This window comes from Chrysemys picta, chromosome 2, assembly GCF_011386835.1.
Source record: "Chrysemys picta bellii isolate R12L10 chromosome 2, ASM1138683v2, whole genome shotgun sequence".
Taxonomy (NCBI): domain Eukaryota; kingdom Metazoa; phylum Chordata; order Testudines; family Emydidae; genus Chrysemys; species Chrysemys picta.
In genome coordinates, this window is record NC_088792.1 from 89,682,736 (window position 1) to 89,754,824 (window position 72,089).

The following is a 72,089-nucleotide window of genomic DNA, read 5'->3' on the forward strand; positions in this document are numbered from 1 at the left end:
TTTCCCAGTGAAAATGAAGACACACATTACATCCGGACTGTGCCAGCATCAGACTTTTTAAACATATGTTTCCAAAACTGATAAAATACATGTTGTTAGAAAACCCATACACTTACAGCCTGTACTCCTAATATAGTAAATTAGAAAACATGATATATAGTGTTCACATGCTGAAGTTTATATCCCAATGTCAGTTGGAATAATGGTACAATTTCATCCTACCTGTAAATTGGTCTTATTATAGGACCAACAGTACCAATACAGATGCCAAACCATTGTGATGGCCCATACTCCTCTGAGAAGCTCATGACACAACCCTGTAGAATTGTACTGCTGGACTTGCATAGGACAGAAACCTGACACCAAAAGAAGTTTCAGGAGAAATCTAGGCAAGAGAATGGAACTCTAGGAAGGAGAGAAGGATGTAAATTGGTGGATTCATGCCTTTGAGAAGATCAATTTACAGATAGAATAAACTTGTCACATTTCCAGGCAGACTGCATCTACCAGTCTGAATTCTGGACACTGGGAAAAGGCAAGCTGTAGACAATTTTTCCTTCTCAGTGGAACCATCAGTCAGATCAGAGTTTGGAGGGTGATGCTCCATAAGTCCTTACATTACCTTGCAACCAAAGGCTACCTCAGCAGAGGGGTGGAAAAGCTACCTCAATGTCTGATGAAGGAGTATACCAAGGACCAGCTGGTGGCTTTCAAGATTTCTGATTATGACTCTGTTCTGAGCCACCCATAAAGTAGCTATATATCAAATAGCATTCACATAAGGAAAGATAACCTAGTGGTCAGGGCATTAGCCTAGGTTTTAGGAGAGCTAGGTTCAAGTCCCTGTTGTGCTGAAGACTTCCTGTGGGACCTTGTATAAACCAGTTAGGACTAGATTTTTTAAGTTATTTAGGTGCCTAAATCCACTGATTTCAAGTTAGTTAGTTGTTTAGGCACTTTCCTGCTAGGTTCCTATCTGCATCTTTAGTCTCTCTGGGCCTCAGTTCCCCATCTGTAAATACAGATAACAATACTTCCCTACCTCAGAAGGTTGTTCTGAGGATAAATACATTAAAGATTGTGAGGTAATGAGATATTACAGTAATGGAGACATGTAAATATAGATAGATGAGAGGACTAGGACCCAAGAAAGGCAATACTATGTTTTTGTTAAGGTGGAAGGGGGAATTGCCCTTTGGGCACAAAGAGAGGAGGAGGTCTGAGGGAAACTTCATTAAGGAAGAATTTAATCAGCGAAGAGAATTGTACTAATGGAGAGAGTTGCGAGCTCACTGAGTCTATGAGTCATGGTAACTGCCACCAAAAGTACAGTTTGGATTTAGCCTTCAACATCATAGCTTATGAGGTGAGAAAAACGCAATATTAACCACATCAGCTTAAAGGAAAGAAACATACTTTTGCTTGTCGTCCTCTTCAATTTGATAAAGTATCTAGCAAACCCCATTGCTAGATTGTTTTTCCTTTTTAGGGAGATGCTATTGATTTCCACAGCATCTGGAATACAGAATCCTATTTCACCCTTAATTTTTCTTTTTAAAAGAGTCTTTCCTGGATTTTTCCTTTTTAATGTTCAGAATCATAAGGACACTGGTAATTAGTTTTAATATTTATTCTAATGGAATAGTCTGGCAGTATGAGCAGAGGAAGACAAGGAGGAAAAAGAAATTTCACTCTCCTCAGGAGGATGAAGAGGAAAAGTGAGAATGAGATCTCAATGCGGGCTTTAGTCTTCTCTTGCTTTTGGCTATTTTCCTGTGTGGTTTGTGGTTTGTTTGTTTTGTTTGTTTGGTTGGTTTGGGTTTTTTTGCTTTGCTTTGCTGAGGCAAAGAAACTGGCTCACGATGGTCCAAATCTAAGGGGAAGGTGACTCAATCTCAGGGAACCATAGGAGGGAGATCAGAGAAGATTGCTGAAAGCGGGGGGAGGAGGTAAAAAAAAGACAAATGCAAGTGGGGAAAAGCTCCCTCCAATGAACATATCCATATAGAAGAAAATTTGGGATCTATGCACCATAAAGACTGGATCTGGGTTGGAAGGTCTTAGAATAGGAAGGGGAGTGCTTGAGAAGAGATAGTATTAGATGTGGGGAGGGTTGCAAGCCCTCAAGACTGAGGGGCTTTCACAGATTCCCTGCCTTTGCTAGCTTTCTTTGGCTGACTCCTCCTCCATCTTGTTAAATGTCAGCATGAGCAGGGGATCTTTGGTGGTACTGGGCAAGCAAAACATTCTGACCCCCTGCCTACTCATTGTTTCAGGTTCTTGGATTAGACCACTCTAGGCCTCTGAATCCACAGAACTGGTGAGTGTAGCGCTGCAGAGACTGGGCCCTGGAAACAAGGGAAGAAAAGAAAAGAAGAGAATAGCTAAAAGGGAAGGGAAAGGACAAGGTGAAAGCCCCGAGGAGGAGCACTGAGATGCTTCCTCAACATCTCAGTTGAGGCAGATGATTGGAATCCATGGCTGAGTGTCTCCTTTTGTCCTGTGCAAGACCAATAGTAAAATTCTTCAGTGCTTCCTTCATAGTGTAGTATATTAGCATTCCCTTCCATAATTGCATAGTCCAGGGCCAGGATTGTGTGCAATGACATTAGGCAGTATAGGCTGTGTTTAGTCAACCTAGGACCTAGAGAGCCAGAGAGAATGACAAGAACCTGTCCTTGTAGCAGCAGAAATAAGAATTCCTTTTACATTAATCACTAGTGCGTCCTGTCTCTTCTGTACCATAAAGCTGTTACACACAATTTCTTAAAGGTGATCAGACAACCCAGTAGTCTGAAATCCAGACTGGCAGATTCACTGCACCTAAAAAATGTCACTTCAAGCTTATTCTTACATTAAAATATCAAGTAAATTAAGAGAATTGCAATATCTGATATTGCAAGTTAGAAGCTGTGTTTTCCAATAGTTTCCTGTCAAAGAATTAATAAATTTACAGAGGGAAAATTATCACTTACACACAATTACCACACAAGGCCTCCAGAATACTGGAGCTCTTTAGGGCCCTGACTCAGGAAGGCACTTACACACATGCTTAAACCCATCCGTGTTCAGGAAAGCACTTGAACCCATGCTTTACTTCTTTCCTGAAAAGGGATGCTTTCCTTAATCAGGGCCAAGACACAAATGTACAGAATATCAATTAAATATAATTATTGGCATAGTTTAAAGATCTGAGAGTTCTGATTAGTAGTTGAATTCCACAGCAACCTTTAATTCAGTAAGTATTAAACATAAGCCAGTTCAACTTGATTATAAATATTGAAGGCGCAATTCTTCTCTCCGGCCACTTACCAGATCTCAATTCTGACATTTTATTCTTGCTGCAGAACGCTTTGTTAGAACGGACACATGATGCAACACCTTTCATTTTCCTGGCAGTCCCATGAGTTTAAACTTTCAACTTAAAAAAATATTCTAGTCCTTATGGGTACCAAAATATCCTTCTGATTATGAAACAATACAACATTGTTTTACTGTATCTATAGACAAAAATACTGAAACAATAGCTCTGAGTGTGCCCCCTTCATATCAATGAGCTATTAAATCAAAGCTAATATTAATAAACATTTTAAATGTCAGTATTGTTAACTACCATATGTGAGCTGTTGGACAATTTTACCAGAAACAGACAACAGATGTGCTTGTTGATTTTGGTTGGATAACAAATAACTCAGGGATACAAAAGATATATTAGGTCAGACTCATTCCCTGGACCAGATTTTTCCCGACAGATTTTTTTTTTTTTTTTTACTTTATCCAGTCAGGTTTTAAATAACTCAAAAACTAAAGATTTTTCCACTTCCCTTGGGAGACTTTCCCATAGAATAATAGGAACTATTTTCCTGATTTTCGTTTTTATTTAATTTCATCCCATTATTCATACTTGTAGACTAGCCAAGTAAAACACCAGGGAAGAGGGGCATAAGCCACCAGGAGAAGGTGGCAAGAGGAAGGAGGCCAGCAACAGACACCAGAAGAGTTAAAAGATGATTAAGCAGAGGAGGGAGGAGGAGGGAAATTATTATGTTGACAGGAGGAAAACAATCAGAGAAGGGGCTAAGGAGAGCTTAGAAAAGTCCCACAACTTTTTCCCCTCCTGCAGCACATGAGAATACTGGAAGCCACATGAGTGATGTGGAAAAAGTGGATAAGGAAAAGTTATTTACTTATTCCCATAATACAAGAACTAGGGGTCACCAAATGAAATTAATAGGCAGCAGGTTTAAAACAAATACAAGGAAGTTCTTCTTCACGCAGCGCACGGTCAACTTGTGGAACTCTTTACCTGAGGAGGTTGTGAAGGCTTGGACTATAACAGCGTTTAAAAGAGAACTGGATAAATTCATGGTGGTTAAGTCCATTAATGGCTATTAGCCAGGATGGGTAAGGAATGGTGTCCCTAGCCTCTGTCTGTCAGAGGATGGAGATGGATGGCAGGAGAGAGATCACTTGATCACTGCCTGTTAGGTCCACTCCCTCTGGGGCACCTGGCATTGGCCACTGTCGGCAGACAGGATACTGGGCTAGATGGACCTTTGGTCTGACCCGGTACGGCCGTTCTTATGTTATGTTCTTATGTAAGCCAGAACCACCAGTGTGGATCTGAGAGGAGTAATCTGGTCTTCAAAAAACACCGAGTAACTATTCTCCACACTCCACCTCATAAAAGAGAGCCCGAGTTCCCACAGAAATTGTTCACCCTCCCAGACTTTTTTTTCCCCCAAAGAAGGAAAAAAGAGACTCCTCAGCAGCACATAGCAGAATGTTACAACAATCTTGCACAGCTGCCATGAAAAATTACCAGCCATGACATCCTTCCCTTCTCTCAAGAACCAATGTAGAAACATAGGAATTGCATACCATAAGAGACCAATGGTCCACTCTACTGCTCTGTCTCTGAGAAAGACCAAGGAAGGATGTTTCCTAATACTTAACACCATAAAATAGCTAATTAGCTAACTCATTTTGTGAGTAAGACTGCAAGGATTTTTAGTCCCTCATACATACTTAGGTGTTCACATGATAAGCCAAATCACAGAGGTTTGAGTTGACCTTGTAATATAGAACCCCACTGCTGAAAGAAGAGGGGTTCAAATTTTTCTCTACCTGGATCAACTCACCACTATTTATACTGAATACAAGTAGCTTGCATCATATTTAATATAACCTAAAGCTAAAGGATATATTCCTTTATATTTTGTTTACTTATCATTTCTGTCACTAACAGTAACTGGTATAAAGGCTTGGTCTAGAAGTTAAGTGCAGGGTGTGTATGTATATATACATATTACCAAAACAAGGTGCCATAAACACAAAACTTCTGGCAGCTACCATAAAAATAAGTACAGAAAACACTCTGTAATCATTACTGATGTTAACTGCAAAAGCAAACACTTTTAATCTATAAAAGAGAAACAGTTTGTAACACAAAGGCCCAGTTCAGTGTTTAAAAAAAAAAAGACATGTGTAGAGCTATCCAGTGCCCACTGAAGTCAGTGGAAAGACTCAGTCACTTCAGTGGGAGCTGGACCAGGCCTCGGAATTCCAGAACTTTCCCAGATTCTCATAATCTAAAAAAGGTCAAGCAACAATAGCAACAACAACAACAAGCTATGGGCCCAATTCATTTAGGAAAGGAAAAAACAAAGAGTACTCGATTAACGAAAAGGGGTTTCATGTGTCGTCATCTACAACTCCCTTCCTGCGCTGGCTCCGAAAGTGGCGCTCGATATTTATTGTCACTTCCCTCTGCAGGTTTCTGCTGTTCGTTTTTCCAGCTGTTCTGATCCAGGGGTGCTGAAGAACTTGTTGAGCTGTGTAGCGCTTTTGAGGATCTATCACCAACAGCCTGGTTATCAGATCTTTCGCTGCTATTTCATGCCAAAAAAAAATAGGAGAAGGGGAAAAAAAGTACAGTGTGATGATGTTGATGGCCTGATGTCCAGTTACAACCAAATAAAACGTTATCTCCATTTTCTTACTACTTTTGCTATAACAATATGTATGACTATCACCGAGTCAGTGCAATGACTGGAATCAGAATTTAATGCCACGAGGTTGTTATGCTTATAAAAAGCACACGAGATTTTTTTTTATAACGGAAAAGGCAACACGCTGCATTTATTGAGAATAAAGCAGTTAGCATATGCTTTTTAGTCACACACACACACACCACGCACACAGTCTCGCCAGTTGATGTTTATAGTTATTAGTTTAGACTTTGGATTAATTTAGTGGCCAGCCAGATTGGTTGCAGAGGGGAGCCAGGCTCTGTTGGTTGCGATTTGATGCTTTTGGAGTTGCTGGCAAGATGAACCCAAAGCCCCATGGCAAAGCTCTTTGTTATTATAGTTGGGTTTTTGTTGTTGTTGAAGTTTATGGATTTTGCTGTGATAGTTTATGACCGGTTACTTTTTAGTGGGTGGCAAAGAGTCCTGTGGCACCTTATAGACTAACAGACGTATTGGAGCAGGAACTTTCATGGGTGAATACCCAATGATGGCTCAAAACACCTTCGGGGGGGGGAGGGTATTTTGTTTGGTTTTGATTTAATTAATTATTTTGTTTTAAGGATGCTAGCCTTTACCTGAGGGTTGTTAATTTGCCCCTTTTTAACTATGAATGCGCGTTGATGGTTCTTGGGGTTTTTGAGTTTTTTAAGGGTTGGTGTGTTTTTTGGGCCATTTGGCTTTAATAATGGCCTTTACTTTTTTTTTTATGCATACATTTTTTATTTACACAAACAGTTTTTTGCAGAGACCTTTAAAAGGTAACAAATAGCAGTGTTTTATGTTGAACAAGAAAGGCATTGTAAATTGGACCTTACTAAATTCTGTAACTATTTTTTCAACATTGGGGCCCGGGCCTCCGAAATTCTTCTCATTTAATTAACAGACACAGACAAGATTCTGTCTGTTACTTGCAAGGCATAAATAAAAAGAAAATGGCTAATACTAGTATATATTTATTTTATTACCTTAATTCTTACTATAAAACATACACTGTATAGAGCCAAAACATACACCAATTATATAGCACAGTACCCATGGTACAACATAATCCCCCTTTTGACCCCTTGAGAACAATTTTTGAGTGGGTCATATTTTATATACCGTATTTACTCGTTCATTAGCCCGTTCGTTTATAAGCCGACCCCCCAAGATGGTTAGGTAAAAACAGCAAAAACTGTATGACCCTTTCATAAACAGACCCTATATTTCAGGGGTGGACAAACTTTGGCTCCCGGCCGACAGGATAAGCCGCTGGCGGGTCAGGACGTTTTGTTTACTTGGACCGTCTGCAAGCATGGAGCCCCTCCGCTCCCTGTGGCTGCGGTTCGCCATTCCCAGCCAATGGGAGCTGCGGGAAGTGGGGCTTCCCGAAGCTACCACTGGCTGAGAACGGCGAACCGCGGCCACAGGGAGCAGAAGGGCTCCTTGCCTGCAGACGCTCCAAGTAAACAAAACGACAATGTATTGGATATTCAATTCAATGATTCCAGAGAGTTTAAAATCATCAAATTTTGGTGTAGACCCGTTTATAAGCCGACCCCCACTCTTTGATGCGTCACTTTTTTACCAAAAATATTCAGCTTATGAACGTGTATATATGGTAATTGTTTTATAGCAACGTATTGGGAGAGAATTTGAGCATGTGGTTGTAATTTGACAAACATTTTTATTTAGCAACACATACAAAACATTTTAATTAGGCAAATACAGGATAGTACCAATACAATTAACAATGGATGAAGCATGATTGATAATATACCTTTGAAAGCGGGAGACCAGTCTGTAAAAACATTATACCAATGATATGCAGTAAGGTTTTTTTTTTTTTAGAATTAGCAATTTTAATTATATTTTTATTTGCATGTGTTATTTGGAGAATTTGCTTTTTTTTTTTTTTTTTGAGTTTATTGTAAAAACTGAGTGACTTTTCCTTTTAGAAGCAAATGATTAGCTAATTTTTGCCAATTCAAACTGAGGGAAATGGAGAAGTTAACTAAGGGGGCGATTACGGTACTTCGGGCTTTTTTTAGCTTAGGAAGGTAATAAGTGTGATTATTAATGTATAAAATGTCTGCATTGCATTTACACTTATTTACTGGTGGCTAGCTAATGCTGTTATTTTTTTTCAAATATTGTTTTTTAGGATACAATACATACACATTGTTTATTATATACAACACGGGTTATATTTTATAGTTTATTTTAGATGCATGTGCCTAGCAATATATTTTTACTGCATGGTTTTGTGGTGGCAGGCAGGGAGAGGCATACCCATTTGCAAGGGTTTTATTTTGTACACTGATTTATAATGCGAGGTAACCAGAAAGATTTTATTGTCAATTTTGGTAGTGGTCTGGTTTTGATTTAATTAATTATTTTGTGTTTTAAGGATGCTAGCTTTCACCTCAGGGTCGTTAATCTGCCCCTTCTCAACCATGGATGCGAGTTGATGGTTCTCTGGCGTCTTTGAATTTTTTCAGTTTTTTTACTTCTCCTCCCTTGGCCATCTGCTTCAACAATGGCCTTCACACCTTATCTTTCCCTGATGCATACATTCCTCATTCATACAAACCATTCTTTGCAGACACCTTCAAAAGATAACAAATAGTGTTTTATGTTGAACGAGAAAGACGTAAATTAGACCTTACTAAATTTTGTAACTATTTTTTTCCACATTGGGGCCTAGGCCTCCAAAATTCCTCTAATTTAATTAACATAAACACAGATAAAAATTCTATTACTTGCAAAACATAAATTTAAAAAAAATGGCTAATACTAGTATTCACTATTCTATTTATTTATTTTATTACCTTAATTCTTACTATAAAACATACACTATATATAGCCAAAGCATAACCAATTATATAGCACAGGACCCATAGTACAACAAGGTGACCTATCCCTAATGTGTCTTTTGGCATCACCATTGTCCCCCCATGAGAAGCCAGGAGGGCAGAGACAAAGGGCAAATTTCCAAGATAGAGGATTTAATCTGTAAGGCACCAGAGGAGGACAAGCGATTGAGGGAGCTTTTGGCTGCCGGGTTTGGTTACTTGGTGCCAGGCCTGTGGAAGAACAAAGTTCTATGTGCATAAAGGCACTCCTGAACAAGGGTTTTCAAAAGAGATACTGCAGACAGATAAAAGTACTAAACTGGATGAGGAATCCCATTGACTTCAATGGGGCCATGGTGTCTCCCTTGGACATTATCCTTGTGTGTCTTTTTGCACAGACCTTCACACTCTAACATCACCAAATGTACTGCTTTGATGCCTTAATTGTAGACACATTTATAGCCAGACTGCAGAAAAAAACCTTGCTCTTCAGAAAGGGAATTATATCCAATTTAAATGTATCAGATCTGATTTTTATACACACCGCTGTTGATAGGAACTGAGGACTAAAGTCATGTTTTAAAAAATACTGCGACAGTATGTAAGATCCTGAGGTAGGTTATAAGTAATGAATCTTACCACCCGAAATACTGTCCCAGTATGGTGAAAGGAATTCATAGTGACCCAGCTGTATGATTTGAAACAGTTCTTCCTGATCTCGCTCCTGACTTCGGAAAGGAGGGAAGCCACACAGCAGAATATAGAGTATCACACCAGTAGCCCACATGTCTACTTCCAGTCCATAGCCTAGGGAAAAGAAACGAAAATACCATTTTTCATACCACAGGTTAAATGCCTCTTACCAAAAATACCTTTTAGAGATAAAACTCAGACTTGCAAGGAACTGCCAGCTTCATATTACTTTATTCTTTAAGAAACAGCATAGATCCACAGCTTTGCCTGCTGCTCAGAAACTCCGTTTTCTGACCAAGAGTGGTGAATGGAAGAAGTAGTGACCAAGGCACCTCTTGACAAACTGTGTACTACGCTATACTATCATTTTATAATAATAGTCCTTCCATAGCATCTTTCCTCTTCAAACATTGTCAGCGTCACAACACCAGTGTCTATTGTAGCTTAATTGAAAAAATGCAGCATACATTTAAAAAATACCCTTGTAAACCAGTTCTTTTTAGGTTCACATTCCCTTCCACAAGCAGTAAACAGATCCCGAGTTTCCTTTGTAATTCTGTATGATTACAGATGGGTGAGTCTGCTCTACAAACAAGAACCACAAGCAGCACACTCATGCCCTGAGCCAAATTGAACCCCAAACCTTTTCCAGGTTTGAATATATTTGGATAAGAAACTCCTCAAATCTTCCTTCTCTCTCTTGATCTTCCAATATGTTGGGTTGTTGCTTAGTGTGACCATTCAGGTTTACTGCCTTCTCTTGCACTGATGGGACTATAAGGTTGTAGGGGCTTCGACCATGAGGTAGAAGAAAACAGGAATCTTCAGTGAGTAACACCAAAACAATCCTCCTTTCTTTACACAGTTTTAACAAACAATCTATGCTAGTTTGATTCTTGTCATCTGAGAAGAATATACATTTTAGTATTAATACATTAATAATAGGAAGGTTAGTGAGGTTTCTTTAGTGACAAGCAATGCACAGAAATATTTTATGAACAGAAAAGGTAGAGTAATTGATTTAAAAAAAAATAAAGATATTATATTCACCCTTCTCAGCAAGTATTTCGGGGGCAACATATGTTGGTGTTCCACACACAGTAAATATGGGTTTTGTAACCTTCTTTGCAAGGCCAAAATCTGCTAGTTTCAACATAGTAGATTTATCTGCATTATGCTGAACCTGTACCAAAACCAAAAACAAAACACAAAACAGATCTTTAATCCAATGGCGTTTGAGAAGCAAATGAACAGATTAAATTCAGGATGGGGATAAACAGAGAAGATAAAATCTTTAGCCCAAAGTAACAAATTCAAGTTAGCCAAAATGAAGTAAAATCAACATACCAATAAACAAGAGCAGTCTGTACATTCAGAAAGTCAAAAAGACATGAATATTTTCAGAAGGAAAGGCTATAAATGAAAAAGAAAACTCACTCTTCTATAAACTGTCTTACTCAGCAATTTCCAAGGAAAAAACAGGTGGTGTGGCGGGTATGAATAAAGAAGAAATTGTTCTTGTTTCAGACACAGATTTCAATGTTAATTTACCCACCATGACCACCTTTGGAAACTAAATGCTTCACAAAGAAAAAGGCTGTGGGGTTCTTTCACACTAGTAGGGTGACCAGATAGCAAGTGTGAAAAATCGAGACGGGTGTGGGGGGTAATAGGAGCCTATATAAGAAAAAGACCCAAAAATCAGGACTGTCCCTATAAAATCGGGACATCTGGTCACCCTACATACTAAGTAACATTTCTGGTCACATCAATGTTGCACTGGTATTTCAGATAAGATATCAACTTTGTAGTAGCACTGCAAACGGATTCCCCTCAACTCGATTCATTTATATGGCACTATTAAGGTTTTTCAAAACCTGGAAATTTGCACATTATTCTGCCCAAATCTGTACTCTACATCCTGTTATAGAAATGGATATTGGTGGGGTTGAACATAGGAATAATATAGAAAGGATAGGAGGGAGGGACCCTGACTCTGGAGCATTCTTCTCATCACTATACATCATTGGCAGATTACATCTCTGATATCCCTCTGGAAAATATTCAAAATGTACCTTCCATCCTAGTTTTGTTAGTACAGATATTTAATATTATTTTTTTAAAACCATAATTAATGAAACATGACATTTGAGAAACCAAAGTACTAGAAAGTCCAGCAATGCAGAAATGCTATTGAGTATATTAATATTCTTAATATTAGTACAGTACTTAGTATTCATACTAAATTTTAAAAAGAAAACTAATCATGTCTTTGCTTTGAAAGAGAAAGCGTTAGCCTCTATCAAAATAGGAAACAAGGAAATGTGGCTAACTTTTCTGCAAGAAATCCAGCAAAATCCAGAGAAATCTGGACTTCTCAGGTTTTGAAGGGATAAATTAGAATGTGAGATGCCAAGCACACCCCACATTCCGTAATCACAGCTTGAGATGGCCAAAAATTCAAGATGGTCCTTGTAACAAAACAACTGAGGGCATAGATGGGATGAGGTCTGCTATCCCATATGCACTACCCAGTCAAAGTACATTTGTATTCATTGCAAAAATTATAAACATAGCAATGCTCCTGAATCCATTAAGCAAAAAAAAAATTTTTTAAGACATTTTCAATTAAAAAAAGAAAATAAGGTATGTATTAATATAGTTAACAAAAAATCCATACCACTTTTTAATAATGCACACCCAAACCTGCTGGGTTTTTTTAAGAATTAGTCAACTCCCCTGATGACATTTTGTATTCTAATTTCTCAGCAGCACAGCTGACAAAATGCAAAAAACATTATTATTTATACAAAGATAACCAACCACAGTTTTCTGGAGCACTGTCTATACATAGAGCAGCGGTGGGCAACCTGCGGCCCGCATCCGCTGGCGGGCCGCCAGACCATTTGTTTACATTTGCGCAGCTGCCCGCAGCTCCCAGTGGCCACAGTTCACCGTTCCCAGCCAATAGGAGCTGCAGGAAGTGGCACGAGCCTGGCTGTCACTTCCTGCAGCTCCCATTGGCCAGGAACAGCAAACCGCAGCCACTGGGAGCTGCGGGCAGCTGCACAGATGTAAACAAACAGTCTGGCAACCCAGTAGCGGATTACCCTGATGGGCCGCATGCGGCCCACGAGCCACAGGTTGACCACCACTGACAGAGGGAAACTCAGTCAAGGTTACCTTGTAGAGCTCACACTCTAAGAATACAAGCAACAAATCAAGAAGGATACAAGGATATAATCGAAATACATAAAGTCTTTATGTACAATGTGTATGTATGTGCTTCCTGTATGTAGATGTCTATGTATACCTTCCTGTATGTAGATGTCTATGTATACCATATACACGGAACGTTTTTCAAATATTTAATAAATGCATATCAAATATACCCAATGGCCACTTAAACCCTGCAAATTATCTTATTAAAATAAAAGTGAAATTCTCACATCCTCATTTACAAACTTGGGGACATTGGCCGCAGTCCTGCAATGAGTTCCATGCAGGCAGACTACTGCTCCTGTGCAGAACCCCAGTCAACTCAATGAGGAGTGTGTGGGTACCAGCATCCACCCATGCTGAATGGGATATTGTATTTTCTCTTTTATCAACCAATCTTCAACTCTACTCTCTCATTATAACACAAGGTGGCGATGGTGCACTACCTGTTATTTCAGAACACCACTGATTTGTTTTCCTTTCACATAGTAGCGAAATAGGTAGGAATACTAAACATCTTTGATATATTTTATGGCTATGTAAAAAACACACCTTTCAAAGAAAGTGCTGTAAATTGTTGGGATGCTTGGAGGCCCCAACCACATAGTGATCTGCTAGCTCATTGTGCCTGGAAACAATTTAAAAGCCAGCCCAGGTGGGGTGGCTATCATTGCTCCACACAGTCCTTTTATCCCTGTCCTTATCATCTCTCTCTCTGCTATAGAGCCTTTCATCAGGCATCAGAAAAGCAAGTAGACTTCCCCTACACAAATGTTTATACACTCTGGTAGAATAAATTACTTGTCAATCTCTTTTTCCTTCTGAGATCAAAGTATATAATCTCAGTGATGTGACCGATATCCATGGCTCCACAGCCTACTGAGCTGAAAACCGACTGCCTCTCCCAAGCCTACAGTGTATGTTCCATGGGACAGAGTACAATCTTGTCAGCAAAACATGGCGGTTAGTGCTGCCACCATCATAGTTAGGGTTTTCTAATGCATCCATCACTGGGCACCCATAGGATTTCTATTACCAAGCCACTATTTGACTTGGAAGGAAGGGCCATTGCAGCAGTGGATCCTTTTTTCCCCTCTCCATTATCCTGACCACGGCTACTCCTGCTCCTTTTCTCTGGCCATGTCTACACTATGAAGCTGGGCAATGTTTAACAGGAGGTGTCAAATCCTGCTTCTCCTACACCCCTTCAACTGACATTAAACAGGTGTCTTGTTTTTGTGGGACAGAGTCAACCACACTCAACATCTGTGGTAGCAAAGTTTGCTTGCTCGACAGCAAAGTTTAGCTCAGCTGACTGAGTTAGTTGCTCGGAGGGAGACCGAGCAGCTGCATTCACCTGTTGTTGAGCATATTTTGTTTCTGTAGTGCAGCCACAGGCCTCATGCCTCCCAGTTCTGCTGCACTGAGTGTGGAAGGAGCTGGCAGACAGAGGAGTAAAAAACAAAAACAACGAGAGCAAATGACTGCTGCAAAAGTTGCCGCTGATAGGTGGAGGGCAACACTACATGGGGGAAAAATAGTTTTTCTCTCATCATAGAATCATAGAAGATTAGAGTTGGAAGAGACCTCAGGAGATCATCTAGTCCAACCCCCTGCTCAAAACAGGACCAACCCCAACTAAATCATCCCAGCCAGGACTTTGTCAAGCCAGGCCTTAAAAACCTCTAAGAAAGGAGATTCCACCACCTCCTTCGGTAACCCATTCCAGTGCTTCACCACCCTCCTAATGAAATAGTTTTTCGTAATATCCAACCTAGACCTCCCCCACTTCAACTTGAGACCATTGCTCCTTGTTCTGTCATCTGCCACCACTGAGAACAGCCTAACTCCATCCTCTTTGGAACCCCCCTTCAGGTAGTTGAAGGCTGCTATCAAATCCTCCCTCACTCTTCTCTTCTGCAGACTAAATAACCCCAGTTCCCTCAGCTTCTCCTCCTAAGTCACGTGCCTCAGCCCCCTAATTATTTTCATTGCCCTCCGCTGGATTCTCTCCAATTTGTGCACATCCTTTCTGTAGTGGGGGGCCCAAAACTAGATGCCATACTCCAGATGTGGCCTCACCAGTGCCGAATAGAGGGGAATAATCACTTCCCTCCTTCTGCTGGCAATGCTCCTACTGCTGGCAATGCTCTGCTGGCAATGCAGCCCAATATGCTGTTAGCCTTCTTGGCAACAAGGGCACACTGCTGACTCATATCCAGCTGCTCGTCCACTGTAATCCCCAGGTCCTTTTCTGCAGAACTGCTGCTTAGCCAGTCGGTCTCCAGCCTGTAGTGGTACATGGGATCCTTCCGTCCTAAGTGCAGAACTCTGCACTTGTCCTTTTTGAACCTCATTAGATTTCTTTTGGCCCAATCCTCCAATTTGTCTACGCCACTCTGGACCCTATCCCTACCCTCCAGGGTATCTACCTCTCCCCCAAGCTTAGTGTCATCCGCAAACTTGCTGAGGGTGCAATCCATCCCATCATCCAGATCATTAATGAAGATTTTGAACAAAACCGGCCCCAGGACCGACCCCTGGGACACTCTGCTTGATACCGGCTGCCAACCAGACATCGAGCCGTTGATCACTACCCGTTGAGCCCAACAATCTAGCCAGCTTTCTATCCACCTTATAGTCCATTCATCCAATCCATACTCCTTTAACTTGCTGGCAAGAATACTGTGGGAGACCGTATCGAAAGCTTTGCTAAAGTATATTATGGTATATCACATCCACCGCTTTCCCCATATCCACAGAGCAGGTTCTCTCGTCACAGAAGGCAATCAGGTTGGTCAGGCATGACTTGCCCTGGGTGAATCCATGTTGACTCTTCCTGATCACCTTCCTCTCCTCCAAGTGCTTCAAAATGGATTAGTTGAGGACCTGCTCCATGATTTTTCCGGGGACTGAGATGAGGCTGATCGGTCTGTAGTTCCCCAGATTCTCCTTCTTCCCTTTTTTAAAGATGGGCACAAGTTTTCAAAGATAATGGCCAATGGCTCTGCAATCACATCAGCCAAGTCCCTCAGCACCCTCGGATGCATTGTATCCGGCCCCATGGACTTGTGCATGTCCAGCTTTTCTAAATAGTCCTTTACCTGTGCTTTCACCACTGACGGCTGCTCACCTCCTCCCCATACTGTGCTGCCCAATCCAGCAGTCTGGAAGCTGACCTTGTCTGTGAAGACGGAGGCAAAAAAAGCATTGAGTACTTCAGCTTTTTCCACATTATCTGTCACTAGGTTGCCTCCCCAATTCAGTAAGAGTCCCACACTTTCCCTGACCTTCTTCTTCTTGCTAACATATCTGCAGAAACCCTTCCTTTTAACCTTTACATCCCTTGCTAGCTGCAAGGGTCCAGGGTCCATATTCTGCTGCTCTCCTTTCTGCCTTTTCTCAGGATCCTGAACTCGACCATCTCATGGTCACTGCTACCCAGGTTGCCACCCACTTCTACTTCCCCTACCAATTATTCTCTCTTTGTGAGCAGCAGGTCAAGAGGAGCACGGTCCCTAGGTGGTTCCTCCAGCACTTGCACCAGGAAGTTGTTCCCAACACTCTCCAAAAACTTCCTGGATTGTCTGTGCACTGCTGTATTGCTCTCCCAGCAGATGTCAAGATGATTGAAGTCCCCCATGAGAACCAGGGCCTCTGATCTGGAAACTTCTGTTAGTGGTCCGAAGAAAGCCTCATCTAGAGAGAAGAAAGCTCCCTGGTCTGGTGGTCTATAGCAGACGCCCACCACGGCATCACCCTTGTTGCTCTCACCTCTAAACTTAACCCAAAGACTGTCAACAGGCTTTTCTCCAGCTTCAGACTGGTGCTCTGAGCAATCATACTGCTCTCTTACATACATTGCAACTCCTCCACCTTTTCTCTCCCTTCTGTCCTTCTTGAATAGTTTATACCCATCCATGACAGTGCTCCAGTCATGTGAGTTACCCCACCAAGTCTCTGTTATTCCAATCACATCATAGTTCTTTGACTGTACCAGGACTTCCAATTCTTCCTGCTTGTTTCCCAGGCTTCTTGCATTCGTATACAGGCACTTAAGATAACTAGCCGATTACCCTACTTTCTCAGTTTGAATCAGGAGGCCTCCCCTGTTGCACCCTCCTCCTTGAGTTTCCTCCCGGTATCCCACTTCCCCACTTACCTCAGGGCTTAGGTCTCCCAGTGAACCTAGTTTAAAGCCCTCCTCACTAGGTTAGCAAGCCTGCCTGTGAAGATGCTCTTCCCGCTCTTTGTTAGCCGGATCCCATCACTTCCTAGCAATCCTTCTTCCTGGAACAACATCCTATGGTCAAAGAATCCGAAGCCCTCTCTCCAACACCACCTGCGCAACCACGCATTTACTTCCACAATTCGATGGTCCCTACCTGGGCCTTTTCCTTCAACAGAGAGGATGGACGAGAACACGACTTGCACCTCAAATGCCTTTATCCTTCTTCTCAGAGCCACATACTCTGCAGTGACCTGCTCAAGGTCATTCTTGGCAGTATCATTCATGCCCACATGGAGAAGTAGGAAGGGGTAGCAGTCCAAGGGCATGATCAGTCTCGGCAGACACACCGTCACGTCCTGAATTCTAGCTCCGGGCAAGCAGCACACTTCTCAAGTTTCCTGGTCTGGACAGCAGATGGATGACTCCGTCCCTCCTCTTGGGAGTGGTGGTCATGGAACCCCCATCCCTAGGACAATGCATCCCATGCCTTCCGGTTGATGGGGTCTCCTTCTGATCCCTTCCCTCAGATGACTCTTCCAAACTATTCTCTACCATAGTATCTGTGCAGAGTCTGAAAACATTTTCTTACCTCTATCTGCACCGGGGGTACATGGGTTCTCCTCTTTCTTCTTCTGGAGGTCACATGCTGCCAATTTTCTTCCCCGTTCTGCACTGCACTTTCTGATTCTTCAGCATGCTGTGCCTGCAGTACCAAATGCTGACTTCTATCCAGAAAGTCTTCATTTTCTGTGATGCAACGCAGGGTTGATACTTGGGTCTCTAGTCCTTTAACCTTCTCTTCCAATATTGAGACCAGCTTGCACTTCGTAGATGAAGTCACTTCTATCCTCTGGGAGAAAGACAAACGTGACACATCCTGTACAGGTCAGAACAGCTGATCGCTCACTATCCATATTGTCTTCCTTCTAAGAGCCTCTTCAGATGCTATATTTACAGCTCACAGAAGCCTGAAAGGCAAAAACTCTGTAGGAACTCCCTGCAGGCAAACTCCCTCTGTTTGCTTCTCCTCGGTTCGCAGCTCACTCACTTCGTAGCTGGCTGCTTTTTTATAAAGCTGCTGGCTCGAAGCAGTTGTCCTGGCTCAAAGCCTTCCCTCCAATCAACAACTCAAGGCTTACCTGGAAAAAAGCACTCCCAATTCACACTTTTCAAACCACCACACCTCCCATTCCCCAAGTCCTGGAAGTTGTCAGCGAATCCAGTATGAGGACAGGCTCGGATAGTCAAGGAGAAAACGGAAACACTGTAGGGTTCCAACACCCATAGCATCACTCTTTGGCCTGGTCTACACTATGAGTTTAATTCGAAATTAGCAGTGTTAAATCAAATTAACCCTGCACCCGTCCACACAACGAAGCCATTTATTTCAAAATAAAGGGCTCTTAAAATCGATTTCTATACTCCTCCCCGACGAGTGGAGTAGCGCCAAAATCGATATTGTCATTTCAAATTAGGCTTAGTGTGGCCGCAATTCGATGGTATTGACCTCCAGGAGCTATCCCACAGTGCACCATTGTGACCGCTCTGGACAGCAATCTGAACTCGGATGCAGTGGCCAGGTAGACAGGAAAAGCCCCGCGAACATTTGAATTTCATTTCCTCTTTGCCCAGCACAGGAGAGCACAGGTGACCACAGACAGCTCATCAGCACAGGTAACCATGCAGGCCAATAATCGAAAAAGAGCACCAGCATGGACCGTACGGGAGGTACTGGATCTGATCGCTATATGGGGAGAGGATTCAGTGCTAGCAGAACTTCGTTCGAAAAGACGAAATGCCAAAACTTTTGAAAAAATCTCCAAGGGCATGATGGAGAGAGGCCACAATAGGGACTCACATCAGTGCCGCGTGAAAGTCAAGGAGCTCAGACAAGCCTATCAGAAAACAAAGGAGGCAAACGGTCGCTCCGGGTCAGAGCCGCAGACATGCCGCTTCTACGCCGAGCTGCATGCAATTCTAGGGGAGGCCGCCACCACTACCCCACCTCTGACCGTGGATTCTGTGGCGGGGGTAATCTCATCAGCCACACCTGAGGATTCTGCGGACAGGAAGAGGAGGAGGAGGAGGACGAGTTTGCGGAGAGCACACAGCACTCCGTTCTCCCCAACAGCCAGGATCTTTTTCTCAGACTGACTGAAGTATCCTCTCAAGCCTTCCAAGCCAGTACCCAAGACCATGACCCCATGGAAGGGACCTCAGGTGAGTTTACCTTTTAAAATATAAAACATGGTTTAAAAGCAAGCGTTTTTTAATGATTAATTTGCCCTGAGGACTTGGGATGCATTCGCGGCCAGTACAGCTACTGGAAAAGTCTGTTAACGTGTCTGGGGATGGAGCGGAAATCCTCCAGGGACATCTCCATGAAGCTCTCCTGGAGGTACTCCAAAAGCCTTTGCAAAAGGTTTCTGGGCAGTGCAGCCTTATTCCGTCCTCCATGGTAGGACACTTGACCATGCCATGCTTGCAGCAAGTAATCTGGTATCATTGCATGACAAAGCCTGGCAGCGTATGGTCCCGGTGTTTGCTGGCATTCAAGCAACATCCGTTCTTTATCTCGCTGTGTAATCCTCAGGAGAGTGATATCGCTCATGGTAACCTGGTTGAAATACGGGAATTTAATTAAGGGGACAGAGGTGGCCCTTCCTAGTGGGCTGTTTGCCTGTGGCTGAAAAGAAATCCTTTCCTGTAGTAAGCCAAGTGCAGGAGGGCGGGGGGGGGGATTGGCGCTGAGCTTTTCATGTGTGGCTAGCAGGGATCTTCCCTGATACCAGCCACGCAGTGGGGGGAGGGATAAAGCGATCATCCCAGAGAATTGGATGGAGGGGGGGTTAGTTTGTTTTCTGCTGCTGAAAGTTAACAGGAAAACCGCAGCACTCAACGGGCTTTACTTGGTATGTGGGAAAGGAGGACGCAGAAGCCGAAAGACAATGGCTTACCATGGCCGCATGCAAGCCGAATTCTGTTGCCCGGACCTGCATCTGTGATCTCTAGCAGCAAAGCCACAGGCACTCAATATTAAGAGGCAAAATGCGACCTTGCACAGAAATCACATGTGCTATGTAATCTGAATAGCGTTGTTCACTGTGAAAGAGTATAAGCATTGTTCTGTAAAATGTATCTTTTTAAAAAATTCTCTCCTTTTTTCCCTCCCTCCAGCAGCTGCAAATTTTTCAATCCTCCCTCCTCCATCCCGAAGGCTATCTCAGATAAGACGTCGGAAAAAGAGGACGCAAGACGAGATGTTCGCGGAAATCATGGAATCCACCCGCAATGAAAGAGCTGATCTGAATGAGTGGAAGGACACGGTTTCAAAGTATAGGAAAGATGCCAGTGAACGTGAGGACAGAAGGGACGCTCGAGATGAGAGGTGGCGGCAGGAAGATCAGAGGAGGCAGGATGCAACGCTGGGGCTGCTGCGTGAGCAAACAGACACGCTCCGGCATCTGGTGGAGCTTCAGGAACGGCAGCGCTATCACAGACTAGCACTACAGCCCCTGTATAACCCCCCTTCCCCCTCCCCATGTTCCATAGCCTCCTTACCCAGACGTGTAAGAATGCTGGGCGGGGGAGGCTCCGTGCCCATTCCACCCCAGTGGACAGCCCAAGCAAAAGGCTGTCATTATTTTAACTTTTTTTTAAGTGGCCTTTTCCTTCCCTCCGATCCTCCTCCCAAACCCCACCCGGGCTACCTTGTCAGTTCTCTCCCCCTTTTTATAATCAATTAATAAAGAATACATGATTTTTAAACTATAGTGATTTTATTTCCTTTGAAAGCAAGCTGTGATTGAAGGGGGAGGGTGGGTTGCCTACAGAGAATGAGTTTTCATCAAGAAGAAACAAACAGAACTTTCACACAGTAGCCTGGCCAGTCATGAAACTGGTTTTCAAAGCTTCTCTGATGCGCCGCGCCTCCTAGTGTGCTCTTCTAATCGCCCTGGTGTCTGGCTGCACGTAATCAGCAGCCAGGCGATTTGCCTCAGCATCCCACCCCGCCATAAAGGTCTCCCCCTTACTCTCACAGAGATTGTGGAGCACACAGCAAGCAGCAATAACAATGGGGATATTGGTTTGGCTGAGCTCTGAGCAAGTCAGTAACGTGCGCCAGCGACCTTTTAAACGGCCAAATGCACATTCTACCACCATCGAATCATAGAATATCAGGGTTGGAAGGGATCTCAAGAGGTCATCTAGTCCAACCCCCTGCTCAAAGCAGGACCAATTCCCAACTAAATCATCCCTGCCAGGGCTTTGTCAAGCCGGGCCTTAAAAACCTCCAAGGAAGGAGACTCCACCACCTCCCTAGGTAACGCATTCCAGTGCTTCACCACCCTCCTAGTGAAATAGTGTTTCCTAATATCCAACCTGGACCTCCCCCACTGCAACTTGAGACCATTGCTCCTTGTTCTGTCATCTGCCACCACTGAGAACATTCTGCACTTGCTCAGCCTGTAGTTGAACAGCTCCTGACTCCTGTCCAGGCTGCCTGTGTATGGCTTCATGAGCCATGGCATTAAGGGGTAGGCTGGGTCCCCAAGGATAACTATAGGCATTTCAACATCCCCAACGGTTATTTTCTGGTCCGGGAAGTAAGTCCCTTGCTGCAGCTGTTTAAACAGAGTAGCGTTCCTGAAGACGCGAGCATCATGAACCCTTCTCAGCCAGCCCACGTTGATGTTGGTGAAACGTCCCCTGTGATCCACCAGTGTTTGCAGCACCATTGAAAAGTAACCCTTGTGGTTTATGTACTGGGTACCCTGGTGCTCTGGTGCCAAGATAGGGATATGGGTTCCATCTATCGCCCAACCACAGTTAGGGAATCCCATTGCAGCAAAGCCATCCACTATGGCCTGCACAGTTCCCAGAGTCACTACCTTTCGTAGTAGCAGCTCAATGATTGCTTTGGCTACTTGCATGACAGCAGCCCCCACCGTAGATTTGCCCACTCCAAATTGATTCCCGACTGACCGGTAGCTGTCTGGTGTTGCAAGCTTCCACAGGGCTATCGCCACTCGCTTCTCAACTGTGAGGGCTGCTCTCATCCTGGTATTCTGGTGCTTCAGGGCAGGGGAAAGCAAGTCACAAAGTTCCATGAAAGTGCCCTTACGCATGCGAAAGTTTTGCAGCCACTGGGAATCGTCCCACACCTGCAACACTATGCGGTCCCACCAGTCTGTGCTTGTTTCCCGGGCCCAGAATCGGCGTTCCACGTATAGAACCTGCGCCATCAACAACATGATCTCCAAAGCGCCGGGAGATGTCCTCATCACTCTCGTCGCCGCGCTGCCGTCGCCACCTCCTCCTTGCCTTGTTTTTCTGGTGCTGGTTCAGCATAAACTGCACGATAACGCGCGAGGTGTTTACAATGTTCATGACTGCTGTCTTGAGCTGAGCGGGCTCCATGCTTGCCGTGGTATGGTGTCTGCTGTATTCACCCAGGAAAAAAGGCGCAAAACGGTTGTCTGCCATTGCTTTCATGGAGGGAGGGGTGAGGCTGTACCCAGAACCACCTGCGACAATGTTTTTTGCCCCATCAGGCACTGGGATCTCAACCCAGAATTCCAATGGGCAGGGGAGACTGCGGGAACTATGGGATAGCTATGGGATAACTACCCACAGTGCACCGCTCTGGAAATCGACGCTAGCCCCGGTACATGGACGCACACCGCCGAATTAATGTGCTTAGTGTGGCCGCATACATTCGACTTTATACAATCTGTTTCCAAAATTAGAATTCTGTAAATTCGGATTAATCCTGTAGACATACCCTTTGTTTAAACTGATGACACCCCCCTCCCCAGGACCCATTCCAGACCCCATTACCTGCCCAATGCATATGATAATGGGATGAGACTATTAGCTTGTGTTTGACATTTGTCATTGCTAGTCTTCAATTGACAGCACTTTAAGATTACTGGGAGCAGTTCCTCCTAGTCCTATGCCATTTTTTCAGTCTGTCTGAAGTCTCAGGGAAACAGTACTACAATGGGTCACATTAAAAGGTCAGAAAGTTAAAAGCTATTTCTTGAATGTATTGTGTTTGTAAAGGTGCATATTGGACAGCACATAAATGCCTTACAAAAACCACCACCACCAAGCATTATAATTAGAAATAAAGAGCAATCAGCTCAAATAGAATATCAATCAAGACCTAAGATTCTATAGGACAAATGCAAGACCCCAGTGACAAGCAACCTGCCAAAGAAACGAACACAGTTCCTGGTTCACATGAAGAATGGGGAAAGAAAGGGGCTTGACAACTAAAGAAAAAGGAAAACAAAAACAACAAAATGACAGCCGACATTCTGCAGAACCTGACAGGTTGATAAAGTTTAAGCTCCCTGGCTAAGCTTTTAACATTGAGTTTTATAATATTGTGGTCATTATGGATTTGTTTGTTCGTTCGTTTAAAAGGAATTTTTCCTTGCAAGGCTTTCATAAATATGATAATTTCAAACAGCGTTTCACAGCAGTATCTACAAATACACAAAACAATATTGGAGGTTCCTAAACTCATTTGTATTAAGAGCCCATTCAACCTCTTAAATATGATATGAGTGATATACCCAATTACAACCAGTTGAGGTGTTTTTCTATAAACAGTATCTATTATAGGAATTCAGCCAAGTAACAGTAGGAGGCCTCTAAAACACAAATTTGTAAACAGCTATTTCTCATTAGCTTTAAATATCCATGCTCTAATATGAACAAATATCTGCTGAACGTTAGGTACGTTTCTCTTCATAAAATCTTCTGTATCCCATTGTACCTTATCTGTATGCAGCAGTGTGGCCAACATGAACATATTAATCCTGTAAATGTTCACTAGGAGACAGATTCTCCATTACTTTGCACCTTGTGTAGTCATTTATACCAGTATAAAGTGGGTGTAAAGTGCCAGAAAATCTTTGCACTGGAATAAGTACCTACACACATGCAGGGAAATGGAGAATCAAGCCCCAAGTATTTTTACCAGCATTGATTTAATTTTGGTAAAGATTGGAAGAAAAGGCCTGGTTCATAATGGAAAACAAGATTCAGAAAGAGTGCACTTAAATTCTGAGCCTTTCATGCCAAAATAATAGGGTGTGCGGGCCCTGCTCAAGGCATAGCATAGAAATACACTTCTCCCCGTACCCGACTGCTTTGATACACACCATGTCCTCCATCTTTTCTCATGCAGACCAGATCCCAAGGGATCCTCCTGAGACTGACCAGCACTCACCAGGAGCCAATCCCCACATTGTCAGCAAGGCAGACACATCCATCTAGGTTCCAAAGCAAGCCCTCCATATCTATCCCTGTTCATTCTCTATCTGCCCACAGGCTACTTCCTCCTTTGTCACACTGGACTTACTCCAGCTATTCATGAGAAGCATATGTTCCTTTAGGGATTTGGCTTGCAAAGAGTCCAGTTTTTTTTCTATGTCCCTTTGCTAGCAGATGGAATTAGAGTTGTTCAAGACATGTAAATACAGCCATCTGTGGTTTTCCATCTGGTCAGAATTTTGGAATACTGGTGAAGAGTACAAAATGCATGACCAGCAAAACAGAATAACTCACTTTTACCACCTTGTACAGGGCATAATCCAAAGCCCCAATCATGGAAACACTTATGCACATGCTTACATGTAATCACGAGTCGTCCCATCGACTTCAGTGGGACTGCTCACATGCTTGAAGTTAAGAATGTGTGTAAATGTTTTTGGCATTGGGAGCCAAGTTAGAATTTTGCTCTTTGGGAGAAGCTTAATATTTCAGCTGACTCCAGTACCATACTTCACTGGGACATGTATGTTTTCATTTCAGGAGACTTATCAATCAGTGAGTAAATTCCAGGTGCATGAAGTAAACAATTGCATCATGCTCTTATCATCAGTAACAGACATAATCCTTACAATGTTAGAAATCACCATACAATCTCCAGTAGAGGACTGGAGTGCTGGACTTAGGGTGACCAGATGTCCTGATTTTATAGGGACAGTCCTGATTTTTGGGTCTTTTTCTTATATAGGCTCCTATTACCCCCCACCGCCTGTCCTGATTTTTCACACTTGCTGTCTGGTCACCCTAGCTGGACTGAGTGATATAGTTGCAATAGAAAAAGTGACCTTCAAATTAACAGGTAGAATGGGCATTATTTAATAATTTTTGGTTCACATGTGATATGTTTTATGATTCAGAGTACGCGTTAGGCAAAACGTTTGCGCTTCTGAGCGTAAAAATAGGTCCCTAAATAAGAGGCCTGATTTTCAGAAGAACTGCAAACACTCAGCATCTCTGAAAATCAGGGCACTTACTTAAGTGCACAATTGCAAGCATCTATACTAGATGGTAGGCCTCTCTGTATTTATGCTAAGGAAACTGTAAGACTGATTTCTCTTCACCTTTGTACATTTATTTATTTTAAAATGATAACAGTACAGTGTTTATTTTTCCCTACTACTGGATCTTTTCTGTACTGTATTTGTTTAAAAGCAAAAAAAAAAAAAATTACATATCCACAATTCTCCACCCACCCCGAAACCCCCCCAATAATTTCTGGACAGATACAACATAACTAAACTCCAGTACTTACCAGAAGATTTTCTGGTTTCAGATCTCGGTGGACAATGTTCTTGCCATGAATATAAACTAGAGCCTCACACAGATCAGTTATCATGAGAGCAGCATCGTGCTCAGTGAACTTTACGCTCTCTATGATTGCATCAAATAGGTCCCCTCCTGGGACATACTCCAGGATTAGGTAGATCTCAGCCTCAGTTTCATACACCTCAATCAAACTCACTATGTTGGGATGACAAAGGCTCTTAATGATCAAAATTTCATTTTCCATTATGTCCTCCTTCCCCTTCAGCTTGGACTTATCAACAATTTTCATGGCATAGTTCTGATTGGTGTTGCAGCACCGGCACTCCTTCACAATAGCGAAGTTTCCATCCCCAATGGTTCTGCCTATCTCATAATAGCTCTCCACATCAGCTCTAGTACGGACATTTTGCCTCAGCCTCGTGCTTTCAATTTCTTGTGGCTTGTTTTCATCTTTGTTGGCTTTATGTTCTCCCATCTTTTTCATCCTTGTCGATTCATTCTCTCCACGCATTACATTCTCTTCCCCTACAGCACTTTCTTCTTTTGCCTTCCGCACCTCTTTGCCCTCTCCCTTTGCTTTTATGGGCTTCCCTGCATCTCCTTGATAGTCCTTCATTAACCAACAACTTTGATTAATTCTGGAACTGCTTCTATTCTCTTTCTTTGCTTCAGGAGCCACCTGCAGAGCTTCCACGGTATTTTTCTTTATCTTTATTAACTCTTTGTCATGATTCTCACGCCTTTCCAGATCCCTTTCCTTCTCAAAACTCCTTTTTTGGTTTTCTAGCTCTTCATTAACGTTCCTTTGTAAGGGTTTCCAGCTCCTTCTACAGCCAGTATCCTTCCATTCAACTTCCTCGCCTTCTATAGAGTTTTCTGAAGACTTCCTGCAATTCCTCATTTTTACATTCCTTTCTAAATTATATCTCTGACACATTCCCACATTCAGGTCTCTGCTCTCAAATGAGACATCAGCCTGCCTTTCCCTTTGTAGTTTTTGCCTGAGCTGTCTCTCCCTTTGACACTTCTCACATCTCACTATCTCATCTGAACTCTTTTCTGTTTCATTCTCAAGACTTTTCTCTTGATTAAAGTACCTTTCTCCTTCTCTGGCTTTTCTAGGTGGCTTCACATCTTGCTCTCTGCCCCAACTCTCTCTGCCCCATTTTTTTTTGGCCCTCACCTTTTCTTCTTGCCTGGTCTTAGGTTGAATTTTTCCTTCATGCCTGGCTCCTAGTTGGGAAGATATGGCATCATTGCAGTTCTTGGCAATCTCTGTCTCATCAAAGCCACTATCCACAGCTTTGTCACACAGCCTGCTCTTAAGTTTTTGGGACTGTTCCAAGTTTTGTTGAATTATACCAACAGCATATGGGTTACTGGGAAAAAGTTCTTGCACTACCACTTCAAGGTTCTTCAAAGTCAACTGCTCCCTTCCCATAGCAATGAATGCATCACCGTCTCTGAAGAAATCAGAAACACTTCTTATTTCTCTGCCTTTCAGATTGTAAAGTTTTCTCACACGATCATTTTTCCAACGTGGAAATCCCAGAGCTTCTGATATATCAGCCATCAGCTGTTCAAAAGTCTGGACAGATCGCCTGTTCAGAAGCAATGTGATCTTCCTGAGTGTGTGTCCACTTGGTTTCACCACTGTAACAATCCTCGGCTTTACAGGGCTATTCTCTGAATGGATAGTGTGAAAACCATTCCTGGGGTTTAAAAATGGGGAACTATAACTGTTTGCACCCAAGAAAGGTTTTCCAAAATTTCCACGACCGATGGGTGGACAAGTCCCTTGAAGTCTCCTTTGTGTTATCCTTGAGCTTATGCTGTTTAAAGTGTGGTCAAACAAGCCTCGGTGTCCTGCAACAAATAAAGAGACTGCAGATTATTCATTTTCCATCAGAGGAAATTTCCAAATAACAATTTTCTACACATCAATATATATAACTTCTGGAAGTAAAGCTAAATTCATTAAATATTGTTGAAGTGCTTTGAAATCCTTTCATAGAAGGCAGTATACACTTGCATCTCCCACAGTATTTTTCTTGTGTGGTAAGGGTTTCACAACACACACACACACACACACTCTCTCTCTCTCTCTCACACATCATTCTAACAAGAATGGCAAACTGGAATTTTCCTATGTAATACTGTATATTGAAACAAACTGGAATTTTCATTCTACTCTTCTATAAACAGAGTTTTGCACTAATTGCTTGTAAAACTACAGTAATATAAAATTATTATTTTGTGGTTCTAAATAACATCAAATGCTAATAAAAATAGTTACATTTTATCATTTAAATGCAACATACCATTTAACATTTATACTCCATGATACATCTCTGAGAAATATATCATCAAAATTCATAAAAATATATCTTTAAGAATTCAGAATAATCACTTACAACCTATCATCTTCTGAAATGTTTGCCTGTGTTTTATATTTGTCTGTCTCAACTGCAATGTAAACTTTTCAGAGCAAATATCTTATTTTTATGTGGTTGTAAAGTGCTATGTACACTCATTCAGATACCATAGTAATGGGGACCCTATAAATACCTACATAGATTCAATGTAGGGGACTCCATAAAAAATAAAATCAATAGTGATTTTTTTTTTTTTTTTTTTTTTTTTTTTTAAGACAAGCAACCATAACTCACTATTTCCTTGGCTTCTAATATTTGGCTACTGAATATTTACTGAAAACACTGCGACCATACTTGAAAGTTTTCCACGTAGGATTTCAGCATAGAATGAGTATACCCTGGTCTGGAAGAGGCCTTCAGAACCATACCAGATGCCAACCAACAGAGGAAACATTCCACTCGTGTAAAGAAATTTGTTATCTTTTCATATGATTTCCTAAAGACAGGAATGAATAAACACTATGTTTATATGTGGTGATGGCTGACCCATGTTAAAATATGATTTATTCTTACGTGTGTAGATGGCAAAATAATATAACCATCTCAGAGAACCATGTTTTAGTTTCCTTATCTATCAGGATTCAAATATGGTTCCCTTACATGATTATAATGCAGTTCTTTCTATTCACAAAGACACGAACGAAACTTTTTAATATGGTTATATCAGGTTACCAACTCTGTTTAATTAGGTCTAGTTTTAAAAGTGTACTTGTATCCTGTGATGGCGTATATAAACCTCACACTGGGTCTTAAGGGGTTAAAAAGCAATACTGGGCCTAGGTAGCCCCGCCCCTCTGGGCCTGCCAAGCATGCTCCGACTGGAGGAGCAGGTTAAAAGGAGCTCAGAAGCCAAGACAAAAGATGGTGGACAGGCTGAAGGAGAGAGGAATCCTTCTCTGGGAAGCCAGACAGAAGGTTGAGCCCGAGAAGGGACCACAGAGCGGGTAAGGCCCCGGCAGTGCCTTCTCCAGCCACCACCTCCTTTGAGAACTTGCAGATCCTGCAGGGCCCTGTTCCTTTGCACAGTTTTTTTGTTAAGTGATTAACAGTCTGGACCATAGGGACCATGTCCCTAATTGAAGGGATACATAGGTAGGAAGTAGCCCTGGGCAGCAGACTTAGACTCTCTGCAAGGAGGACCCTGCTGGTGTTGCTTCCCACCAAGGTCCTGGCTTGGGGCCCAGTAGAAAGGGAGGGCTTGGATCCCCATACCAAGCCCCTTAGGGGCTGAGACCTAGATGCAGATGGAGAACAGAAGATTCCCGGCTTAGGGTCAGAAACAGGCACCTCTACCACCCTGACAGAGAGGGGCCAGAAGTTGGGTGCGCCACCCGGCCCTCTGAACACCCTATCACATGGCCAAACATTCAATATATTTGTAGCCAAAAGGATCAGACGTGAAATGGGAGCTATAACAGTTACTGGACAGTGAAGATGGAAAGTCCAGTACCCAATTTTTCAGTTGTTCAGATGGTTCCATCCCTTTAGACACAATGTTTCAAATATCCTTCTCTACCTTTCTCTCAAATCTCCATTTTCTTCTGCAGCATTCAGGGCTCCAGTCTTCAAAGTGCTGAGCGTTCTGACCCCAGCCAGCAAGGCACTTCAAGCTTTGTCTAACTGCACAGGAATAGTCCCAGTGACTTCAACGGGTCAAGGCCAGAGTGCTTAGCACCTTGCAGGTTTCAAGCCTATAGTGCAGGGGTGGCCAAAGTGTGGCTGGCGAGCCACATCCGGCTCTTTTACCATTAAAGTGCGGCTCGTGGTGCGCCCCCTCCCCCAATTCTCCACCTACCAGACTGCAGCGGGGGGAGCTCAAAACCTCTGCCTTGCAGTGGGGTGGAGGGCCTCAGGGCTTCAGTCCTGCAGGGCACACCTGCCAGGGCTCGGGACTTCAGCAGGAGCATGGCTGAAGCCCCAAATCCTGGCTCCCGGCAGATGTGCCCTGGTCCTTGAACTTCTGAAGATAGTTGTATGTGGCTCGGAGGCCCAATAAGTTTGGCCACCCTTGCTATAGTGATTTGCTTTTTATCTTTGGGAACATCATCTTCAATATGTTAAACTATGTATCTTTGTTTGTTCCTTCATTAACTCAGAGTAAATGAAGGAGACCATGACTCCTTTCCTAAACCTTGGGTAAAAGGGAAAGCCATTCTTAAATGGACAGTATTTCAGCATCCTCCATTTTCCCTAAAACAGCCCATCCGAGAGGCAATGTGAAAAGAAAGAAAAGAAAAGAAGTTCCTCAGATGTAATTGTGGCTCAGCAATGATGGCTCTGTATCCTTCAGCAAGTCACTTAGCTTCCTGTCTCATCATCTTCTCCATCTGTAAAATGAGAGGATATTTCTCCTCGGCAGGAGTGTTGTGAAGAAGTATTAATGTCTCTTCAGGCTGCTGTAAAGCGTTATGCAAGTGCTATGCATTATTAATGCCCAGTGGTGTACTGGAGAGAGTTATTTTTGTCTTTATTTTATAAGCATGATGATGTCCTGGTTCTTGAAAGGTCAATGTGCTCTACAAATTCTTCAGCTGTATGATTTATATTTTACCCAGAATGGAAGCCTACTGTGAATCTATGTAATATATTAGTATAATATATCAGATAATATATTAGTTCTCTGAAATAAAAGACAGAAAAAGAACTGAAGCTCTCCTATAAATGAAGTCTAAACCATGCTGGTTTCTAGGAAGTGATAAAGTTTGAATTTCATGCACATCTGTATGTCCACACTTCCTACGCGTATAGGCATCCACCACTGTCAAAATGTTACTTCACTGTATGGAAACAATGCAAGACAAAGTGATACAGCACATTATCCTTTTGCGGTATGAACATAATGCTGCTGTGAGAATTAACTTCTCCACAGATTATCATTCTCTGACTTCCCACCTGTACTGCTATGAGTGTCTGCAAAAATACCCATTTATTAAAAAATCCTTGGTTAGGTTGTGGACTGATTGTTATTTTAACAAAGATGTTCCAGTATAAACTCCCACCAAGCTTAAGCCAGGCATTTAGGGGATAATTTAAAGATATGATATTTTTAAATGGAAGTTTCCAAGTTATGCCAAAAATATTTGCTAACATTAATGTTACATATCAGCATCAGGACAACACCATAGAGGGCCCTTATCCTCTTCCTCCCTCTCTGTTGGTAATTTCACCATCCTTACTTGTCCCTCAGACTGCAACTTCAGTGCTGGTTTTTACTCCTCTCTTCCTCTTCAATTGATATTATTCCTAAGTCCTGCTGTTTTTTCCCTTTGCAACATCCAACCATTCCTTATGGCTAAACTCTTGTGCAGACCTGGTTCCACCTCCCTTAACTACTGTAAACTTCCCTTTTTTTTTTTTTTTGGCCTCCCTGACTCTTTTCTTACTCCCCCACATTCCAACCAGAATGGAGCTGTGAAACTTTTCTAACATCCCCACTGCCGGGATGATGTCCAGCCCCTCTTCAGTTACTTTCACTGGCTTCTGCTCACATTCTATTTCAAATTCAACTTCTTGTTCTCACTTTCAAGGCCCTGCACAAATTAGCTTTCCTACTTCTCTGCTCTTGACTTCTCCCCTCCCCCCCCCCCCACTACCTCCCTCACCACCCTTCATTCCTTCCCGGCAGCTTGCCTGATCACCACCACCACTCCTTTATCTTTTCCCACTCTCTAGACCTTCTTCAAGGCAATCACCCATGTCCGTAACCCTCTTCTTGACTCCCCCTAGCATGCTTCCACCCTCTCCTCCATCATGCTTCTTACCCTAATCTTCCCTCAAAGTCAATGTATTTAAAATAATAACTATAAAACCTTCAAGAGGCATGCATCACTAACCTAAAACACCCATAAGGTGTGTTCCCTCATCCCTCTACCCTCCCTCCATATATTCTTGCAAGTTCCTCAAGTCAAGGACCCTGAATTTTTGTCTGTAGAGTGCTATGCACATTTACGGCACCTTATAAATAATACTAATGATAGGGCTGGGAACTCTGTCAAATAAACCCATCAAAACCTTAGGAGTCTACATGTGCTATTCTAGTTTGTGATGAAAACAACAAATAAAAGCATGTAACTGGGTAAATGGAAAATTTAAGCAGCTTCCAGCATGGAAGTGCCTGAAACTGATAACACTAGAAGAAATGTTCTGAGCAACATCATAGCATAGCATGTATGCACTCTAGTGTGAGTGTGCGGAAGAGAACAGAGAGCCGAACAATATTCGAAGTGCGAAAATCATGAAATCCAGAATTTAAACTCATTCATGTCCCTATACTTGTACAAGATGCAAAGAAATAAAGTATGGATTAAGCATCCAAAATGCTTTTATGGGAGATATATTGAAGTCATGGAAAGCCAATGGAGAGGAAATGCATTTCTTCTTTCCATACGTATTGTAACCTATAATTGAGGGGGGGGGGAGCTACAAGGTCCTTGTAAATGCTGATATGAATCTATCTTTATATGTATCACCATGGACATATACAAATGTCAATACATATCCACATGTAAAATCTGAATGTGACAAGGATTATGAGGATTTGGTAGGTGACAGGAGGATGTTGACGATTGATGCTGTTGGCAAACATGGGAAGGGAGCAAAGCTGGGGAGAGTCAGTACTGGGGTAAGCCAAGCTGAGCACAGGGGGCCATGAAGTTCTGCAAAAAGACATGTAGAAGGTATGCAGTTCGGGGGCGGTGGGGAGATGTAGACACATATAGGAAGAAATTTTTATATATATATATATATATATAGTGATGACTATCCAAATAAATAACTAACAACATAAATAACTATCTACAAGGAGATAGTCAGGATGGATTGATTAAAATCACTTTGATTTTAATCACCAATTTTAATCATGATTTAAATTAGCAAACAGGAAACCTTAATTTATATTTTGATTTCCATTTGTACTTTTTAGTTATTTTCTTAAAGAAAAGTTTATTCTTATAGGTTGGGAATCATTAAACCATGTTGATTTGCAACTAAATATAGGCTTTACACTATATTTGTTACTATTTTTTGCTAACCAGGAGGACACTATATCTGTTCACATGTATTTAAGCAATTATATAGCTTAACATACAGATTTTTAATTTTTACATTTTTATGTTTTTCTTGTTTACAAGATTAATTTTTTACTTAAGATTTGTGTTGAATTCTATTTGGATGGAAATTGACATTCAAGTGAAAAAGCACAAAAATATTGTTTCAGTATTCCCCCTCAGCCAACTGATTCCCAATCTCCTCATCAGTTTTCCTCACCAGCTCCTTGTCCCAGTCACCTCCTTGGTTCCCAGTCTCCATGCCCAACTATTTCCAGCCTCTCTACCTGCCCCCTAGCTACCAGTGTCAGCCTCCCCACCAAATCCACTCCCAGCCTCCACCCAGCTCCTGGGCCCAGCTTCCCCTCTCTTCCACTCCCAACCTGTAATCAATATCTGGCTTTTAAGAATAATCCTTGCATCTGATATGCTATACATTTGAACAAAACTTTTCCAAGACTAATAGGCTAGTGTTTCCAGTTGTAGTGACTGTGTAAACAATACCTTTGTAAAATTTACTTACTGTAAAAGGATGCCTGTGATCACATTTTATTTCCACCTGACTAATTTAATACGTTCAGAAGACTTGTTATTTTGTGCCTTCCCTCTTTGCTCCCCTTTCCTACTCTCTCGTACACACACAGTATATACAAGCCTTGCAAGTCGCAAGAGTTAATAATTTACAATAGAGGAACAGGAGATCAAGGCAGTATAGTTCTGCAAGATTCAGATTACATCCTACAGATAACAGCTGATGCACATTGGTAACCTGTGTGAATTACCTAAGGAAACCATGACATTTAAAGGACTGCTCTGAACTGAGTGCAGATCAAGTATGCATACTTAAGAGATAATCTCTGCCATCAGTTGCTTTCAGATAACCATATATGCAATGATCTGTGTCATCCCTGGAACAATGCAGCCCTTCAAATACTGTAGTTCTAGTACTGTTGGGACCACTGATCTTCTATCTTCAGAAATAAAAGAATTTAAGTATCAGAGGGGTAGCCGTGTTAGTCTGAATCTGTAAAAAGCAACAGAAGGTCCTGTGGCACCTTTAAGACTAACACAAGTATTGGAAGTGGTGTTGGTCTCTGTCTGAGGGGTTGGAGCAGATGCGATTGTACCTCAGTGCTTGGCTGTAGACGATGGATCGTGTGGTGTGACCGGGGTAGAAGCTGGAGGCATGAAGGTAGGCGTAGCGGTTGGTGGGTTTTTGGTATAGGGTGGTGTTAATGTGGCCATCACTTATTTGTACGGTGGTGTCTAGGAAGTGGACCTCCCGAGTAGATTGCTCCAGGCTGAGATTGATGGTGGGGTGGAAGCTGTTGAAATCATGGTGGAATTCTTCCAGGGTCTCCTTCCCATGGGTCCAGATGATGAAGATGTCATCAATGTAGTGTAGGTAGAGAAGGGGCATGAGTGGACGAGAGCTGAGGAAGCGTTGTTCCAGGTCAGCCATAAAAATGTTGGCATATTGTGGGGCCATATGGGTGCCCATAGTGGTGCCACTGGTCTGGAGGTATATATTGTCACCAAATTTGAAATAATTGTGTGTGGAGGATAAAGTCACAGAACTCAGCAATAAGTTGTGCTGTGTCATCATCAGGGATACTGTTCCTGACAGCTTGTATTCCATCTGTGTGTGGGATGTTCGTGTAGAGAGCCTCTACATCCATGGTGGCTAGGATGGTGTTTTCTGGGAGGTCACCAATGCATTGTAGTTTTCTCAGGAAATCTGTGGTGTCACGGAGATAGCTGGGAGTGCTGGTGGCGTAGGGTCTGAGTAGGGAGTCCACATATCCAGACAGTCCTTCAGTGAGAGTGCCAAGGCCTGAGATGATGGGGCGTCCAGGATTTCCAGGTTTGTGGATCTTAGGTAGTAGATAGAATAACCCCGGTCGGGGCTCTAAGGGTATGTTGATTTGTTCCTGTGTTAGTGTAGGGAGTGTCCTGAGTAGATGGTGCAGTTTCTTAGTGTATTCCTCAGATCCCACTGAGGAAAGTGGCCTGTAGAATTTGGTATTGGAGAGTTGTCTGGCAGCCTCCTTCTGGTAGTCAGACCTGTTCATGATGACAACAGCACCTCCTTTATCAGCCTCTTTGATGATAATGTCAGGGTGGTTTCTGAGGCTGTGGATGGCATTGCGTTCTGCACGACTTAGGTTATGAGGCAAGCAATGTTGTTTTTCCACAATTCTGCCTGTGCATGTCGGCGGAAGCATTCTATGTATAGGTCCAGACTGTCATTTCGACCCTCAAGAGGAGTCCATGTGGAGTTCTTCTTCCTGTGTTGTTGGTGGGAGGGTATCTGTGTATCAGTGTGCTGGTCAGTGTTATCTTGAAAGTATTCTTTGAGTCGGAGGCGGCGAAAGTAGGCTTCCAGATCACCGCAGAACTGTATCATGTTCGTGGGGGTGCTGGGGCAAAAAGAGAGTCCCTGAGATAGGACAGACTCTTCTGCTGGGTTGAGTGTGTAGCTGGATAAATTGACGATATTGCTGGGTGAGTTAGGGATACCCCTGTTGTGGCCCCATGTGGCAGGTAGGATTTTAGACAGCTTACGGTCCTTTTTCCTTTGTAGAGAGGTGAAGTGTGTAATGTAGATCTCCTGTCTTATTTTAGTAAAGTCCATTTGTGTGGAGGGTTGGTTATTTATGAAAGTCTCCAGGTTGGAGAGTTCTTTCTTGATGTTTTTCTGTTTGCTGTATAGGATGCTGATCAGGTGGTTCCTCAGTTTCTTTGATAGTGTATGGCATAATCTCTCACTATGGTCTGTGCAGTATGTAGATAGCAATGGAATTTCACCTTCAGTCCATTTGGTATGATGTCCATCCGTTTGCATTTGGAAAGGAAGATGATATCTGTCTGTATTTGTGCAAGTTTCTTCATGAGGTTGATAGATTTCCATTCCATACGGCTAAATGCAGTGCCTTGCATGGTGTCAAGTGTCAGAGGGGTAGCCGTGTTAGTCTGAATCTGTAAAAAGCAACAGAGGGTCCTGTGGCACCTTTAAGACTAACAGAAGTATTGGGAGCATAAGCTTTCGTGGGTAAGAACCTCACTTCTTCAGATGCAAGTAATGGAAATCTCACGATCCATCGTCTACAGCCAAGAACTGAGGTACAATCGCATCTGCTCCAACCCCTCAGACAGAGACCAACATCTACAAGATCTTCACCAAGCATTCTCAAAATACGATACCTACACAAGGAAATAAAGAAACAAATCAACAGAGCCAGACGTATACCCAGAAGCCTCCTGCTACAAGACAGGCCCAAAAAAGAAACCAACAGAACTCCACTGGCCATCACCTACAGTCCTCAGCTTAAACCTCTCCAATGCATCATCAGTGATCTACAACCCATCCTGGACAATGATCCCTCACTTTCACAGACCTTGGGAGGCAGGCCAGTCCTCGCCCACAGACAACCCGCCAACCTTAAGCATATTCTCACCAGCAACCACGCATCGCACCATAACAACTCTAACTCAGGAACCAACCCATGCAACAAACCTCGATGCCAACTCTGCCCACATATCTACACCAGCAACACCATCACAAGACCTAACCAGATCAGCTACAACATCACCGGTTCATTCACCTGCACGTCCACCAATGTTATATATGCCATCATATGCCAGCAATGCCCCTCTGCTGTGTACATTGGCCAAACTGGACAGTCACTACGCAAGAGGATAAATGGACACAAGTCAGATATCAGGAATGGCAATATACAAAAACCTGTAGGAGAACACTTCAACCTCCCTGGCCACACAATAGCAGATGTAAAGGTAGCCATCTTACAGCAAAAAAAATTCAGGACCAGACTCCAAAGAGAAACTGCTGAGCTCCAGTTCATTTGCAAATTTGACACCATCAGATCAGGATTAAACAAAGACTGTGAATGGCTATCCAACTACAGAAGCAGTTTCTCCTCCCTTGGTGTTCACACCTCAACTGCTAGCAGAACACCTCACCCTCCCTGATTGAACTAACCTCGTTATCTTCATACTGATTTATACCTGCCTCTGGAGATTTCCATTACTTGCATCTGAAGAAGTGAAGTTCTTACCCACGAAAGCTTATGCTCCCAATACTTCCGTTAGTCTTAAAGGTGCCACAGGACCCTCTGTTGCTTTTTAAAAGAATTTAAGTTATTTATTTTTAGTGTCTTTTTTGGATATATAAACTGACCATACATCTCTCACGTGACAGTGTAGCAGGGCCATTGATCATTTGCATTCAGATATCAATTTGGTAGCTCTGCTTTAAATGAGAGTTGAATAACAGCAAAATCTTTCTCCTTGTTGAGATTCAGTCAATAAAGGAAGTGGATACTCAAATTCCTAGCTCCTTTATTTGATCTGGCAGAAAAAAAAAAAAACTTATATTCTAATGCCACAGTCCCCATCACCAGAAACTGAAAGGACAAAAAATGTTGAGAACCAGTGGATTTCACTATTTTTAAAACTTATTTGATGAAATGTTTTGGATTCAAGTTAAGATTATTTTTACTCTAATGTTCTCCATTGTTTCACCTGCTTTGAAATAGGAACTGGGGATGATTTGATAAATGAAGCAAAAGATTGTCTAGTTTTAGATTGCCTCCATAGGTCCCTCTCTATCCTTTGCTGAAGTGATATTTTATTGTCTAATAGGAATGCTCTTTGTATGAGGTACTTCTTCTGCTCCTACAATAAAACTGTTGTGTTTGTGCTGTGATGAAAGCAAATCAATATCTCATAAGGTGCCAGTTCCACAAAGGCTTAAGCACGTGTGTAACTTTACTTGTGCAAGTAGTTGGACTGACTTTAAGGAGACTTCTTGTATGCATGGGTGTGTGTAGGATCAGGGCCTTAGATTGTACTATGTTATAATTATTCTTCTTTATAATTGTTCCAAGGGGCTCTGTACTTAAAGTGTAGACCTAATAAAAATGATATTCACAAACAGTGAAGCCATGGCTAACTATTATATTGCTTCTTACTATTTAAAGTCGCTTTGTAATACTGCTTTTAAAATATTCATCCCAGTGAAACCTGTGACATGATACTTCATTTGGCTGCAGGAAAAAGCATTGCAAGGCATAAATACTGAAACCATGATCTTGCAAGGAAGAGCCAAGAAGGAATGCAAGACATTGAGTGGAAATATTTTTCCATTGTTTTTGACAACCCGCTCTGCACTTGCTCAGCCAAGGTGGCCCTGCGAAAACTCTGACAGGTCGCCTCCTATGTCATCTACAACAGACTGCGTAAGCAATGCGAAGAAATGAAGGAGTCAGTGCTACACCCCAGGCAATACTCGGTCCCTGACCCGGTCCCAGAGCCTATTCAACTCAATGCAGCCTGCTGCCATGTGACTCCCTAGGAAAGAGAATGCCGTCACTGCCACGATTTTTGTTCCTACTGTGGGGAACTGGCCACACAGTTGCCAGTTACCCGTCAAGGGCCACAGTCAGGCAAACTTCAGGAAATGACCAAAGGGGGCTGGTCTGCATGGGCCCGAGCCATTCATCCCCTTACTGAACAATGCCCAAGGCATGTCAAGCCCTCATTACACCTACAAGTTCAAGTCCGCTTTTTCATCCCAAGCAGATCTCGATAAGTTCCCCTGCAATGGGTACTCACAGACTCCAGGATTGTGGACAACTTCATGGATACTGATGCTGCACGTGCCAGTGCAGCCAAAGGCAATACCCAATCTTGTAGACAGAACAGATGGCTCACTCCTGTCCTTGGGCCCAGTGACATAGGACACTGTGCCATTGGAAGTTGTTATCCAGAATCACTGAGAAACCATAAGGTCTGCTTACCACACTTTCCCATAATCCTCAGCGTCTCATGGTTGTTGATCCATGACCAACATATCCTGTGGCAGGAATGGAAAATCAGCTTCCACTCTGAATTCTGCCAGCAAGCTGCCTGCATGCACTGCCTGATGGAGCCTAGACAGAGACCAGGTCACTGCTTAGGAATCCCCAGACCAGGGATCGGCAACCCCTTAGCGGACCAGGCCAGTTTGTTTACCTGCTGCGCCCGCAGGTTCGGCTGATCATAGCTCCCACTGGCCATGGTTTGCCATTCCAGGCCAATGTGGGCTGCGGGAAGCGGTGGCCAGCACATCCCTTGGCCCGCGCTGCTTCCCGCAGCCCCCATTTGCCTGGAGCAGCGAACTGCGGCCAGTTGGAGCTGTGATTGGCCAAACCTGCAGATGCGGCAGGTAAACAAACTGGCCCAGCTCACCAGGGGGCTTACCCTGGCGTGCCGCAGGCCAAAGGTTGCCGATCCCTGACCCAGACCCTGGCTGTGGGCCAGATGAGACCATCTCTAGAATCTCTAGAGCTCTTCTTGCTAAGAATCACTAATACACAGAAGTCTTTGAAGAAAAACTGTGGATGCCCCACCACCACACTGGGACTATGACTGACTGAGCTACAGCCTGGGGCCAAAATACCTTTTGGCCATCTCTTTGCAATGTCCTCAATTGCTGTGATTTCTTGGACACTGCCATTTCCCAAGACCTCATGTCTCTGATCTGCTCAGCAAAGAGGGTGGAGTCCCTTCCCAAGGAACTCAAGGTAGGAAGCAAGGGGCAACATCAAATACGGGATGGCTTATTCTACATCAAGGGTTGTCTGTATGTCCGATTGGGACAATCCCAACTGGAAGTAGTGAGACTCAGCCATGACTCCCCACCAGCAGGTTACTTCTGCCTTTGCCTGAGTCCCTGCTTTTTCTAATGGCCTCAAATGCCCTCTTCTGTAGATTCTTGTGAGGTTTGTGTTTGCATTAAGAGGCCACGCTAGAGACCCTTGGACACTCCAGTACGTACAGAAACCCTGGCTAGATCTTGGGCAGCTATCAACCCCGATTTTATAGTGGAGCTTCCCATATCTGAGAGATATACCATCATCCTCACTGTGGTTGATCAGTTAACCAAAATGGCCCACTTCACTCCCTTACACACTTGCCTGCTGCAGAAGAGATGACTCAAATCCTGAGGATGCACATTGTCTGTCTCCAGGGACTCCCCAAATAGGTCACATCTGACTTAGGTCTGCTATATGTGTCACTATTCTGGAGTGAAACCAGGTGACTGCTTGGGGCTCATGCCGACACATCCTCCACCCATCACCCATAGAGAGATGACCAGTCCAAGAAAGTGAATCAGGTTTTAGAACACTATCTTTGGTGCTTTACAAATGATCACCTGAATGACGGGTCAGCTCTCATGCCCCAGGCAGAATTCACCTACAATAACATTGGCCATATTTCCACTGGGAAAAGTCCATTCTACACAAACTTCAGGTTCCATCCCTGTCTCCATCCGGATGTACCTGCTGTCTTCACAAACCCCACTGCCACCAACTGGGTACAGCAGCTTCATAAAGTCCACGGGGAGCTTAAGACGCAACTTGAGAACACCCACGGGGACTATAAATGATACGCTGACTGCCAGCACCAGCAAGGCCCAACATTTGCAGTTGGTCAAAAGGTCTAGCTCTCAGCATAACATCTCCACATAGAATGGCCTTGTCAAAAATTGGACTACCAATACCTTGCCCATACACAATCAGCCAGGTGATCAATCCAGTGATGGTCAGGCTCTGACTCCCCAGATCTGTCAGGGTATACCCAGTGTTCCATGTATAGCTGCTGAAGCCACAAGGCGACAACTCTTTTGCTCACTGACAACAACCACCACCCCTTCCAGTACAGGACCAGGGTCAGGATGAATGTGAGGTCCGTGAGGTTTCAGATTCTAAAATCAAATGTTGTTGCCTCATTGACTGGGAAGGTTATGGCCCAGAGGTGCACTCCTGGGAACAGATCCATGTGCTTGACCTTAAAGCACCCTCCAGTTCAACCCACCCAGACAAACCTGGCCTCCTGGGGAAGGATGCCCCTTGAACTAGGGGGATGATGTAAAGATCAACAGGACTCAAACCTGGGTTGGCAGAGTCACCAGGCAACAGACACCCCCACACCACCACCAACAGCTGTAATCTAGCCCCTCTCTGCGATCCACAAAGCACAGCAGATGTACACTACTCGGACGTCCCATCCAAGAGTCCCAATTGCCAGCCACCTCTAAGGCTCCTCATTGGCCCCTTAGCCCCATATAACTCCATGGGACATACCAGGAAGAGTCCAGACAACAACATGGACCCCAGTGAGCTGCCATGACCAACTATGCTTCTCTGCTCCCCAATTCCCAGCATTGACTTTGGCTCTGACTTGGATTCTGACCCTCGCTCCGGACCCAGAACCCTGACACAAGTTCTGACCTCTGGTACTGACCTCAGCCCAGAAATCTGATCTTGAGCTCCGACCCCCATCCCAGAACTCTCACACTGTGACTCAGTGTCCCCCATCTGTAAAATAACAACCTCCCTGCCTCCCTCAATTAAAAAAAATAGTTAAAAAACAGTTAAGATTGCTTAGTTGAACATTCCACAATACAATTAAAGAGTCAGAAAAATCCTAATTAAATCCTGTCATTTCTTGCAGCCTACAGCCATGATTTTACTATCTATCTTCAAATATCACCCATGTACACATATTCGTCCATCTACTTCCTCACAAAAGATGCAACTTTTGACTCTAATTATGTGGATGTTTCCTAGTTGTTTGGAAAATTAAATATGTTTCATGATGAAGTAGATAGTGTGTGTTGTGTAGATTTTTAGTTTATAGTTATATTTAAATTTGTTGTATTGATTGGCAGTTTGTTTTTTAAAGTGAAGATAATTTGTAATAGTGTTATTTTAGGGAAGATAATCATAGAATGTTTCTATCACTTATTTAGGTGAGGTACTGGAGTTAATGTTCTGTGGTTTGCATGGAGGTGGAAGGAAGAGACATGTGCAATGTCTGAAATAATGTGGAGAAAGTGAATTAATGGTTACAGGTTGCAAGAGATGACTGAGGTCTTAGCTAGGGATTTTCTGGCATTTTAATGATTATGTTGGTGGAATATTCACTTAACCAGTTGTTACTGAAGTATTTTGTTTGGGAGAATTTCCCACATTCTTAATGAAAACTGTATCCAGGGGGATAAAAATCAGATTTTTAAAAAAATTAAGTTAAATACATTTTGTTGTTAAAAATAAACCTATTTAAAATTAAATTAGAAATTAAAGCAATGTATGTTAAGGGCTAAACTTACTAAAACCAATTATCATTATTTAAATTAAATACAAATATTAATATTAACCAGTATATGTTTGCTGCCAAAGTGTTAAAACACTGAACTGGTGGAAGTCACTGGCTAAGCACGTGGAACCAACTTTTGTTGACATGTTAAACCAGCTTTTGACAGCAGTAACCTCTTCTGCAGAAGCTGAGAAAATATTTTCTTCATTTCAGTTTATTCAACTAGTTTGAGTTCAATGACTAGGTCATTCAAAGTTAAGAAACTGATTGAGATTTGAAAAAGCAGGAAAGTTTTTTTTGTTTTTCTCTTCCAATCTGCAAATAAAAAGTAGGTATGAGAGGATGAGATCTACTACTTCTAAAATCTTGCAGGACATGGTGAGCAGAACTATCAGTTTAATTCACTAAAACATAATGCCCAGGGCAGATGGAGCGTCCGGGGCTCCCCACAGTGGCCCAAGCTCCCTCTTACCATGGCCTGGCTCTGGCTTCTGGCCTGGGCAGCAGGCAGGGCCTCGGGGGGGGGGGGAAAAGAGGAAGAGCAAGGGTTGGAGCCACAGAAGGGGAAGGGCTCCTGCATGTGTGCCGCTTTTGCCTTTTGAAAAGGTGATCACCCTACTCTCATTGGAGGAGCTGAGGACAGAGAGGGCACTGATTAACTGGACAGGGACAGGGGTGCCTAAATTTTCAGCCACCCTGCCAAAAGCCTGAGATCAGCAGTAGAGGGACAGAAAGCTGGAGGTCAGGCAGGTCTGCTCCCTGACCTCTCTCTACTTCCTACCCAGGCCACTATTCACTGGTTGCAGGTAGGCATCCTCCTGGCTGCTCCTCTGTTCCCATACAGGCCCAAGTTTTGCATAATAATTACTCTTAATTGGAGCATCTATAAATTCCTAAATTAAGCCATTATTTTAAATTAAAAGAACTACTCACAGCAAACAACTGCTGCAATGTTATGCTTCTTTGCAGAATAAATGAATTCCTCCCACCCCTCAGTGCAGAGTATGAGGATAGGAGGTCATGGCAGTTTGTACACAAAGCCCTGAGAAACCCACAAAGTAAACAAACTGAAAAGGGGAAAATATTTTTTTCTCTAATCTCTTTCAGTTTTTGTAATATTAAGTGCCTGAGGACCGGCTACAGGATGTTCGTGGTGAACAGCTCATGAACTCATGCTCCCAGTAGGTCAGACAGAGCCCAAGTCTCTCAAATCTACAGGGAACAGTGTTGGTGTTGCATGACCTCGCAGTCTCTTAACTGTAGCATTTATTGGTTGGTTAGCACAAGCAGGTATACTCCCCAAAATGATGATACAGGCGAGAGCTCAACAAACAAAAGAACATCTATTTATTGCTGGAAGCGGTTACAGAAAAATCTCCTCTCCTGCTGCTGGCGCTGCTGACTCAAAAACATGTTCACCTTCTACTTCCTGAAACATGGGTCCTTTCCATCTGGGAGGGGCTGTCTGTGATGTCCCACACACGTTGGAGGCCCAGCCAGCACAGTAACTGCTATGGTACCATAACCCCATTTATTTATTCAGGCTTTTGCCCCAATTAGGGTGACCAGATGTCCCAATTTTATGGGACAGTCCCGATATCTGGGGCTTTTACTTATATAGGTGCCAATTACCTCCAACCCCCTGTCCTGATTTTTCACACTTGCTATCTGGTCATCCTAGCCCAAATGATGGTGAGACAATTGTTGGGAGGGAATCTATTTAGTTTCACAGTGTTTGGTTTCCTGTTTTGTTTTTTGAACTCAGCGTTTTTATTGAGTTTAGGTAGGCAGAGAAGTATGCAAACAATCCACAGTCCATTAGGCAATTCCACTCCCCAGTTATTTAAAAAACAATGAACAATGCCAGACCATAGATGCACTTAGAGCTTGCCAGGCTAGTGCATCATAAAATATACAAGCTACCATATAAAATAAAAACACAAAAATAAGTGACTAGTTGCAGAATTTTCTTTTTAAATGTTTTATGCAAAGTCATAACTTAATAGCTTTGAACTACACTCCAAATGACTGTTTTATTTATGTGTGCAGTGCATCACATCTTTACAAAATGTAAGTCAGTACAATTTTTAAAGAGATTTCCTAATGCCTCTTTTTTAAGCTACAACACCTCAAAATGTCAAAAATAAATTAAAGTAAGGTTCTACACTAAAACAAGGCTTAAAGAATGGCACTTCTGACTCATCAGATCTGTTCCCTAAATGTATTTAAAAATCAGATCATCACACTTCATAAGTTTTTTTATACTCCTGATAGCCAACGCAGCTACGAAAGGAGCTGGATTCCATTTCTTCCACCTAGAGAACGATTCAGTTACTCTTGAGCAAATTCAATGAAAACAAAGAGTATGCACAGGTGTCAACTGAGGGCATAATTAGGCCTGCAGAACCTTTATTACTTGTGATGATGTTGCATAAGGAAATAAAGGCTTATGCAAGTCAGATCCCATGTTTAGTTTGCAGAATTAGCAATTAGATAAACGATCATTTTACTTGTAAACTGAGCAAACCTGATATAGAGTCACTCAGAGCTAATGTATATTATACAGGCTTTGCTGATACAGCTATACCAGTATAGTAATACCAGCAGAACCACCTAGTGTAGATGCAACATATGCCAACAAAAGGAGTTTTTTTGCCGACATTAGCTAAATCAATAAAAGCACTCTTCTGACAGCATAGTTGCACCTACACAGAATAACTATCTTGGTGAGGATGGGTGTTTTTTTCAAACCCTGACCAATACAGCTATGCCAACAAAGTTCTGTAGTGGATACCTGGCCTCAGAGACAAACATGGGATGCCCTCAAAGTCAGTATTATACAATCTCTTTTTAAGAGTAGAACCACATCAATAACGACATGACCATTTAAAAAAAGAGAGTTGCTTCGGAACAGTTGTGAAAGAACGTGTCTTCTGCAAGGCGAACTGTCAGCCAGTGCTAATTATATTTAAAAGTATAATGACAGTTTAAAAATCAAGATGTTCAAGCCATTAATTGCTAAACATTTCTATTAACTTCATTGTTTAGGATAAATTTCAATTTTTTTTCAAGCAGGCAAATACTAATTGAGTGGGAGATCGTGTTTTCAAAATGATTACTGAAAGCTTCCTCTAGGACTACTTAACACAGGTAATTGTTTTGCATTCTTGTAATAATTAGACTGCATAAATTACACTAGAAACAGAGAGAAGCTGGGATATGTACCTGACTTTCATTTGCAATGAAAGCAAATTACTTCTAGGTAAGTTAACAACTTCCAAGTGTTATGGAAACCTCAAGAGCATACTAGAATCAATTAAATAAGTAATTTCCTTTTTATATATTTTCTTAAGTGTGTATAATATATTTTCCCACCTATCTATTTTTCTAGAAGCAATACACTTTGAAGAGCAGCAATGGCAGACTTGCATCTTGCCCTCGCTAAATCTTCAGCTCTTCAATAGGCTGATCCACTTTGCCTACAGAAGGAGCACAATAAGATCCTAAATGGGATGCTAAATTCACAGTAGATCCCAGACGCTAAATACATTTTTGAGAATATATAAACAGACTTCAAAAGTTGTCAAATATTTTAGTGACAATCAAGGCGAAGCCTGGGGGTGATAACAGTAGCAGAATCCCATCCAATTAGACCTAAAACTGTTGGAAGATAAGGAAAGGGAGCCACTGAAGTATCATTATTCACTTTTTTCCATATGTATGCTTGTCCCTGTGGAAAGCCAGACAGCGAGGACTCACAGACTAATCAGAATGAGGACAGAACAAGGGAACTTGCCCATCGGCCTCCTCTAGCAATCAAATGTGGAAATTCCCATGGATTCCTTGGAGCAGGTGAAGAAGCAGTGGTAGAACACAGATAAAGGAAGCAATCCTGAAGAAAAGGAACAGTCCACTGATAACACAGGGAGACTTCAAGAATATCCTAACCCTCTATACCTTTTTTTCCCCTCAGGAAACCTATGCCTCTTATCCCATCAGCAGATCCAAACACTGCCCCATCCAGTCTACTACAAGGGACATCAGCCAGAAATTTGTCAGAGTTTCCTGACAAGAAAAGGAAAAGACAGCTTCAACTGACAGCTTCAACTGATAAGAAATGCAGCAGTTGAGAGGGGAATGATGGAACAGCTGTTGAGCAGATGACAGATGCATCCAACGAGTTAGACCAGGAAGCTTTTTTTCACATTTTACATCACTTGAAGGCTATTTTTATACATTCTCATAAGTGTATTGCTCCCAATATTTCAAGGAATTAAACTGCATTCCGAGTGGGAGAGAAGGAAAATAACTGAAAAACGGAAAAGATGGCTAGAGAAAAAGTAGAGGAGCTGCGGGGGACGGGGACATTGTGCTTTGATGTCCAGGTCACTGACTTCAGAAAGGGAATATTACCCGAATATTTTTAATTTGTTCTAGGAAATCCACTGTTCATGTTTAATTTTTTCCAACTGAGCCTTCCTTTTTTTCCCCGCTCACCCCCTTCCTTTGCTGCCAGGAAGTATTTCCTTGGAAACCATCAGAGCAAAGGAATTTTTTAATTTGTAAATGCTTCTCCCTGGTTCCCACTTTTCCAGCTCCAGAAATATTTTACTTTTTTCTCTGACTTACCTGCTTCTCAATTGCTTTGTTTTCATTTATTTTATGAATAATTTAATTCCTTTGAATTTTTTTTCCAGATCAGTACCCAAGGAAAAAGAATGCATGAAACATACAAAAATTGCAGCCAGGCAGACAGAAAAGCAAGTCAGAGCAGAAGCTGCACTACAGCAAAACAATCGTGAATTGGACTAACATCTAAGTAGGTTTTTAAAATATTTTATACGTTAGTGGCAAAAATACTCTGAAAAAAACAATTAGTTTTTGGTTCTAAACGATACTGCAATCTCTGAGATAACCCACAATATAGTTTTCAAATTAGAAAGAAAAGAGTTTTTCCTAAGAGGTTTTATTGTTTTGTTTTTTAAGAAACCTTTTAGTATATTATGTAGCAAAAAATATCATTAGCATCTGGGGAGTTTTCCATGTGTTGTGACCAGAGAAGCAGAAAATTGCCCTACCAGAACAGACCAATGATCTATCTATTCTCTCTCACTCAGTGGTTATTGCCACATTTTCTTGAGGAAATCTCAAGAAAAGCCATTATGGAAAATTATAGAATACCTTATTCATAAATATCTATGCCATTTGTTTATAATGTACAAATTTAACTCTGTTTTCTAAAGCTGAAATAATCGGCGAAGTCAGAGGGGTTCAATGTTTAACTCTGTCCATATGTTTATTCATGTAGCTCCATTCCCTATGTCCAAGAATCTGCTTTTGACATGCAAGGCATGTGACAATCTTCCCCACCCTTTGAAATGAGGGTATGCATGTACAACCACAAGTTGCAGTTCTTGTTACTTCTAAGACAACTTAAAACTGAAGGCTAATACACAATCCTTAAACTTGTTTTAACACACAGCTGTGCAATACCTAAATCTCTGTACAGCAAGAGCTATTAATTTCACAAAGCTTGTTTGCTCTTTATCAGTCCACTGGATTGCATTCATTTTATGTATATAGTGCAAATACTACAAGAGGTTGAATGTTTCCAAAACCCCAAGTAACTTCTACTCTTTGGCTCTTATTGTAATATAAAGGAACCCTGCCCATGCCTGTCTGAACAATAAACCATGAATTTTACCTTGTGAATTTAAGGTAAAAATTTATTACTTTTTTTAAATGGTCTTACAGCCTGGGAAACGGTAAGTTTACCTGACCTCTAATACTTCTGAAAGAAACAGCAAAAAAATTATTCAAGTTTTAGTAGTCTTTTTCATCATTTCCCCACAGGTCTTGCAGTTAAACCCCTCACTGGCTTTTTATTGTTTATCACATCACATAAGGGCACTTCTCTTCCCTCAAAAAAAAAAAAAAGGAATAAAAAAAATCCCATGTTCAAGATACTTCAGTAATGAGCATAGTATAAATGGGAAGATGAAAAGAGCTACCAACTTCAGACAATCTGTAAACACATTTTAAAAAATAAATCTATACTTGTAGTTTGATCAGCTGGGTATGCTTAAGTTTTCCCCAATGTGAGAAATCATTTATCTTTAATATAATTTGCTCTTACATTGTTACATTTTAAACTTGAAACTAAGATTTCTCTTCTTTCCCCCTTGACATACCAAAAGTGAATACCATACCCCCCTCCCCAAGTTTGTACTAGGAGAACAATACTGTGACGGTTCTTGTAAAACATGATTTATTGAGCGGCTTATCCCACCATACATGGTACTACCTTAATAATATATAACTAAACTTTCATGAGCAACAATACTGGTTTTACAGCTACTCTGAGACATCATCCAGTTATAAATCTGAGAAGCACTGTTTTATCCCAACCCTGACAACCAGAAGAGAGACTCATAGATAAAGTACTGTATATATTAAGGGGGATCAAACATAAAATATTCTTCAAGACTTGGGGAGAGAGAAGCAGCTACAGAAATAACCAGAAGAATAGTCATAGACGGTGAGGAGGGGAAGAACATAAGAATGGCCATAATGGGCCAGAACAACCATCCATCTAGCCCAGTAACCAATGCAAGGTGCTTCAGAGGAAATGAACAGAACAGAACAGGATGATTATCAAGTGATCCATCCCCTGTAGCCTATTCCCAGCTTCTGACAGTCAGAGGCTAAGGGACATCTAGAGCCTGGATTGTGTCCCCGACCAAACTAAATACAATTACATCCTCTCCAAGGCAGACACTCCCCTGAAACTGCCCTGCAGAGCTTGGCTTCCCCATCATAGCAGGGCAGGCATCAGGCACAACATGGATTTTCACAAAGCAACATAGGAACAGCATTTTGTTTCGTCCCGTCCAGTAGCCTCTCTCTGAAGATGGATAGTCCCAACTGCTTCAGAGGAGAAAACTCTGCGATAGGCAGTGATGGCCGGGAAAAGTTTCCTCCTAAAGCCTCAATAATCAGGGCGTGGCTTCTGCCCCAAAGCTTGGGGAAGGGGGTGTTTACATCCCTTCCAAAGCTCTTATTTTACTGTAATATTTACTCTTATATGGATACCAAGAACATCCAGTTATCAAGGTCCACTCTCTTTTGAAACCCAGCTAACTAAGCCCTGGGCCTCAATGCTATACACCTGCCACCACCACAACCACACCCACTCACCCCCTTCCCCCAGTGCAGTCACACTGATAAACATCAAAGCTGCCCCATGGGCTGGGGAAGATGCAAATGGCTGGACAGCCTGGTGGTCAGAGCCCTTAGCCAGGATGGGGGTGATCCAGGACCCAGTCCCCCTGCTCCAATCGGGGAGGGGGATACAGTACCTGACATTTTGTTCCGCTTTGCAAAACAGAAGCCCACCGATCCCTTAGGACCTGCTGGGAGCTACTGCCCCAGAGAGGGGGAGAAGGGGGCAGCGATGGGGGGCAGGACCCAGCGCCCCAGAGCAGGCGGGGGGAAGGCACTGCCCGGGGGCTGGAAGGGGAATGGCGCTGGCGGGGTCACTTACCCGGGTGGTGGGCGTAGGGGCAGCATGAGCCCGCGGGCCCCGCTGGGGGGTGCAACGGGGGAGGCGCCGCGGCGGGCATCGTCCCGGGGGTCGCTCCGGCAGCTGCTGCGGCCGCTGCTGCTCTCGCCGGCTGGGCTTTCGGCAGCAGCGGCGGCGCCGCCTCCTGCTCGGGGAGGGGCCGGGACTGGCCCCGGGGAGGCGGCGCGAGAGACACAGCCCAGCCGGGAGGGGCGCGGGCGAGGCACCGCTCCCGGGGCACTGCCCCCGCCCCTCTATCCCCACTATCCTCCGCCCCCTACGCTTCTGCCTTTCCCCCAGCTCCGCATCCCCTAGTCACCCCGCACATCCCGCCTTCGCCCCTTCCCAGCCCGGCCAGTTTATTTAGTTTAGCAGGGTGGATTCCTCTGGTTCTTAACCAGCTCCAAGCACATGAACCTGGCAGGGTCTCATCAAATCCTTTTACTCCCTGACTTCCCCCAGTCTCCCGCACTCAGCCAAGTCCTCCCCCCGCACGCGCGCACACACACACACACACCTCATCCTGGAACACACTAGCAAGAGAAATGGGAGATACTTCATCACTTGATGTCTTCAAATCAAGACTGCACAACCTCTATGTGTTAGCCAAACTGAAGTTATTTGGTCTCAGTACAGGGTTAATGTGTGTGATATACAGGAGGTCAGACTAGATGATTTAATCGTCTCTTCTGGTGTTAAAAGTCTTTAAATCTATGGCTCAAGTCAAGGGGTTAAAAATGTGCTAGATTGATGCTCCACTGGCCTAGTTAACATCAAAAACTTTCAACTATATACATTGTGTTCTTCAAACACTTTCTCACCCATCTATGGCTGACATAAGAGTTAAAAATGGGGGGGAAATTTAGAAAAAAATTATTAGGTTGGTTGAGCCCTTTAAATTAAAAACCCGTTCTTTTTCATAACCTCACCCTAAATCTTCTAATCCTGTTTCCTCTCACTCTTCAAACCCTTCAATGTCCACTCCTCAAAACATCATCTTCTTTCTTTATCCTTCGCACCTAATCTGTTTCACAAGGGCTGGCATTACATACCACACAGCCAGTTGAATTTAAGGATCCACTGATTCTTCTCTAAAGCATTCTATTTAGAAATCATTCTGTGTGATACTTCATTTTCTTAATTTCTCTTCTCACATTGTTATTGCTTAGGGACAGCTGCATAAAAATAAAATCTACATTTTAAATTTTAATTATTCCTGCTCCACTCCTGTTGCTATAATGCTTTGTTTGTGATATTACAATTGATTGCTGGGGAAATTATTTCAGAACAGGTTTATTACTGCAGACCAGGAATAAGTAACAGGAGCAGATGAGCTCCTAAATCAAATATAGTTACCCCATTTGTCTTTATGTACTTTGCTTAAAATATACTACAACTGTCCATGGATACAAAATACTGCTTTAAAGTTAATCTATTTATTTCCAGCATCTGCTGGGAATTGCCATCTGTCTTCCTGATGCCCAGAAATCTGCCCAGTAGCACTGTACAAATAAAGCTAGGAATGGGGGTTCCATAACATGACAATATTAAAATTAAACTCATCTGAAAAAATATTGGTTACTTGATTTGTATACATGTAGTAGTATTATTCATGCAAGGCTATTTCACAACTTGCTAGTAGCCCTTGTTATGTCACATTAGATTTCGTGTTTTAACACTAGCACTATAATACAGTCTAAGGCCTGCAGGGAAAATTTGCCAATATTTTCATTACTCTTAGTTCATCATCAATAGCGGGAGTCCTAGTGCAAATAAACCACTGGTTGCCACAGATATTTTAAGAATAGTGTCGTGTAAACCTGTTCAGAGGAGATATAATCAATGTGATCCTTAAAACATAAAAACGAGTGCCACCGGACTCCTCGTTGTTTTTTGGATACAGACTAATATGGCTACCCCCTGATCCTTAAAACATAGGCACCTATATTAGGGATGCTAATACTGCTATCACTGTATCTGTGGTAGCAACTGTGGGAAATGTTTCCAAACTATTCCTCTTGTAGATAGAACTGCAATTAATATAGCATGGCTCAAAAAAAGTATCTCAAACCACTTAACATAAAATAACCAAGAGCCAGAAAATTAACCTTTACTGAAGGCTAAAAAAAAGAGACTAAAATAACAAATCTTAACTGAATCCCCCAAATGCACATATTTAAAGTTCAATGAAAGTAAACGCTATAGCTTGATTGCAATTGCTATAAAGCTAAAGAAATGTAATCTGAATGAATCTGTTTAGAACTCAGAGGCAAAATCTTAAAACCTGTTCAGTAAGATACCAACAACCTGTGTTAAAGTCTCCAAGATTATACATATTGCTCAGATCTGACTTATAGAGGAAGCCATATTAATGTATTGAGTAGATTACATTAAATTTGAAGCTTCTGAAAAGATTTTAACACAAATAATGAAAGGAGGAGCATTTAATAACATCATAGAGCCAAACAAACACATCTTGCAACAGTTTCAGCTTAACTTTAGAAAATTCTTTGTCATCCCTTTATTTATGTCAGAGAAGGATTTCAGTTGAAAATCACAGGTGCTAAGTCCACAGGTGCTGAATGAAAAGACAAAACAGATGTGTTTATCTTATACAGAACAGGGGTAACACAAATTGTAACAAACGCATCAAACCAAATGGCAGCAACAGAGATTGTCAAAATCAAGGTACCAACAAATTCAGGTTATAAAGCTAGATACAATGAATGGAACAATCTCCAAAGGGAACGAAGTGGGCATGCTGAAGGTACTCTGACCTGAACTAAGCAAGAGTAGTATTGTCCCAGAATAATCCTAATACAATCCAGTAGGTAACAATATTGAGTAAATTAAAAAGATCAAAGAAAAACTAGTAAAGGAAACTACCACAACCATAGTCAGCAATATGACTCAAATTGAGAGGCAAGCCTTTGAAAAATCATTACCACCCTGGGAGTAATAATGATATCATTCTGTATCTCTTGCCAGCACGAACTTGTATTTCAAGTATGTGTTTGAAAAAACCTATACATTGTTTCCTTTTTAAATAGATTTTTAAAATCTAAAATTTTTGATACCAGGATAAAAAGGGTTTATATTATTACAGAGGGCCAAGGAGGCGATGTTCAGATCTGGATCCAGATACCTGCAGTTGTAGGGTTGGGTTGGGTTGGACTTCTGTTTTATACTGAACCAGAGCTATAGCTTCTGTCTCAACAGTGCCAAAAGCTCATGAGCTCATAGTCTCCTCAGATTTCAGAACCCACTGGCAGAAATCTTGAGAGATCATCTGTTCTGCATCCTCCTCACCTCAAATCCTGGCTGCTGGGAGGATGGGAGTTGTTTTTAGTCATTCTTCCTAGAGCAAGATTAGCTCCCAGGAAACTTCTGGACTCCTAGGAAATCAGAAAAAAAAGCCAAAGAAGTCCTAATGTAGACAGGGCTCCAGCAGCTTCCTGAATCGTTAACTCTATATTTATAAACCTAATAGGGTTGCTACTGGCACTAACACCAATTCAGCTGAACAAGTGGGAATATTTTTGTAATATTCCCCAGTGACGACAATGCTTACAGCTGCCACACCTAGGATCCTGCAAAGCTGCACGAGGCTCCAGAATCACAGGTTGAGTTTCAGTTTAGAGTAATTGTTAAATTTCAACTATTATTATAAGGTGCGGAGAAACTTGTAGTGCTCCTTGCATTCAGCAATAGTGTGTAGCTATACTGTAAAGTTTCTGAACCCACAACTATGACTCCGTCTGCTTCCATTTTTGTTCTGGAATGGCAAGTCGTTGCATTAGCAATGACATTCACCTAGAATTTTACTTATGGGGAGGAAATACCAAGCACGGTAGTTTGGACAAATTAAGTAATGTTCCTGTTAACAAATTGCCTTGTTTCAGTTTTTCAGTCGCTGAAATAATTAATCAATGTCAAATCAGGATAATTAGAAGTTAAAATGTAGTGGTGCTCTTGATCATAGAAATATTATAAATGGCAACATTTTGATGAGGTTGGAGAATTCTCTCTAATTAAGCTTTTGGAAATGACTAATGCATTATTTTAATGAAGCCTCATCAGAATAAAATGAACCGAAATTGTGACCGCTTGACATTCTCTGCTCTTCCAGATTGTGCCTCACATCATGTGGCTTGTGTGTTGTACTGAAACATACTGGTTTAGGACTGCTGTCTCCCTAGGAAACTCACAGAATGAGACGTCTTCCTCAGGACAGATATCTTAGTGAGCAACATTTTATAATAAAATAATAATAAATTGCATACAATAATACCTTCCATTCAAGGATGTCAAAGCTCATTATAAACATTCATTATTTAAGCCATACAACAACCCTGAGGTGCTCAGATACTTCGGTGGTGGGGGACCTTAAAAGAAAACTCTAGATAGATAGATATTATCTCAGTTTTACAAACAATAAACTGAAGCATGAAGAGATTAAGTAACTCAGTCAAGGTCACATAGCAAGTCACTGGCAGAATTGGGAATAGAACTCAGGATTTTGACTCTCAATCCATTTTAGCTATGAGACTCTACCTTGTTCCCAAGAGAGAAGTGTAGTCCAATAAACCATGCACAGGCTTGGCACTCAGGAAGCCTTGAGTTCTAATCCTAGCTCTGAGAGAGGCTTCCACTATGATTTGGAACAAGTAGCCCAATTGCTCTGTCTCTGTTTCCCCAGCTTTAAGAAGGGGGGGCAGAGAATGATGCTACCTACCATCACAGTGCTGTTGGGAGACATCTCCTTAGCATATGCACAACGTGCCTCAGTGTCACGTGACCAGGATTCTTTACCAAATTTGGTCCTCTGGTTGGATCATGAGCTTCCTTGGCTTGGGCCGGGAGTGCGACATGAACACTGATCCATGCCCCCCTGTTGGGACACTTAATATTGTCAAAGCATTTGAAGATGAAAAGTGCTATATCAGTGCTTTTATTATATAAATCAAGAAAAACTCTCAGCACCATTTATTGCCTTTATTTATAGGGCAATAGTGCACAGGTTCAGGACTCTGGGCAACCATATATGAAAACATAGTCAGTGGTCCCAGGGAATTTACAACACAACAATGTTTTCTGATATCAGAGAAACTGATGCTGGATAACATTTTCAAAAGCGCTGAACTAGAGTTGTAAAGGTGTGTGAAAATTTTACCTGCTGTGCATTCATCTAATTGCTTTGTTTACTTCATGTTCTGATGTAAATTATAAAGGCGCCTTCGGGGAACTCCTTATGGGAGATCATGTTTTTCATTGGTACTAATGGCCATGGCAGTAGAGAATTTACTTGCGATGAGCACAAAAGTGATGTTAACAGGATCACAGTTTTTAAAATGACCATTTGTAGTGCGTGCAGGAACCCAGTCTGGAGTTACTGATTGCATGTAGGTTTTCTTGTTATAGACCCAGAGTATGATTTTAAAAAAAAATAAAAACAAGAGAAAGAGAGATGGATATATCAGCAGACCAGAAATTGCAATGCAAGAGCTACAGAGCCTTTCATCTGTACATCATTTAATCTATTGCAGTTCAATACTGATGAAGGGTTCTGACTCCTGCCAGCTGGTGCCTGATGAGGTAGTTAGGTACCAGCAACAGGCCAGAGGGGGAAACACTTTCCTTGTTTCCTGGGCATCTCTTCAGCAGCAGCAGCAGCTTCTTTCTATTACCTCAGCTCTGCCTTGTAGCTGCCATTGTCCTTCCCATCCCCCTGTTACATAATGCGTTCTCACTCACCTCATGCACAGACGTCAGACATTGTGGGAAATGCAATTCCCTCTCTCCCCCAAAGTAGGCTCCCTAAGGGAAGGAGATGGGGCAGGGAGTTCATTTTTATTTATACAGGCAAGTGGGCTGCAATCCTACTTGCCAACCCTCTGATGTTGCTCTGATGACTTCTGCCACAGATTGTCATGAGAATAATGCCTCCAGCCACATCTCCAACCAGGAAGTGGAGAAAGAGCTACAAAGTTGCAGATTCGATCTGAGAAACACTTCAACTATTAAAATCATTTTTTATTGTAACAAATATGCCCTGGTTGGGGATTTTCTGTACCTTCTCTATCAACATTTGAATTTTGTGTTTTGGGGCAAGATCTACTCTCATTAATACTACTTACATCATATATACTGTCTTTTATCTGTAGATCTCAAAGCACTTTATAAAAGATGGGTACGCAATGCTATCCTCATTTTCCTCCCCTCTCCTAACTGACCCCACCCCGTCATCCACTCCCTCTCCCCAAAAATCAAGGAACTAATGTGTCATTTGCCACCACCACATTGTTCATTCTCCGTGTTATATCCCTTTCCCCTATACTTTGTCTTGTCTGCTTATATCACAAGCTGTTTAGGGCAGAGACTATTATTCTGTTTGTATAATGCCTGGCACAAGTTGGGCCCCATTTTTTGTTGGCCCCCTAAGTACTAACATAATAAACATGACTAATACTACTAATAATTTTACACATGGGGAAGCTGAGGAACACAGAGATTGTGGGTCTAATTGCCCCTCCCACAGGAAAATCTATGGGATATGACAAAGGGGATAGAATTTTCCTGGATGCAAGCCTTGCAGAGTTTTCTCCCAGTCATAATAAAAGGCAAGTGCAACACAAAGAGCGAGATTTGCCCATATAAACATTTAGAGTTTGTTTAGGTTAGAAAAAGAGGTTGAGGTTAGGCCAGGGTTACCTCATACCGTGTTAGCTAACCTGGACCTTTACCTTAATGTAGACCCAGATTACTGCTTAGATTCCATATGGACCAGCTAAACCAAGGTAACCTGCACCTACACTACAGAAAAGACTGTGGTTAGGTCAGTGTTTGCTAACCTGGTTTAGCTAACCCCAGCTAAACCTGGACCTCTTTTCCTAATTTAGACAAATCCTTAGGAGCCCCTTTGATAAATGTATATTATATTATTTTTTTATATGTGCTATACCGTGTTATCTAAGAAAATATACTGTGGGCTTTTGCCTTTGTTTCAGCCTCAGGCATGTGAACTGGAAATATGTGGGCTGTTTCTGTTTGAATCCATTACAGTATGGAACATTAGGTTTCATTTCATTGCAATCTGGAGGAGAAAAAGCTGCTTTTAAAAACAGATCTTCTCTAACAAATTACAATTAGCACAAAGGGAAACTTTTTTTCATTGTGTCATTGACAGCATCATTCCATAGCCGAAGTAACTTGTATTCGGCTGTGTACTTAGGAAGAAATGGGTGTGGAGGGGGCAGGTATTAATTTGCAAATTACATCATATGACAAAGAGAGACAAGTCCTCCAATAAAATTACATTGTGGTGAAGAATGTGACAGAACCAAAGATATTTGTATTATACTGACCAGAGCCAGAAACCCAGAATTTGCATATCATAAGTGTTATAATATTTTTTTTAAAAAGATAACTGGAGTATAATTCTTTTGAGAGGTCATATTAGCAAGATAACTCATGAGAGCTTAAGAAGAATCATGTGATGACACAGACTCCTTGAGATGTAACTACATTTTTCATTTTTGCCTTGGCAAAGATTTAAACACACACACACGAAATTGGACAAATGCTGCCCTCAGTTATACCCTGGGGTACACTATATTTAGAATGTTTCAGATATTTTTATATCTTTTGACCTCTGTAATGCTACATCAATAACATCTTATTCATTAAAGAAACCAAATCAGTATATGGTGAGAGGCAGCACGGCCTGGGGGAAGGAGTTCTGGATTCAGAAGGTATGTCTACACTTATGGCAGGGTGTGGAGTACATACTTTGCATGTGCTCCTAGCATGGGTATAAATAGCAGTGTAACTGGTGAGGCACTGCTTAGGCAGGTATAGTACATACACGCCAGAACCCTGGGGTGTACACCCTCCTTGGCTCTCTTCGTGCCCAAGCAGTGTAATGTCCTGCTGCCAGAGCCAGCGGCGGCTCCAGGCACCAGCGCACCAAGCGCGTGCCTGGGGCGGTAAGCCACGGGGGGGGCGGCCTGCCAGTCCCTGTGAGGGCGGCAGTCAGACTGCCTTCAGCGGCATGCCTGCGGGAGGTCCGCCGGTCCCATGGATTTGGCAGCAATTTGGCGGCGGGGACACCAAAGCTGCGGGACCGGCGGACCTCCCGCAGGCATGCTGCCAAATCGGCATGACCAACGGACCGCCCGCAGGTACGCCACCGAAAGCCGCCTGACTGCCGTGCTTGGGGCAGGAAAAACACATAGAGCCGCCCCTGGCCAGAGCCTTTCCCAGCTGCCTCCCCCCTGTCAGAGCCTTTCACTGATGCATGTAGCTTCACACCACAGTATGGACACAGTCTGCTTTTCACTGTGGCGTGTGTAGCTACACATACCCTACATACCTCCACAAGTGTAGACAAGGCCCCAGTCAGGAATGGAGACTATGTTCTTCTATTCCTGGCTCAGGCACTGATCTGTTACATAACCATACGTCAGTCACGTCTTCGCTCTGTGTCTCCACATCACCTTCCACACTTTGTCTTGTCTCATTCAACAGTAAGATCTTGGAGGGAAGGATCGTCTCCTGTCATGCATATCTACAAAGCTTAGCACAATAGGGCCTCACTCTCCATGGGCATTTCTAATAATTATATTACAAAGTTCCCCCAAGTGTTACAGGGAAGATGGAGCCTCACATCCACCAGCAGTTGTTTTTCTACAGGATTCAAATGGTGCTGCCATTCCATAACTCTTAAAGAACACTGCTACAGTGGACTATTAAGGTTAACTATTCATACTATACTGTGATGAATACTGTTGTGGGTTGGGTTAAACCTCATTTGTACTCTTGGGTGTGATGCCAACCATCATTTCAGGTAGCTGTAGGAGACAGTTAAGCAGCTCCCATCTAAAAGAAAGGCATATGTGAGTCCACCTAGGAATTTGAACCAAGCGGGCAAGGTGCTTTTGCTGGGCATTTTTTGGGTAGCAGCGTGTGCATGAGTGAGAAGCAGGAGAGAAAGAGAAGCAGCCAGAAAGCCAAGCAGACAGTAATAGCAGGGCTGGTAACACAGCCTCGAGGGAAAGTTAAGGGAAGAAGCTCTTCGAGTGCTAATTTGTAAGTCAGGATTGGAACAGCAAGCAAAGATGCTGTTTCCTGCTATTTGATTCTTACTATGTTCAGGGAAACAGGACTTTAAGTATAATCTTTGCAAATAAACAAGCAAATACCTCACTGTATAATTAATTTCTTCTCCTAACTGGAACAACCGACAACACTCCAAATTTGGCTAAATGATCATGTCCAAATACTTAATAAGGGACAAGCCATACTATCAGTGTGTTTTTTTCAAAATGAGATGACCCAGTTTTACCAACTCTCACACGTCTATCACGAGTCTTGTGATATTTGGTGCTTTTCTTGACATCTCAGCTCCTGGAGTCCTGTGATCACATGAGAATCTCAGGTTTCAGAGTAGCAGCCGTGTTAGTCTGTATCCGCAAAAAGAACAGGAGTACTTGTGGCACCTTAGAGACTAACAAATTTATTTGAGCGTAAGCTTTCTTGGGCTAAAACCCACTTCATCAGATGCATGCAGTGGAAAATACAGTAGGAAGATATATATATTCACAGAGAACATGAAACAATGGGTGTTACCATACACACTATAACAAGAGTGATCAGTTAAGGTGAGCTATTATCAGCAGGAGAGAAAAAAACTTTTTGTAGTGGTAATCAAAATGGCCCATTTCCAGCAGTTGACAAGAAGGTGTGAGGAACAGTACGGGGGGGAATAAACATGGGGAAATAGTCAAACTGGACAGTCTCTACATAAAAGAATAAATGGACACAAATCAGACGTCAAGAATTATAACATTCAAAAACCAGTTGTAGAACACTTCAATCTCCCTGGCCACTCGACTACAGACCTAAAAGTCGCAATATTACAACAACAAAACTTCAAAAACAGACTCCAGCGAGAGACTGCTGAATTGGAATTAATTTGCAAACTGGACACCATTAAATTAAGCTTGAATAAAGACTGGGAGTGGATGGGTCATTACACAAAGTAAAACTATTTCCCCATGTTTATTTTTTCCCCTACCGTTCCTCACACCTTCTTGTCAACTGCTGGAAATGGGGCATTTTGATTACCACTACAAAAAGGTTTTTTCCCTCTCCTGCTGGTAATAGCTCACCTTAACTGATCACTCTTGTTATAGTGTGTATGGTAACACCCATTGTTTCATGTTCTCTGTGTATATATCTTCCTACTGTATTTTCCACTGCATGCATCTGATGAAGGGGGTCTTAGCCCACAAAAGCTTATGCTCAAATAAATTTGTTAGTCTCTAAGGTGCCACAAGTACTCCTGTTCTTTTTACGAGAAGCTCAGTTTTCATTGAAAAAATAAAGTTTTTAGCCCTCTTGGTCATGGAGAAAAGCTGAAAAATAGGGCTCAAAAATAAAAAGAATCCAACATTTATTGTTTTTTTAAATCTCATGATTGTTAAGCTAATATCATGGCATTTGAGGGCCTGATTGAAGATTTTTGAATGCCTGGGGCAGGCAATACTGAAAGTATATACACTGTGAAATGTATACTGCACATGTTACATTTGGCATTAATTTTGACCCCTCAGAAAAATATTTTACAAATATCTTGCCACTTCCTTTCTCTTGATGGTACTAACACTTTCCTTTGCTTCTGTTGCTGATCTAGTGTGTTTATAATTTTATATTATTTATAGGTGGGATTTTTTAAACTCTTTGTGCGTTAACCTCTCTACTCACCAATCTTTTCACTCTTGATCTTGCACAGCAGGAGTACTAGGTTGCACACAATAGCACAAGGTGAAAAGTGGTGAGGAAATAGGGCCTGATGCAAAGCCCATGGGAATCACTGGGAGTCTTTCCATTGACTCCAGTGAGTTTGGATCAAGTCCGAGAGCAGGGGGACCCTGGAGTAATGAAAGCAATGCTGTATGGCTGTCAAGTTACTCACATCGAGTTGAAGGAGGAAAGCCTAAGAGGACAGCATGTAGCTAGTGCTTTATTAGTTTGACGGGGGTTGTGTTTTAACAGGTGGCTCCTCAAATATGCCTATTTATCTGTTCATACTAGGCCCCATTTTTACCCAGTGTGATTGCAAGTTAGAGAACTCGTACTCTTAGGTAGGGTTGTGGGGGGAAAGTCTGGGGCCTGTGACAAATATGACTTTCAATGGGAAGAAGTATGCTTCGAATGTAATCACTCTTGTGCCTACTTGTGTCCTCCACAAACATCACAGTGGAGCATGCAAGGTCAAACGCTTGGTATTTTGTCAATCTCCTTCTCCCCCTGCAGCTCACCAGTGCAGGTTTGTTCTCCACAGTATATTCTCCAGAGCTCAGTCTAGTCTAATTTTAAGAGCCTAATTTTTAAGTTTAGGCACAAACTCACATGCCTAATTTATGTGCACACTTTCAGGGGTGAATTAGCCATTCTCCTGCAGTGGATGTGCAATTTCCCTGCACATGATCTTTATTCATGCTTCTTTCCTACACTGTCAGCCTTTTAGTCTGCTTTTGGGCATTCCAGAGGCCGATAGGCACTAGACCCAGGATTTGGTCAAGAACTGTGTTCAGTTACCCCTCTGTGAAATGGGGATAAATATACTTACCTTCTTCATATGTTAAGTGGTGAGCCTTGACTTGACATGTATAAAGTTCTTCAATATCCTTAGATGCCAATACTTGGTACTTCATCACGCCTTGCATTACAAACCTGTGCTTTTATTGCTATGGTTTCACTAGCCTCCAGAGGGCTACAACCTTTTGCTTCTGATATTTGTCCCATTTTCCTGTACCCCTCTGTTTCCTCCATCAATGGAACCAGTCAACCAGCCAAGACTAGACTTGACACTCCTACGGCAAAAAAAAAAAAAGACAAACTTCCTTCCCTTATAAAAGTTCAGATCTTCTCTTTAAATCATAGAGGAGCAGTAAAAGGGCACAATTCCAGGTGTTTCTTTTAAATCCACTGCAGATCACCTTAAGAAAATTCCATTGACCTCTACCTTATGCAAAGGAACCAAAAGACACTGGGCCAGATCATTGGCTAGAGTTGATTGGCCTTTCTCCACTGATATTTGCTTTGAAAAATGTACTCGCTTTCCAGGCCAACTCTCAACAAAGTTTCAGATCACTTCATATTTTTCCTGTGTAACAAAGCAACTATTTCCACTCTCTTACAGGGAGAGGCGGGACCGACAAAACCCTCTTGAATAAGGACACATTAGTGAAACTGTGAAACAAAATATTTCGCCAAACTGATTAAGCAAACGGCATCTAATCCCTCTTCACTTGTTAGGAATAGGCCCCCCGCGGTGTATTTGCCTTTAGACTGGGAGCCTGGGGACTATGTTTTGCTACCCAGGCAATTTATCTGCATCATCAGAAAAGAAGTAAGGATAGCCCCGGAGACCTAATCTGAATGAAAAATACTGAGTCAGTTCCTTCAAGTCATGTCATGTGGTATTTGTCTTATTATAACAGAATGTGAATGTGAATGTGAAGACAGCCTGTATTTGACATTTAAAAAAAAGCGGGGGGGAGGAGGTTTAAAATGAAAGAAGAGTGACTGAACACATTACTGCCTGTAACTAACTTTATAGAAATCACAGTTGGAAAAAACATGATTAGATCAGTCAGTGCTGGGTTGTCTCCTACAGAATATTTTGGAAAACTCCAAGGCAAGGGATTCCCATCATTTTCCCTGGAAACTTTAAAGAGAGCTGCTTCACCTATTTCACTCTCCACAGCACTCTCACCATGGGGTGAATGTGAGCCTTACTTGAAAATCATGTTTGGAGCTAAAATTGGCTTCTCTGATAACTTGACATTCGTGAGAGCAGCCCTATGGGAATCAGAGCTCACACATCAATTTCCAGCCTGCTGTTTGAAGAGTCAACAAAAACAGATGATTTATTTTAAAATATCTTGAAGTCAAATTTCTCTGTAGCAACATTGAGGAGAATGTTAACTGTAAGCGCTTTCTCAATATTTAGAGAGAAACTTACAGCCTCCGTATGTCTAAGTCTGTGTACACTACATTAGGCATAAGGCTTTGAAATTATTACTACTCTGAGTTCCTTTCGGTTTTCAATAAGTGCTTTTATGGAAGACAATTTAGAGAAATTTTGCTGCTGCAAATTACTAAAGGCTTCCAGTAAGAAAAGAGCTTTATCCTGATTGGATTGCCATCTGAGCTTGGGCTTTTCTATCCCCAGTTTTAGAGCAAGAATTAGAAAAAAAAATCATAATGGCTTATTTGAAAGACAGTGAGTGGCTGCATATATAGTCAGTCTTTTTATGGCATCAAGGTTAAATACAAGAATCCAGGTATGTTGTGGATGATTGCCCTCTAATTGCAACCCCCTTTAAACTACCCTCTACACACTTTCAAAGTGACACTGCATAAATCCAAAAGGAAATAAGTAGGATAAATGCTTTGACAAACAAAGTAGTAACACAGCCCTTTCAGCTCTAGGTTCCATCGGAATGGCTAAATCCCTACCACGTGTTTTCTTTGAATAGAAAATATGAGAAAAGCTGGTTCAAGGCTACAAGGAATCACTTATTCGCTTTTAATTATCAGACTGATATCAGGAAATCAACCCAGGCAGCTAAATTCAACACTACTGACATCAGACAATGCACACAGAGACTAGATGAGCCCAGATAGAGAGTAAACCATGGCAAATGAGCGATTTAGCAAGACCAAGCAATCCTACCACAATGACATCAGTATCTAGGTCATGACTTGTAACCCCACCTTTCAGGAAATATTAATAAGCCAAAAAGTGGCCCAGGTTCTGACCTACTAAAGGCAACAATGTTTTGTTTACTTTCCTCCACTGAGATTTGGGGAGGGTGGGCTAAATAGCATGAACCTTAAGCCAATAATGTACTTAATGTATTAATCCGCTCCTTCACTCTGGCAGTGAAGTGGGTCAGACTCTGACTAACACTTTTCTGCAGCTTGGTTTGATGTAGCAGAGCACATGTCTTTCCACCCTTTAAAAAGAGCCTGAGACCTTCTGTCTTTGCTTAGAAAACTGTTTTCGCTCAAGGCTCTTCATGTCTTCCTGTCAATCAGTTAAGACTCAAATGTGGGATAGAAAGTAGGACAGAGATCCCCAAAGAGGAATAAAAAAAAAAAATTACATCGGAAGCCTAAAAGTATATAGGGTCATTTTCCTTTTAGCATAAATGTTTTTGGCATAAGAACTCTGTTTTATGAGTCAGCATTCAGGACATAAATAATTTACAATAATAAAAAGTGAGATAAAGCCCAGCACTTTATAGAACTATGTTTTAGTTACAGCTACTTCTTTTCACAGTGAAGAGAAATGGGCAAAGAGAGGTGAAATGATTTGCCCTTGGTCACAAAACCAATCAATGATAGAACAAGGAATAGAACCCAAGTTTCCTGACTCCCAATCAGAGTCCTAGCCAGTGGATCACACTACCTTTCTGTAGCATCATGTTTGTGTGGTGAAGATACATGTGGGTCCAAACTGAACAATGCTCCCTATGAAGAGAGACAGCTAAGAGGTATATAATTCCAGTAACACATACAACTACGAGAGACCCCGCACCCCATCCCACTCTTTCCACCTAAAGAAATAATCACTTCCTAGAATGTCACAAAGGAAGAAACAGGCTTGTTGGCCCAAATTTCTCAACAGCATAAGCATGTGCATTTTCACTAAAGTCAACAGAATTGAGGTTTGCAATATCCAGGGACCCTCTTTCAGATCTCTGACCAAGACTTTGGGACAACCAAAGAAAAGAATGCTTCCAGAAAATCCATCTCAGGGTTTATACAGCAACCAGTACGTGCTGGGCCGGGACTTAAGAGCCTAATTCTGTTCTTCTTTGCCCTGCTGTTACGCTATATAACTCCATTGATTCCCTTTGCTTTTACACTAGCGTGAGCTCAGAACCTAGCCTAGGAAGTTTATATGGTGTGTGTGTTTGTGTGGCTCATAGCATTGAGTCTCAGTGTTTTAATTTAAGGATTTCCCAAAAGACTGGAACATGAACAACTGTGTTATATCAGTAGTGAATTCGGCCCCAGGTCTTTAAAATAGTAGCTCATTGTGAAGGAAGTGTGGAAAATTACTTAATCTGCACTGCAATAAATTATCAGAGACATTTTTTCTCCCTGAAGGCAAGTGCTGAGGGAGAGAATCATCATTTTAGACATGCACCCACTCAGTTTCGTTTTGGATTGAAAAGTTAAATAATAGTCTGATCTGAACTGCGCTCTGTGCAGATGTGTATTTTCCATCTCTTGGTGAATCTCCCACTGAAAACTAGGCCCCAGTCTCCCCCTATCCTGATGAAGGAATTTCTATACTTTCATTTTCAAGATTACTTTAAAGTAGGGCTATCGATTAATCACAGTTAACTCACGCGATTATCTCAAAAAAATTAATAGCGATTAATTGCGGTTTTAATCTCATTGTTAAACAATAGAATACCAGTTGAAATTTATTAAATATTTTGGATGTTTTTCTACATTTTCATATATATTGTATTCTGTGTTGTAACTGAAATCACAGTGTATATAATTTTTATTGCAAATATTTACATTGTAAAAATTATAAACAAAAGAAATAGTATTTTTCAATTCACCTCGTACAAGTACTGTAGTGCAATTTCTGTCGTGAAAGTGCAATTTACAGATGTAGATTTTTTTTTGTTACATAACTGCACTCAAAAACAAAACAATGTAAAACTTCAGAGCCTACAAGTCCACTCAGTCCTACTTCTTGTTCAGCCAATCACTAAGACAGACAAGTTTATTTATATTTACAGGAGATAATGCTGCCCTTTTCTTGTTTACAATGTCACCTGAAAATGAGAACAGGCATTTGCATGGCACTTTTGTAGCTGGCATTGCAAGGTATTTATATTCCAGATATGCTAAACATTTGTATGCCCCTTCATGCTTTGGCCACCATTCAAGAGGACATGCTTCCATGCTGATGATGCTCATTAAAAAAAATGCATTAATTAAATTTGTGACCGAACTCCTTGGAGGAGAATTGTATGTCCCCTGCTCTGTTTTACCTGAATTCTGCCATATATTTCATGTTATAGCAGTGTCGGATGATGACCCAGCACATGATTATTTTAAGAACACTTTCACTGCAGATTTGACAAAACACAAAGAAGATATCAATGTGAAATTCCCAAAGATAGCTAAAGCACTCAACTCAAGGTTTAAGAATCTGAAGTGCCTTTCAAAATCTGAGAGGGACAAGGTGTGGAGCATGCTTTCAGAAGTCTTAAAAGAGCAACACTACAAAACCCGAACCACCAAAAAGAAAACGAACCTTCTGCTGGTGGCATCTGACTCAGATAATGAAAATGAACATGCGTCGGTCCGCACTGCTTTGGATCGTTATCAAGCAGAACCCGTCATCAGCATGGATGCATGACCCCATGAATGGTGGTTGAAGCAGGAAGGGACATATGAATCTTTAGCGCATCTGGCACGTATATATCTTGTGACGCCGGCTACAATGGTGCCATGTGAACACCTGTTCTCACTTTCCAGTGACATTGTAAACAAGACGTGGGCAGCATTATCTCCTGCAAAAGTAAACAAACTTGTTTGTCTGAGCAATTGGCTGACCAAGAAGTGGGAATGAATGGACTTGCAGGCTCTAAAATTTTACATTGTTTTATTTTTGAATGCAGTTTTTTTTTTTACATAATTCTACATTTGTAAGTTCAACTTTTATGATAAAGAGATTGCACTACAGTACTTGTGTTAGGGGATTAGAAAAATACTATTTCTTTTGTTTTTTTACCGTGCAAATACTTGTAATAAAAATAAATATAAAGTGAGCACTGTACACTTTGTATTCTGTGTTGTAATTGAAATCAATATTTGAAAATGTGGAAAACATCCAAAAATATTTATATAAATGGTATTCTATTATAACACCGCGATTAATCATGCGATTAATTTTTTTAATTGTGCGACTATCACAATAATGTTTTTTCAAAAGCACAACTAATGGCAATTAATTTTTTTAATCGTTTGACAATCCTACTTTAAAGCCTTAATTTGTAATAAAAGGGCCAAGTGATCTACTCACAAACTGGAAATGAGACTGCTTCTGCCAGAGAAGTCTAACTAAGGAGCATAAAGATTAATTGAAGTTAAGAACAGGGAGCCAATTTGAGTGTGAGCAATCGCACATGTGGAATGTAGTCTAGTGGTTAGAGCACATACAATAGGGCCTTGGGCTCTATTCCTTGGTTTGCCATTGAATAACCCTGTGTGATCCTAAAGCATATCACAATCTTTCTGTTCTGGAGTTTCTCCATCTGTAAATTGGGGATAATCAACACCTTCCCACTTTTAGTTGACTAATGTTTGCAGAACACTTTGAGACCCATGGAGAAAAGCCTCATATAAGTATGGAGTGTTACATTTCCTTTCTAGATGTGGTTGGACTTAAACTCACTCTTTGATTGACTAATATATCATAAACCCTCCCTTGCAACCAAAGCCATGAACGAAGAGAAGTTATGAGCTATACATTCCAACTCATCCACCCACCCACCCACCTCTCCTCCATCTGTTGGAGACAGAGGTTTTATTTCCTGCAAAAATGTTGTCTGGCTAAAAATGAGAGTGCTCTTTAAGGGAGGATCCCACACCCTCCTCCTTGCACACCCACTTTCCAAGTGCCTAATTTTAATCACGACATCGCATTTGCTTCTTGCTTAATACACGTGTAAGAAAAAGGGGCCTACTGTAGATTCTATTAGATGACGAGTAAGGTCTGCTGGAAAATCTAGATGGCATTCATTACCATTCATCCTCCTTCCTTAGAGAGATGGAGAAGAGCAGGGGACAGCCCATAGCTCAGAATTTTTTTCCTTCCCTTTTCCCCACCTCTTACAAGTAGTCCAGAATAGACAGAGGCTCAATGTTGCCAAATTTCGAGGTTTAATCACAAGTCTTGCAATACCTGGTGGGTTGTTTTTTTAAGTCTCAGCCCCTGGAGGCAGGCAATTACTTGAGAATTTCAGTTTTACTTAAAAAAAAAAAAAGTTTCATTCCAACCCTCATGGCTGTGGAGAAAAGTTTAGAAAAATGAGACCTAAGTGTAACCCTAAAGACTCAAACAAGAAGGCAAATAAAAAGAACCTAACACGTTTTTTTTTTTAACTCATGATTTTTAATCCAAGGTCATGATTTTGGGGGCCCTCACTCAGCTCATGATTTTTGAACCCTTAGGTTGAAATGACTAGTCCTGGGGAAACTTGCAGCCATTGAGGCAGTTTGCCCACCAGAAATAACTAAAACAGAACCACAAGAGTCTGACTCCAAACACTGTTCAGATCCAGATATGAAGCTTGTGTTTCAGAATCATCCTTAAAGGGGAAGGGAAGGCACAAAGCTAGTCAGAATAAAAGGAGACACAAAATGAAGGTGCACTACTGCTGAAAAAACTTTTAACTTCTCCCTCCCCTCTTGAGTGAAGAGACCTTCCAAAACATGGAGTTTTGTAAAATTTGGAGTTGTATCAATTTGACTAGTCCCTCATCCACTAGTCCCTCTTATCTCCCACAGTGGCTGTATTTATAATGCAGCCAAGACTCATGTTAGAAGAAACATTAATAACAGGTCTTTACCTAGAGAACTGCATTTTATTAGTCTATGTAGGAAGAAAAAAGTGGGAAACAAAATTCTAGCTCTGATTAATGGACAAGGGAAGTGGTGTTTTTCCCCCCCAGGAAAACTGTTGTTTGTTATTGTTAACTCGTATTTAATTCAAACTCTTTGACAAACAAGTGGGAGAATGTACTCCCCGGACTGACCTCTCTTCAACCTAGATTAAATGGGCTCTGCTTGTCTCTCTGCTGCTGTGCCAGGACCGTGGGGATTGACATTCCTTTTCCTCCATCAGTCAGAAGGTACAATTTATGTTATACACCAAAGCTTACTACTACTAGGAATTCAGTATGCTCTACAGCTTTGGAAGTATTTTCTGTTGGGCGAGTAGAAGGCCAACTCTGGAGCTAGGGTCACGTCTGAGCTGGCTCTGATATTTGTACAGAGAGAGGCACAATCCAAATAGTCTGTATGGGGGGGGGCAAATGTCAGGATGCAGAAAAGCCCTTTTTGTTAAAGAATAAACTTCCACTCTTTCAATCTGAGGGCTAAGAGTTCCCAACCCATGTCTCTGGGTTCTCCAAGGGGGCTCCCCTGCAAAACAGGAAAGTTACTATTGCTAAGCTAAAACACACACACACACACACACACACACACACACACACACACACACACACACACACACACACACACACACAAAACGCCTCTCCCCACCCCCAAAAAAGAACTTACAAAAAATAAAAAGCAACTTTTGACAAAAGCAGCAAATGGGGGTGGGCACAAAAAAAATCTTTTTTTACCCTCTTCATATCACCTTTAAGAACATTTAACTGTTTTTAGTTCCCAAAGCTAAGAATATCTCACAAAGAACATACAATATCTTCTTCCCCATTACAGCAAGACTCCTACAGAACACATCTTATGAATTGCTGCTACGAATTCCCTGGGTTTGTGGGGATGACGCCTGTTATGTAACCTTGTCACCCACTCCACACTTTTATTCTGGTTTTTAAATGTAAAACACTTCCTGTATGCAAGCTAGTAACAAGGTGCCAGCAATCTGGGGACCCAGCATATTGGGAAATTCCTTCCTATTATCCTGTATTTAATCTTGTGGCTATCATCTTGAACAGCAGAGACAGATCCAGAGTGACAGGGTCAAAATAAACTAATAAGATTTGCCCAGGGAAGTTATTTACAGAAACAGGCCGAGTGGCTGAAAGGTTAAGTCTTTTTCTTCACTTATGAATTCACTTCTGCTTTGTTCCCTCAGTTCCTTATGCAGGCTTCCAGCCAAGGGATTCTGGTAATTACTCAAGAGTGGATCTTTCTGAAATGTCACTATGTTTTATCCTGGAACCGTGGAAAACAGATTCCATTCTGAATGAATCACTCACACAAGCAGTTAAATGTTTTGTCTTTGCATGGTAAACACAATACAAGTCAATATAATCTTGCAGCTAACATACCATGTTGATTTGTGCACAAATGCTTTAGTTTTCAGTTACATGGCACCAACCATCCTGGAATTTCAACGTCTTCATAAAAATTGAGTTTCACTCTCTCCTCTGAAGTCAGTATTCATATCTTCCTTTTATGGAAAGGAAGAGAAAGCTACAGGCAGGAGAGGTAGCAAGGCCTAGTAGCTAGAGCACTGGACTGGGAGTTAGTAGAGTTGGGTTCTATTCCTGGCTCTGCCAGTAACTCGTGAGCAAATAGCTTCCCCCCTCCGTGTCGCTTGCACGGGCTTTCTTGTCTATTTAGATTGTAAACTCTTTGGGACAATGTGTGTTTGGACAGGTACGTGACACTGGCTGGGCCTTCTAGGCACTATTATTAATATGTTACCTAAACTGACAAAGTGAATCAGGAACAAAACTCCCCCTCTTCCTCTGAAGTCCTGCTACCTAGACCCTAGCTCTAATCACAATCCCGCCCACTTAAAAGCACAGAGATGTGCTTGAGAAACTACATTTCTCAAATGCAGCCACCAGGGCTACATGAGGCCACCAGGGGCTTTTCATGCAGCCATGACTGTCTCCTGGGCGGTCATAGGGGTGGGGGGGAAAGCATCGACCCCTTCCATTCCCTCCTTGTTGCTCTTAGATGCACTGCCCTGCATTGCCTCTGGAGAGAGGTGGGGCACAACGCTGCAGGAACAAGGTGAGTTCTTAACCCATCTTGGAGGTTTGGGCGGCAGGCTCCAGTGGCAAGACATCAGGAGGAGTCATGTGCCCCCCACCCCCAGCTCCAACTAGGGTTGCCAACTTTCTAATCGCACAAAACCGAACATCCTCGCCCCGCCCCTTCCCTGAGGCCCCCGTCCCTGACCCTGACCCACCCCCTCCCTGAGGCCCCAGCCCCCACTCACTACATTCCCCCTCCCTTGGTGGCTCATTCTCCCCCACCCTCACTCACTTTCACTGGGCTGTGGCAGGGGTTTGAGGTGCAGGAGGGGGTGAGGGCTGTAACTGGGGGTGCAGGCTTTAGGGTGGGGCCAGAAATGAGGGGGCTCCAGGTTTGGGGAGGCTTGGGGCTGGGGCAGGGGATTGGGGTGCAGGCTTACCTTGGCCAGCTCCCAGTCAGTGGCGAAGCAGGACTAAGGCAGGCTGCGTGCCTGTCCTGGCACCGCACTGTGCCCCAGAAGCAGTCAGCAGCTCTGGCACCTAGGCAGGGGTCCAGGAGGCTCTGCAAGCTACTCTCGCCTGCAGGCACCAGCCCCCCCTCCCACCCCCCAGTTCTCATTGGCTGGGAACCGGTGCTCGGGGCAGGGGAAGCACGCGGAGGCTCCTGGGCCCCTGCCTAGGTGCCGGAGCTGCTGGCCGCTTCTGGGTACAGCACGGTACCAGCACAGGTAGGGACTAGCCTACCTTAGCCCCGCAACACTTCCGACCAGACTTTTAATGGCCCGGTCAGTGATGCTGACTGGAGCCGCTAGGGTTCCTTTTCAAAAACCAGACACCTGGTCACCCTAGCTCCGACTACATGGCCCTGCTTCCAGCTGCAAGGCTTCAGCTCTGGCCCCTGGTTCCAGCTGTGTGGCCCCCACCTCCAGTCCTGAGCTCCGGCTGCACAGTGGTAGGTGCTGGCCGAAGGTGCCAATGACCCCCAGCCCCAACTGCGGGAGCGGGCTCTAACCACGGGGCAGCAGATGCTGACCCCCGGCTCCAGCTGCAGAACTCCAGTCGGCCTGTGGCCCCCAGTTCCGGCCATGCGGTGGCGGGCGCTGGCCCAAGTTCCTGGTGCTGATCCCTTACCCCAGCTGCATGGCATCAGGCGCCAACCCACAGCTATGATCCCATTCCCAGGCTCTGGCCACGCGGTGACAGGAGCTGGCCCCAGGTGCCAATCCCTGGCCATGCGTTAGTGAGCACTAGCTCGAGCCACGCAGCAATAGGTGCTGACTCCTGGTTCCAGCCACACACTCCTGGGCTCCGGTACCCAGGTCCAGGCTCTGGCCATGCAGTGGCAGGCACTGACCTACGGCTCCAATTCCTGGCTCCGGCCATGCAGTTCCTGTCCCCAGCTCCAGGCACCGAGCCCTGGCTGCATGGCAGCAGACACCATACCCTGGCCGCGCGACAGTAGGACTCATCACCCAGCCCCATCG

The 72,089-nt window shown here is 42.5% G+C and overlaps 1 protein-coding gene across 1 annotated transcript; it reads right to left on the reverse strand.

Annotated features, from left to right (window-relative positions):
• Positions 1-3,873: 3,873 nt before the first annotated feature.
• On the reverse strand, positions 3,874-50,008 carry DCLK3 (doublecortin like kinase 3). Its single transcript, XM_005302683.5, has 5 exons — positions 49,805-50,008; positions 25,606-27,485; positions 10,610-10,742; positions 9,506-9,673; positions 3,874-5,891 (listed from the first exon to the last, which is right to left on the reverse strand). The coding sequence occupies exons 1-5, from the start codon at positions 49,881-49,883 to the stop codon at positions 5,695-5,697; spliced, it is 2,457 nt and encodes an 818-aa protein (XP_005302740.2). The 5' UTR covers positions 49,884-50,008; the 3' UTR covers positions 3,874-5,694.
• Between the last annotated feature and the right edge of the window lie 22,081 nt (positions 50,009-72,089).

What these genes read in the sequence shown, in the direction of transcription:
- DCLK3 (XM_005302683.5), bottom strand. Translation starts at nt 49,883, where the DNA reads ATGCCCGCCGCGGCGCCTCCCCCGTTGCACCCCCCAGCGGGGCCCGCG. An exon ending in TGAAACCAGAAAATCTTCTG is followed by an intron (nt 10,743 to 25,605) that starts GTAAGTACTGGA and finishes GTTTTGGTACAG; the next exon opens with GTTCAGCATAATGCAGATAA. An exon ending in CGAAATACTTGCTGAGAAGG is followed by an intron (nt 9,674 to 10,609) that starts GTGAATATAATA and finishes TCTTTTCCCTAG; the next exon opens with GCTATGGACTGGAAGTAGAC.